The following is a 72,089-nucleotide window of genomic DNA, read 5'->3' as shown; positions in this document are numbered from 1 at the left end:
TATCTAGATCTTTAAGGAATTAAACTAGTACTTACAATTAAACTACACACACATATATATACATACATATAGGCACATATAAATATATGTGGATCAAGTAACTAATCAATACCGTGAGAACTAAATATATCCTGACTAATCAGTACCATGAGAACTAAATATATCATGACAGCATATATGAACGCATGCTATAATGTTATAGAAACTCTTCTTGACTAAGGAAACTATTATTCAAAAATGTGATCTGATATCTAAATGTCCAAAATATAGAGATTTCTTTATAAATCATTAGATCTGATTCAGTGGTCCTTATTGTATGTACTTTGAATATAAAATACAGAAACAAAATTCTATGTATCATTTTACATTTTATTGATTTTTCTTTATAAAACTTGATTATGGCATGAATGGGTTCATCTCATATTGCAGAATTAGAAGAGTCACTTTTATAATGAAAAGTCGCATTGTACAGGTAATACTGCATATAAAAATGAATTTGTGAGCATAAAATACCTAATATATTGCTATAAATTTTAAATGGCTTCAAGACAATATCTGGGATTTAGATTAAATTTATTTCATAAATGCTCAACAGTAATCACTTCAAACCTAATTATTTCATAAAATGAATGAAGTCTTTTTAAATAAATTTATTTGGGTAAATGGGGGAATTTCAAAAGAAAGAAATTGGGCAATTAAATCACAGAAATGTAGTTTCATGAATAGCCTCTCTTTAAAAAAATTAAAAATCAGTGTTCATATAATATGCCATCTTTTAAAATTCAGTGTTTATGCACTTTCATTGTTAGAAGTACATATTTAGAATAAAATAAATACTGAGACAGTGATTATTTTAAATGATTTATAGGTATCATTGTATTACACACTCTTGTTTTAATTTTATCATCTTATAGAATGTTTTATTATCTAATTACTCAGGTGAGAAACAGATGCTCAGTGATATTATGAGTTGGCTAATTTAGTAAACAGCAGATATCAAAATAAGAACAAAAGTCTTAAACCAAAACTTTTGTCTTATTTTCTCCTTTAAACTGTTCTTTGTGTTAGAGATTTATGGCTCAAAGTTCTCTTAAAATGACAAGCTCACTACAAAAATAAATTCTATCATTATTTTAATAGGGATTTTTAAATTTTGTTTATATGAAGAACTAGACATCACACAGTTATTTGGACAGGAGAATAAAATGAGTAACAAAAGAAATAGAGCACCAATAAGGAACAGACACAATCAAAGATGATAAGGGAAGGGGAAAATAATTTAAGATGGACATAGAATGATAAATATCATACAGTACAGAGTGGTAAAATATGTGAATACACAGAAATTAGCAACACATAGATTATTATCAGTTTTGCAAGAGCAGTTCAATATGTGAAAATGGAGGCCAGAATACTGTGGGTTGAAAATCAAATAATGATAAATTAAACTAAATATATAGGCATACCTACAAGTTCCCTAAGGTACCAGGTAAATGTAAGAGAAAGAGAAAGAGGCATGACAGAGTGATTAATACTGTGCCTGTGGAACTTAAACTTGCTTTTGCTTGAGGGACAGAGAGACAAATTAAGAGAAACACCAAAGATAAAATACTCAAAGTATATAAGGTTTCAGTAAATTAAGAAATACAGTAGAGGGGAAAAAAGAAATTTGAGAAAAGAGAAATTTGAAAACCAAGAGAGAAAATATTAAAAATAGCTGAAATAATGTTGTTCTAAGTAATGACAATAAACTTGAGTCATTTTTAGAACTGAAATATTAAGAGAATACTGAGGTATAAAGGTAAGAATATTGGAAATGAACTTGTTAAGGATACATGAGTGGTTATCATTATCATAAAGTCATTTTTATAAACTTAGGATCCATACATGGTAAAACAGGACATAAAATAGCAAACAACAATAAATCATGTGGATTGTGGGAAAATACATCTGCATGTGGAACAACTACTACAGAACACCTACTGAACGCTGGCAGAAGACCTCAGACTTCCCAAAAGGACCAGAAGCCTGAAGGCAACCTACACACAGAGTTGGGACCAAAGCCAAAGCTGAACCCCAGGAGCTGTGCGAACAAAGAAGAGAAAGGGAAATTTCTCTGTTCAGCCTCAGGAGCAGCAGATTAAATCCCCACAGGCAACTTGAGGTACGCTGCATCTGTGGAATACATGAATAGACAACGAATCAACCCAATATTGAGGCAGTGGATGTTGGGAGCAACTGTAGACTGGAGTTTGCTGTCTGTGACTGACTTGTTTCTGATTTTTATTTTTATCTTAGGAGAGTTTTTAGCACTTGTTATCATTGGTGGATTTGTTTACTGGTTTGGTTGCTCTTTTTTTTCAATTACTTATACACTTTTTTGTTTTAAAAATTTAAAAAAATTTTTTATTCTAATTATTTTATTTTTCATATTTTTAAATTTTTTTCCTTTATTTTTTTCTCCCTTTTCCTCTGAACCATGTGGCTGACAGGGTCTTGGTGCTCCACCTGATGTCAGGCCTGAGCCTCTGAGGTGGGAAAGCCGAGTTCAGAACATTGGACCACAAGAGACCTCTTGGCCCCACATAATATCAGTCGGCAAGAGCTCTCCCAGAGATCTCCATCTCAGTGCTAAGAACCAGCTCCACCCAACGGCCAGCAAGTTCAGTGCTGGACGCCCCATGCCAAACAACTACCAAGACAGGAACACAACCCCACCCATTAGCAGAGAGGCTGCCTAAAATCATACTAAGTTCACAAACACCTCAAAACACACCACCAGACGCAGTCCTGCCCACCAGAAAGACAACATCCAGCCTCATCCACCAGAACACAGGCACCATTCCCCTCCACCAGGAAGCCTACACAACCCACTGAACAAACCTTAGCCACGGGGGCAGACACCAAAAACAAATGGAACTATGAACCTGCAGCCTGCGAAAAGGAGAACCCCAAAACAGTAAGTTAAGCAAAATGAGAAGACAGAGAAACACAGCAGATGAAGGAGCAAGGTAAAAACCCACCAGACCAAACAAATGAAGAGGAAATACAGAGTCTACCTGAAAAAGAATTCAGCATAATGATAGTAAAGATAATACAAAATCTTGTAAATAGAATGGAGAAAACAGAAGAAACGTTTAACAAAGACCTAGAAGAACTAAAGAACAGACAATGATGAACAACACAATAAATGAAATTAAAAATTCTCTAGAAGGAATCAATAGCAGAATAACTGAGGCAGAAGAACGGACAAGTGATCTGGAAGATAAAATAGTGGAAATAAATACCACAGAGCAGAATAAAGAAAAAAGAATGGAGGACAGTCTCAGAAACCTCTGAGACAATATTAAATGCACCAATATTCGATTTATAGGGGTCCCAGAAGAAGAAGAGAAAAAGAGAGGGTGTGAGAAAATATTTGAAGCGATTATAGTTGAAAACTTCCCTAACATGGGAAAGGAAATAGTCAATAAAGTCCAGGAAGCACGGAGAGTCCCATACAGGATAAATCCAAGGAGAAACACACCAACACACATATTAATCAAACTCTCAAAAATGAAATGCAAAGAAAAAATATTAAAAGCATCAAGAGAAAAGCAACAAGTACAAGGGAATCCCCAGAAGTTTAACAGCTGATCTTTCAGCAGAAACGTTGCAAGCCAGAAGGGAGTGGCAGGACATATTTAAAGTGCTGACAGAGAAGAACCTACAACCAAGATTACCTACCCAGCAAGGACCTCATTTAGATTCGATGGAGAAATTAAAACCTTTACAGACAAGCAAAAGTTAAGAGAATTCAGCACCACCAAACCAGCTTTACAACAAATGCTAAAGGAACTTCTCCAGGCAGGAAACACAAGAGAAGGAAAAGACCTACAAAAACAAACTGAAAACAATGGCGCTGGGAAAACTGGACAGCTACATGTAAAAGAATGAAATTAGAACACTTCTAACGCCATACACAAAAATAAACTCAAAATGGATTAAAGACCTAAATGTAAGGCCAGTCACTATAAAACTCTTAGAGGAAAACATAGGAAGAACACTCTTTGACATAAATCACAGCAAGATCCTTTTTGACCCACCTCCTAGAGAAATGGAAATAAAAACAAAAATATACAAATGAGACCTAATGAAACTTAAAAGCTTTTACACAGCAAAGGAAACCATTAACAAGATGAAAAGACAACCCTCAGATTCGGGGAAAATATTTGCCAACGTAGCAACTGACAAAAGATTAATCTCCTAAATATACAAGCAGCTCATGTAGCTCAACACCAAAAAAAATACAACCCAATCCAAATATGGGCAGAAGATCTATATAGACATTTCTCAAAAAAAGATATACAAAATGCCAACAAACACATGACAGGATGCTCAACATCACTAATCATTAGGGAAATGCAAATCAAAACTACAATGAGGTATCACCTCACACTGGTCAGAATGGCCATCATCAAAAGAATGCTGGAGAGGGTGTGGAGAAAAGGGAACCCTCTTGCACTGTTGGTGGGAATGTAAATTGATACAGTCACTCTTGAGAACAGTATGGAGGGTCCTTAAAAAACTAAAAATAGAACTACCATATGACCCAGAAATCCCACTACTGGGCCTATACTCTGAGGAAACCATAATTCAAAAAGAATCATGTACCACAATGTTCATTGCAGGACTATTTACCATAGCCAGGACATGGAAGCAACCTAAGTGTCCATCAACAGATGAATGGATAAAGAAGATGTGGCACATATATACAATGGAATATTACTCAGCCATAAAAAAACCTGAAATTGAATTATTTGTAGTGAGGTGGATGGACCTACAGTCTGTCATACAGAGTGAAATAAGTCAGAAAGAGAAAAACAAATACCGTATGCTAACACATATATATGGAATCTATAAAACAAAAAACACATGGTCATGAAGAACCTAGGGGCAAGACGGGAATAGAGATGCAGACGTACTAGAGAATGGACTTGAAGATACGGGGAGAGGGAAGGGTAAGCTGGGACAAAGTGAGAGAGTTGCATGGACATATATACACTACCAAATGTAAAATAGATAGCTAGTGGGAAGCAGCCGCATAGCACAGGGAGATCAGCTCGGTGCTTTTTGACCACCTAGAGGGGTGGGATAGGATGGGTGGGAGGGAGGGAGACGCAAGAGGGAAGAGATATGGGGACACATGTACATGTATAACTGATTCACTTTGTTATAAAGCAGAAACTAACACACCATTGTAAAGCAATTATACTCCAACAAAGATGTTAAAAAGAAAAAAAGAATATACTGTACCACACAGGGAATATAGCCAATATTCTATAACAACTAGAAATGGAGTACAAGCAATACAAATTGTGAATCACTCTATTATATACCTGTAACATATATAATAGGACAGTGAGAAAATCAAATATGATAATAGAAATAATTTGAAAAAAAAAACAGTAAATCATGTGGTAGAGTATTCAAATAATAGATTTTGACATTGAGGTAATAAAATGACAGGGATACAGGATGCTATACCACATATCATGAGTCTGAGAAGCAAGTATTTTATGTACATGTAGAGATACAATAGTCTGCAATCCATGGAATACAGGTAGATTAGCCCTAATTCTGTGTCTTCTTCAGAGATGTGTTAGTTGTTGTAAAATTAGCACACTTCCTCTCACAGGGCCATAAAAACCTCAAGTATCATTTTAGACAAGAAAAATATACCATTCAATTAAGGTGCTGAAATTACCTCTAGCATTATACAGCACAAAATGTAAAAAGAATGGATGGAAATATGAAATGAAGGTTGGATGGGGGAAATAAAGCATATTTCAAAAAAGAGATTAAAATATGGAAAATATTTGGCAAGAGAAGAAGTTCTATTGAGATGATGATGGAGAATTGTAGAAATGTGAGCAATGGTGCATTTACCTGGTTTGATTTAGTGATGATTCCCGTTATGAAAGTAAATGGTATACAGTCTTTTTTTTAGGTCTTTCTTTAATCCATTCTGAGTTTGTTTTTATATAGGGTGTTAGAGAATGCTCTAATTTCATTCTTTTACATGTAGCCATCCAGTTTTCCCAGCACCGCTTATTGAAGAGACTGTCTTTTCTCCATTGTATATTCTTGCTTCCTTTGTTGTAGATTAATTGACCATAGGTGTGTGGGTTTATCTCTGAGCTTTCTATCCTGTACCATTGATCTATATTTCTGTTTTTGTGCCAGTACAATACTGTTTTGATTACTGTAGCTTTGTAGTATAGTCTGAAGTCAGGGAACCTGATTCCTCCAGCTTCATTTTTCTTTCTCAAGATTGCTTTGGTTATTCATGGGCTTTTGTGTTTCCATACCAATTTAAATTTTTTTGTTCTTGTTCTGTGAACAATGCCATTGGTAATTTGATAGGGATTGCACTGAATCTGTAGATTGCCTTGGGTAGTATAGTCATTTTGACAATATGGATTCTTCCAATCCAAGAACATGGTATATCTTTCCATCTGTTTGTGTCATCTTCAATTTCTTTCATCAGTGTTTTGTAGTTTTTGGAGTATAAGTCTTTTGCCTCCTTAGGTAGGTTTATTCCTAGGTATTTTATTCTTTTTGATGCTATGGTAAATGAGATTGTTTTCTTAATTTCTCTTTCTGATCTTTAGTTGTTAGTGAAAACATAGGCAGAGCACTCTTTGACATAAATCACAGCAATATCTTTATGGACCTGTCTTCTGGAGGAATGGAAATAAAAACAAAAATAAACAAATGGGACCTAATTAAACTTAAAGCTTTTGCACAGCAAAAGAAACCATAAATAAAATGAAAAGACCACCTACAGAACAGGAGAAAATATTTGCAAATGATGCGACCAACAGGGGATCAATCTCCAAAATACACAAACAGCTCATACAGCTCAATAGCAAAAACACAAACAACCCAATAAAAAAATGGGCAGAAGATCTAAAATAGACCTTTCTCCCAAGAAGACATACAGATGGCCAGAAGGCACTTGAAAAAATGCTCAACATCACTAATTATTAGAGAAACATAAATCAAACTACAATGAGATATCACCTCGCACTAGTCAGAATGGACCTCATTAAAGAAGTCTACAAATAATAAATGCTGGAGAGGGTGTGGATAAAAGGGAACCCTCCTAACTCTGTTGGTGGGAATGTAAATTTGTACAGCCATTATGGAGGTCAGTATGGAGGTTCCTTAAAAAACAAAAAATAGAGCTACCAAATGGTCCTGCAATCTCACTCCTGGGCATATACCACGAAAAAAAATCATAATTTGAAAAGATACATGCACCCTAATATTCAATGCAACACTATTTACAAAAGCCAAGACGTGAAAGCAACCTAAGCGGCCATTGATAGAGGAATGTATAAAGAAGATGTGGTATATTTATACAATGGAATATTGCAGTGGAGTATTACTCAGCCATAAAAAATAATGAAATAATGCCATTTGCAGCAGTATGGATGGACCTAGAGATTATCATGCTAAGTGAAGTTAGCCAGACAAAGGCAGATACAACGATATCGCTTATATGTGGAAACAAAAAATATGATACAAATGAACTTAGAGACAAAACAGAAATAGACCCACAGGTATAGAAAACAAACTTCTGGTTACCAAAAGGGAAAGGGGGGGATAAATTAGGAGTTTGGTATTAACATATACACAATACTATGTAAAAATAGATAACCAAGAAGGACCTATTGTATAGCACAGAAACTATACTTAATATTTTGTAATAAACTATAAGGGAAAATAATCTGAAAAAAATAGATATGTATATATGTATAACTGAATCACTTTGTGGTATACCTGAAATTAACACAACATTGTAAATCAACTATACTTCAATAAAAAAAAAGAAAGGAAGAAAGACAGAAAGAGAAAGAAAGAAAGAAAAAGAAAGGGAGAGAGAAAGAAAGGGAAGGAAGGAAGGAAGAAACTAAATGGTATATGGAGTACTGACTGTTTTGTGATCACTAATGTGTTAATGCTGATTGGTTGTACATCTAAGAAGCTTAGAGGGGGTTAAGAGGTTTCAGCATAGATCCATATAACTATAAGAGAAACTGAATTCTGTGTCAAACATTTACAGTCATTGAAAACTTCAGTGACTGAGATTTAAAAAATTAACAGAGAGAAAGCTACTCCAGGCAGAATGAATATCAAATATGGCAGAATGCACTTTGCAGAACCAAAGAGTTGTTAACTCAAAGACATAATATTAGAAACTGTCAGACCTGAAATACAAAAAAAAGGAGAATTTAATGAAAGGAGGAGGAGGAGACAGAGACATAATTGAGCTATGAGACAAATTCAAGTGAAGTAATATATGTTATTTGAGATAGTGAAGGAGAAGAGAGAAATGAGAGAGCAGGAAAAAACACATTTGAAGAAGAAAATGGCTGAATTTTGTCCACATATGATGAACACTATAAATTCATTATTTCAAAAAGCTCATTGAATTTCAAGCACAAGAGGTATAAAGATAATAATAAATTATAATCAAATTGATCAAAACCAGGGGCAAACAAAAATCTTAAAAGCAGATAGAGGAAAAAAGACATATTGAGTAGAAAGAGAGGTAAGAATGAGAGCAGATTTCATTTTAGAAAAAAATACAAGACAGTGAAACAGAATATTTAAAGTTCCAGGGGAAAAAAAATCAAACTAGAATTATGGACCCAGTGAAAATTTCTTTCAAAAATTCAGCTGAAATATAGACAATTTCGAACATAAAAAAGCTAAAATAATTCATCACTAGCAGATATGCACTACATGAAAAAGTAAAGAAAGTTCTTCATGTAAAAGTAATAATTACATCAGATATATCAAATGTAAATATGGATCAAATTAATGAAATTAGAGCACAAAAATTATAATTATATGAAAACAAATATAAGATTTTTTCTGATTAAAATTTCAATTTTATAACTCAGATAATAATGCCTAAAAAAAATAATAATGATGTACTTTGAAGTTTATATCACATGAAAAAGTAAAATATATGACAACAATAGAACAAAATAACAGGTTGGAAAAATGGAAGTATATTATTGTGAGTTTTTTTGTAATATACAGGAAGCTATATAATATCACATGAAGGAGAATGTAGTGAGTTAAGTTTGCATACTGTAAATCCTAAAATCATCACTAAAATAACCAGTACAAGAATTATAATAGCCAAAGCAAGGAGATAGAATGGAATCCTAAAAAGAAAAAAAAAAAAAAAAAAAAGCTAATTTAGTTCAGAAGAAGGCATAAAAAGTAAAAGAAACTTCATGGCTTACCAGAACAAACACAGACTAGTAGAAGTCACCGCAGCTACTGATAGGAGGGGAAAACCTGAACTGTAATTGACAAATTGCTGAAGGCTCACTGTGGACAACACTGAGTGTTAAAAAAAAAAAAAAAAAAAATGCCAGACGGACCCAGTCATATGGCAGCCTCCACAATATTGTGAGATTTACCTCCAAGAGCTCAACCAGGTCCTCAGAGTCAACATTAGAGAAAAATCCCCTTGTGCTTCTAGCATGAGAAGGGGGAAATAAACCTTTTTCAGTAGGCCAGAGTACTCTGTTCTTAACAAGGCCTGCCCTAAGGGGAACTAATTAACCAGAGATTAATTTACTGGAATACTATCCGAGCCTATCTCACCTGGGCAAAGGAAAATACCCAACTCTAGTCAGCTCTAGCCATCCTCTTCTACCTAAGGGGAGAAAAAATGAGAAACATGGAAATTTCGCAGTCCAGAGGCATAGGCTCACTGAAAACTGAGACTTAATCATATGCTTCCTCTCACCCCACATGTCACACCACATAACTAAAGGTCTATTTACAACAGCTCTTTTTACCCAGTACATCATGTCTGGCTAATTTACAAAGAATAATTTACAAGAATTATTTACAAGAATAATTTACAAAGTGTACCAAAAGGCAAAACAAACCAACTAAACAAACAAACAAAAAATATACATGCAATTTGAAGAGACACAGCAAACATCAGAACCAGACATAGGAGGAATGTTGGCATTATCAGATCAGGAATTTAATACAACTGTGATTAATATGCTATGTGTCCTAATAGATAAAGTAGACAGCATGCAAGACAGACAAGCAATGCAAGCATGGAGAAGGAATCCTGGGAAAGTTCCAAAGAGAAATGCTAGAAATAAAAAACACTAGAACAGAAATAAAGAATTACTTTGATGGGCATATTAGCACACTAAACACAGCTGAAGAAATCATCTCTGAGCTTATGGGTGTTTCAATGGAAAACTCTAAAACTGAAAAGCAAACAGACAAAAGCCTGAAAAAAGATGGGGGAGAAGAACAGATTATCCAAGGAATGTGGGATAATTACAGAAGTTCTAACAAATGCATAATGGGAATACCAGAAGAGAAGAAAAAGCAAAAAGAACAGAAAAAATATTTGAAGCAATAATGAATGAGAATTTCCTGAAATTAATGTCAGACACCAAACTACAAATCCAGGAAGCTCAGAGAACACCAAGCTGGATAAAGGTAAAAAGAAAAAGAAAAATTGAAAAATACACCTAGGCATATCATTTTCAAAATACAGAAAATCAAAAATAAAGAAATAATTCTGAAAGAATCCAGAGTGAAAAACAAACAAACAAAAAACAAAACAGCTTATCTATAGATGAGCAATAATAAGAATCACTTCTGACTTCTTGGAAACCATGCAAGAATGATGTGAGTGAAGTGAAATATTTGAAATGTTGATAAAACAAGCAAAAAACTATCAACCTAGAACTCTGTATCCTGCAAAATTATCTTTGAGGGGAAACACTTTCCCAGACAAACACAAATTGAGGGAGTTTTTTGCCAGTAGACCTGTTTAGCAAGAAATGTTAAAAGAAGGTCTTTAGAGAGAAGGAAAATGAGCTAGGTCAGAAACTCAGCCATACATAAAGAAATGAAGAGCATAGAAAATATGAGTGAAGGTAAAAAGAAAGCTTTTTTTCTTAATTTAATAGATAAGTGTAATTTATTAGGTAAGTTTGTTCAAAATAATAATAGCAACAATACAACTGATTATGCTTATTTATAGATCAGATATATATCTTTATGTATAAGTGAAATGAATGACAGTAATGATAAGATGGATGAGAGGAAGGACTTAGGATTTATTCTGTTATTGAAAGGTACTTACAGTACTCATGAAGAGGTATAGTGTTATTTTAAAGTAGCCTTGGGTTAGTTGTAAACATATATTGCAAATCCTAAAATAACCACTAAAAAAGTTAAAAAAAAAAAAAGTATAACTAATATACTAAGAAAGGAAAGAAAGGGAAGTCATATAACACACTCAATTAAAAACAAAATAGGCAGAAAAAGAAAGTCTACAAAAATAGGAACAAAGAAGAAGGGCAACCTTGTTGTAACAGATATGGTAAATATTCAACCAACTCTATCAATAATCACTGTGAATATCAATGATTTAAGTGCACGAAATAAAGAGAGATTGTCAGAGTGAATCAAAAAAGATCCACCTACCTGTTGTCTACAAGAAACCCACTTTAAATATAAAGACAAATAGGTTATGGGTATTAGGATAGAGAAATATGTACCATGTTAACACTAATTAAAAGAACTTAGAAGTAGCTATATTAATTTCAGAGCAGAGTTCAATGCAAGGAAGGTTATCATGGATAAGGAAGAACATTACATAACAATAAAGGGGTTAATTCTCTAAGAAGACATAATGATTCTTGATGTGTATGAGCCTAAGAACAGAGCATCAAAATATGTGACGCAAAATCTGATAGAATTGCAAGGAAACATAGATCACTCTACTATTTATAGTTGGAGATTTCAACCTCCCGCTATCAGAAAGGTTCAGATCCAGCAGGCAGAAAATTAGTAAGGTCACATTTGAACTCAACACCACCACCAATCAACTGGATAGAATTGTCATCTATAGACAGCAGCCGAAAAAACATTCTTCTCAAGCTCACATGGAGTATTCACCAAGATAGACCACTTGGGACTTCCTGGTGGCGCAGTGGTTGAGAATCTGCCTGCCAATGCAGGGGACACAGATTTGATCCCTGGTCCGGGAAGATCCCACATGCCATGGAGCAACCAATCCCGTGTGCCACAACTACTGAGCCTGCGCTCTAAAGCCTGCAAGCCACAACTACTGAAGCCCACATGTTACAACTACTGAAGCCCACGCCCCTAGAGCCTGTGCTCCCCAACAGGAGAAGCCACCACAATGAGAAGCCCACACACTGCAACGAAGAGTAGCCCCACTTGCCACAACTAGAGAAAGCCCATGTGCAGCAACAAAGACTTGATACAGCCAAAAATAAATAAATAAATAAATAAAATATTTCTTAGAAATTTAAAAATTAAAAAAAAGAAAAAAAAAGACCTCTTTCCAGACCAATGTTACTGAATTCAGGTTTGGCTGCTCACTGCTGGAAAGCCAATAGTCGAGATATAAGTGTTGATTGGAATGGGAAGCTTGCTTTATTAAGGAGGCCAGCAAACTGAGGAGAAGCTGGACTCGTGTCCAAAAACCAACTCCAAAGATTCTACTTGACTATGAAAGTTTTTAAAGGGAGACTCATTTGGGGAGGGGTTCAGGGTCTTCGTTATCTTCTACTGTGTGCAGACTTTCTTCTGATTGATTGAGAGTGAGGTAACAGGGCAGTGTTCCAGCAATCTTGTGCTTAGCCTGAAGTTACCATCCTCCACCTGGGTGGGGGCCTTAGCTCCTACAGAAGAACTCAGTGATACTGTTGTGTGTGTGTGTGTGTGTGTATGTGTGTGTGTGTGTGTATTCCTTGAGGAGGAACCAGGACCCCGCACCATTGCTGCACTATTGTTTCTTCACTGGTCCTTTGTTTCTGCGTTCCCTCCCTTCCCTGATAAGCAACTGTTCGACTCTGCCCTTTGGAACTCAGGTAAGGTCAAGGAGGCTGAATGAAGCCTATTTCCTACAAGCAAGAAGGCACACAAAGAGGATTTGTACCTGGGAGGGGGCCCCACAGAGTCCTGCTCCACTGCAACAAATTAACGAATTTAAATGATAGATAGCATACAGTGCCTTTCCCAGACCACAATGGAATTAAACTAGAAATCAATAACAGAAAGATAAGTAGAAAATCCCCAAATACTTGGAGATTAAACAACACACTTCTAAGTAATACATGGGTCAAAGAAGAAATCTCAAGAGAAATTAAAAAATATTTGGAAGTATGTGAAAGTGAAAGCACAACTTTTTCAAAATTAGTGTAATACAGTGAAAGCAGTGCCTAGAGAGACATTTATACCATTGAATGCATATATTAGAAAAGAAGAAATATCTAAGATCAATAATCTAAGTTTCCATGTTAACTAGGAAATGAAAAGCATATTGAATCTAAAGTAAGCAGAATAAATGAAATAATAGAGCAGAAATCAATGAAATTGAAAACAGGAAATTAATAGAGAAAAAACTGTCACTACTCCACATATGGCTATTTTTTATCAAGGGGATTCCCTCTGCAAATTATGGGGTAGAAAAGAACAAGACTATAACACATCTTATTATACCATACATTCAGATGTGGAAGCTACACAACAATTCATTCAGTTGGCTCAAATGGACTCACACAAAATCTCACATAAGTTTTTCCTTCTCTCTGTGAACAATGTCCAAACTCAATGAATGGAATCTTAGATCCCCACTCTCTCCTCCACAAGACAGTTTAGCACGGTGACTTGATTGCTTATATCCAACGGAGCTATAAAAGCTTGATTGCCACCCTGCCCTGAGTTTCCCCAGCATATTGTAATGGGTGTATATGACCTTAGGTCTGTTTTGAGGATGGGGAAACTTCAGCCACATCTCTAACCATCTTTTATCTTTCTCCTTAAAGCATGCACAATCAATGTGAAAAGGAAGGGAGCTAAGCAATACAGGCTTCACCTACTAGTAAGCAAGGCTTTAGGTTTACAGTTTCTGGAGGTTAGCAACATGGATCAACAAATGAACTTCTAATGTTTTTTGTCCTTACAAAACTCTGCGTACCCATTGTGGGCACAATTTATTTGCAAGTTGGGTACTCCTTGGCAAAGCACTATAGACACCTTGCATTTCTAATAACATTTTACCCTCTTCTCATCTGAAAAAAAGATGGAACAACAGCCAAATCACCAATCAATCCAACCTCTCACCATACAGCCTCTAAAAACCCATTAATAGTAGGAAAGTAGGAGACCCTTATCCCCACAGCCCCACCCAACACTTAGGCAAACATATGCTCTACTTGTACTGGTACTACAGGACAATAGCCAGTCCTTTATATCCTCTCAACTGGTCCATGTGGGGCTTGTCCATTCCATTTCTGAAAGTTATGTCTCAGCATGCTATCCTCATCGTCAAAATCTATCAAAACTGTGAGGGATTTTTACCCTTTTTGTAAACTATGAAGTCATCTAGTCACAGTTTTATGCATCCTGGCAGAAGACAGGAGACCACTATGTCAGAGACAAAGGATATTATTACTCACAACACAGCAAGAAAAATGAGCTTCATGTTCACATAGGTGTTCCTTGAAAGAGTGTTACACATGTAGTGGTTTGTGTCACAGATGATGAACCTCACACTTAAGGAACTTGAATCTTTTTATTCAGCTGCAAACAAACCTGCTTAACCTTCACTCTGGAGACTGACATTAGTATATTGGACATGAAAAGAAATCTGTTCTCTACTTGAGAGGAAGTAAAAATCTCTATATTTCAAGGATGTTAACTATACAAACATCCATGACAAGAGAGTCTGGAACAAAAGGTTTCTCAAACCAGAAACTTCTATAGTCTATACAAGATGAAAATCTATGATGTTTACATCTGTGTACACTTCTGTATAGGTTGTCAAATTTATTGTTTTAATTATAAAATACTATTTTGATTTTATTATCTAAAATTTAATTCATTTCTGTATAAGTTGTAGTCACGCACATAAATATATACATATATACACATACTATTTATATATTATATGTGTGTGTGTATGTATATATATATGTGTTTGTATATATATATACATATATATATATATATCTATATATATAGATAGATAGATAGATATAGGGTTGGCCAAAAAGTTCATTTGGGTTTTTCATAGACAAACCCGAACGAACTTTTTGGCCAACCTATATATATTATATATTATACATAATAATATGAACCACCTATTTTTTCTGTGAATATAGGTGTTCTGCATATTTTTGTGACATTCAAAATTAATTACAAGTAAATAAATGTAGAAATAAATGTTTTACAAATATTCTAAGCTTTAATTTTTTTCTTTAAAAGGTCCACTATTCTTTTTACACTATAACTATATAAAGCTGGGCTAGTAATTTTAGATAACTGTTGGGTAATTTATTCATTTGCACACTCTGGCTCTATAAACAAATAATTCACTCCAGGGATTATTGATTATTAAAAATCCTATAGGAGAATTACCTTCTAAAATAATTATAATATTTAAGGAAAAATAACATCATCAGCTACATTTGATATTATATATTGTTATGTTTGAAAATTTAAACACAAGAAATTTAAGAAATAATATGTTTTAAAGTAGTATATGCTCAGTTTGTTGAGTGACAGCATATCATACCTGAATTTCAACTTTTCCTTAAAGTTTCTATTAAATTGTGACATAATTTTACCTGAGTTTTTAAAACATCATCATGGTTGGAGTTATTGTGAAAGATAATGAAAAGATTTAAAGGACACGAATTGCACCTTCACTTAAGGAACTCAAAAAATCAATTATGAAGGAAAATATACAGTAGTACCCACTTATCTGCAGCTTTGCTTTCCATGGTTTCAGTTACCTGTGGTCAACCATGGTCCAAAAATATTAAATGGAAAATTCCAGAAACAACCAATTTTTAAGTTTTTAACTGTGCTCACCTTTCTAAGAAGCATGATGAAATCTTGCATTGTCCCACTCTGTTCTCCCCGGGACATGAATCGTCCCTTTGTCCAGTGTATCCTGCCCATTAGTCACTTAGCAGCCGACTTGGTTATCAGATCAGCTGTCATGGTATCACAGCGCTTGTGTTCATGTAACCCTTATTTTACTTAATGACCTCAAATGCAAGAGTAGTGATGCTGGCTAGTGCTTAATTAAGATGGAAAAGCATTAAATTTGCACAATAAGATCTTTTGAGAGAGAGAGGCCACATTCACATAACTTTTATTACATGATATTGCTAGAATTGCTCTATTTTATTATTAGTTATTACACTGTTAGTCTCTTACTGGGCCTAATTTATAAATTAAACTTTATCATAAGTATGTATGTATAAGAAAAAGCAATAGTATAGATAGGGTTCAGTACTATCCCTGGTTTTAGGCATCCACTTGGAACATATTTCCTGCGAATAAGGGGGGACCACTGTACGTAAATAATTAACAATTATGAGAAGCAGAAAGTCAGGTGTTTTATGAGTGCCTTTGTGTGTGCTGTGTGGCTCAAAAGAGAAAGTAATCATCATTCAGCGTAGTCTTTTCTATTATCTTTTACATTTTTTCCTTAAATATTCCTCCTATTTTTACCTTAAATTTATTTTAAAGACATTTTACTAAAGTTGTTGAACTTGATGAAAAAAATATATACCCCCTGCTCATATGGTTTTAAGCAATTTTCCTTTTTCTTAGTTAAACAGAAATGCTGCAAGCATTTTAAAAGTTACATAAAATTGACATCTGGTAAAAAAAAAAAAGTCCTTTTATTTCGACTAACAGCTGTTCAAATATATACTTCAAATTCAGTCATAAATGTATTCAAAGTATAGTAGTATGTGTTAAAATGGCATTATGAGTCTGCAGTACATCTTAATTCAAAAGTTTCTTATTTAAATGTTCATTTTTATAAAGAGAAACATGACAGACTGAATCAAATATCTAACTATATCCTTTATATCCAGTAGATGGCTTTCTATATGATAAAAAACATTTTAAAAAGGGAATCAAACATGTTATTAGGTCTAAAATATTTGGAGGCTTGAAGAACATTAATACTATGAAATATTCATTTTCCTTTATCCATCCTTCAAAAGTCCAGGCCTCTTTTTCCTTTAATTCTATAGTAAGTGTGTTGTGCCTTTATTTGAGCCCTCATCACACAGTACTGGGACACTTTGTCACCACTATGGTATGTTTTCATAGAGGATATGCTTACTCTCCATATGCACTGTCTTATTTTTTTTCTTTGTACTCTATTGCTAAGCACTGTGTTTGACGCAACAATGATATAGTGTTGTTTATTCTTCCTTTTATTTTTTCTAATCTACTTCTATTGAGTTAAGCAAGCAGAAGTTTCAAGTCTTGATGAAGCTTCAAAAAAGTTAAAGATTGGGTCCTTTGTAAAAATCTAGTTTATTTGAGGGTTGTAAAACTGTCTTAATTTTTCTTTTAGAAGAAATATATAGTAATTTTATTTTAGATCTAAAATCTACCTGCTATTAACATCTTGTATGGTAGGGATTGTGAGAAAAGGGTGTGATTAGTTTTCTTTTATTCATATATTTTTCATATGTTTTTCCGTTCCATTTGATGAAAGACTTTTTCTTCCCTTCCCATAGAATTGCCTTGGCACCTATTGTTGAAAATCAGTTTATGTCATTCTATTTTCAAACTTGGGTGTTCATCTTTCTGTATTCTTTCTTCTGTAGGCATGATCGTTTTGTCTATATTTATGTCAATTCAGCATTGTATTAATTATTGTAGCTTTTCAAAAACATTTTACAATCAGTTAGTGTGAATCCTTTACTTTTGTTTTTGTTTTTGTTTTTTCTTTTTTTTGTTTTTTTTAAACATCTTTATTGAAGTATAATTGCTTCACAATGGTGTGTTAGTTTCTGCTTTATAACAAAGTGAATCAGCTACACATATACACACGTTCCCATATCTCCTCCCTCCCGCATCTCCCTCCCTCCCACCCTCCCCATCCCACCCCCGCCCCAGGCGGTCACAAAGCACCGAGCTGATCTCCCTGTGAATCCTTTACTTTTGTTCTTTTTCACTTTTGTTTTGACAATTGTAAGCCCTCTGCATCGCCATATAATAAAAGAATCAACTTGCCGATACTTTTTTTTTTTAATATCTGCTGAGATTTTGATTGGGTTTGCATTAAAACTCTATAACAATGTAATATGGAGAATATATTAGCTATTGTTCTAAGCCTCTGAGGTTTTGGGTTGTCATTATGACAACATACGTTAGATTAAACTGAAAAATAAATAAATCGTAACACAAAGAGTTTGCTTCAAATATGACTTCTTGTAATCCAATTTAAAATAGAAGTCATTTTCCACTTCAGAACTCTTTACAAATTTTAGCACATACCATTAGTTAAAAATATCTTAAAATATATTTTCATGTAAATTATATACCTCCATACTAGAATATAAGTGACATGGGAACAGCTTGTGATTGGGTGCACACCAGTCTCTAGAATACAGCCTAATGAAAATAGACACTCAAATATTTGTTCACATAAAAACTAGTGGCATCCTAAACTCATTCTTAGTTTGGATAGATTGAGTATATCGATTATATTAAAGCCTTTGGGGAATGAATAATGGGAAAGAAAGCACTCTCCCTTTAACTGGAGATCAATGGTATATACATCTGTAATCTTTTTTTTAAATCATTATTTTTATTGGAGTATAGTTGATTTACAATGTTGTGTTAGTTTCAGGTGTACAGCAAAGTGATTCAGTTATACATACATGTATATCTATTTTTTTCAGATTTTTTCCTTTATAGGTTATTACAAAATATTGAGTATAGTTCCCTGTGCTGTGCTCTGGGTCTTTGTTGGTTATCTATTTTATATACAGTAGTATGTAATCGTTTAAATGAGAGAGAGAGAGAGAGAGAAATGTATTGTATGCCAGCTGAGCATTCATTCATCAAATATTTTGTTACCAACTTGTGCAATTTATTAAATAAGAATTGATTACATGCCCAATAAATTTACTTACAATCAAATACAGAAATAAGTGATTCATATATATATATATATATGATAATACTATAAATCAGAATGGCAAGTGTCATAGAAATAATTCCAAGTACAATCAGAGCTGAAATAAAAGTCAACGATGTTTAATATAACCTCCCATCCCCAGTTGAGCCTTGAGACAACTACAATCCCACTTGACACTTAGATAGTACCCTCCTTGGAGATTCTGAACCTCAAATACCCAGCATAGCCACCCCTGGATTCCTGACTTACAGAAACTGTGAGATAGTGAGTGTGTGTTGTTTTAAGCCACTAAAGTTGGGGTGACTTGTTATGTAGCAATAGAAAACCAATATAATAATTGTATAGAGAAGTTTAAAATTATACAATAAGATAATATAATTTTTTGCTGATTAATGGCTTTATGGATGATATTTTCTTCACTTAGTTGTTCTTGTTTTTTCCCTAAAATTAAACTAATTATCTGAATAATAGAAATTATATTAAAAATAAAATTGTTTTGTTATTATAATCAAACATAAATATATTTTGCAATATTATTGTAATTCCAATGGAATTTTTTCTTCATGCCGTCTTCATTTTTGAAAGTCTCTGCTCTCAATGAACATGTAAACAACAGAAAATAAATTAAAATATAAATATGAAGCCTATTAATATAACTGCCTTACCCTTCAAAATAAAGAAGTACTAAGACACTTTGGCAGAAATATAAATGACATGAATCCCAGAAATTGATGTTATATATTTAATACATTAAATTTATATATTTGAAAGTTATTAAACATTACTGTATTACTGAAAAATTACTTATGAACTTACTTGAGAAAAAACAACCTGCTTTACCAGTAATCAAGAGTGACTTCTCATTCTTGATATGTAACAGTGTGATAAACTTACACTAATAGAGAAGAGTGACAATGGTAGATATATATATTAAAAAATAATAAAAATATTTTATTTGGCACATTGTCAGCTAATACTATCTGTCTACTCTGTCTAATTTATAGATTTAATTTTTTCTGTGGTTTTCTTTTTGCGTGGTAATATGAGAAGAATACACAGAAATACTCACATTAAATGTTCTTGTATTGGTATTATAAATGTATTCATGAAAGATTTTTTTTAAAACCATCGTGATACTGTATTCTTCAACATAACACCATTTTATTTTATTAGACAGCATCCACATTCTGAATAACTTGTTTTTTCTTTATGAAGCATTTATGTTGTCTTTCTTGATTTTCATCTTACAGTCACTTGTTCCATATACTGGAATTTTCTATTGCGTCTTCAGTTGTTCTTTGACCAACACTTGTAACCAGTTTGATCACTTTCCCAAAGGTTTTTTACCCTATCACAGAACCTCCATTCTATTGTCAATGACTCTGGGAAAGGACACATTTTATTCCAGTACGACCTTAACGCTTATCGCAGCCTTTAGTAACAATAATTACTTTGAGAGTATATACATTATAGAATTAGAATTTCAGATTCAAAATCTCAATCCCATCCCATTGTTTTTCTCACCTCTCAACAAAATATCATCTAAATTTCTGTAGAAAATATTTGCTCTTTTAAATTGCATCTGTGATTTGAACTGATGCAATTTTAATGAACTTTGATATTATAATTAACCGCTGGTCAGTATAAATTTAAAAGTAGTGTGCCTAATCACAGTCAGCCTGAAATAGAGTGGCTGAAAAGTATTCTACAGTACATGTGAACATTAAAAAATCAATTTGAAACAAGAGGAGAGGGAAAATATAAATGATAAATGAGGATTCTGTACATTACCATGTGGCTAAATGAAGAGATTTCATACTTGGTTGTTATCACTATAAATATGAAAATGCCATTTTGGAGGGGTATATCCTACCACTTTAAGAGAAAGTGATAAACCATGAGATAGTTTGGGTTAATACAAAGGTTAGATAACATGAAAGACTTTGCTTTTGGAGATAAAAAAGAATATTGGGGAAAGTGAGCTGCACTATTAATATGAAGGTACTCTATGATTTAAAGGAATAAAAATGGCAAGTCTACTTATATACAGTGATAGTAGCTATAGGGTCATCATCAAATACATTTTATTTATTTATTTATTTATTTATTTTTTTTAAACATCTTTATTGAAGTATAATTGCCTTACAATAGTGTGTTAGCTTCTGCTTTATAACAAAGTGAATCAGTTATACATATACAATATGTTCCCATTTCTCTTCCCTCTTGCATCTCCCTCCCTCCGACCCTCCCCATCCCACCCCTCTAGGTGGTCACAAAGCACCGAGCTGATCTCCCTGTGCTATGCGGCTGCTTCCCACTAGTTATCTATTTTACATTTGGTAGTGTATATATGTCCATGACACTCTCTTACCCTGTCACATCTCACCCCACCCCCTCCCCATATCCTCAAGTCCATTCTCTAGTAGGTCTGTGTCTTTATTCCCGTCTTGCCACTAGGTTCTTCATGGCTTTTTTTTTTTTTTTTCTTCAAATACATTTTAATGGAAAATTATTTGCTTTATTTATTTGTCACAGACAGCTTCTTAAGAAAAAGAATAAAGTCATTTTCTATGACTAAGTATAAACTGACACCAGGTCCCCTGTAACCTTCATGTTGAATGAGGCAGAAACACAGCAGTACAGCACTTAAATGGTTCACTGAGGAGATGCATTCTATTTATCACTGTTATTTCTCTAAAATGACCTAACTTACTCACTGCAGAGAAAGTCCCTAATCAATTTAAAACTGCCTTGTTGTAGAAGAGTACTTGCTACATGAGCAGCAGGTGTAGAAATAAAAGGAAAAAAAACATTATAATTCTTACAATACTTTACAGGAAAGAAAATGCAACATGTAACACTCTTTATGTTGCATTCATAGTTGTGAAAAGTTACTCTTTCAATCTGATTGTGATAATCAGAGTGTGTCTACATATTATAGAACTAATACATTTAGAATTCTTTGTGATTTGATGACATGATTCTAGTTATCTAACTGGTTCTCTCCTGCACACCCATTGATAAGTTTTTAAAAAGATAAAATTAAATTTTAAATCAGTTTTAGGACTATAAAGTGATATTTTATATTAAATGTAAGTTAGTTCATGATATTTATATTATATATTATATAATAATTTAGTTTGGACCATATTAGAAGAAATCAACAACTTTCACTTTGAAACTACTTTTCTAAATGTAGCTGAACAGAGGAAAATCATGGGTTAAATTATGGAAAAATTTGAGAGGCTATTAATTGAACTTCCTTTTGACTTTTAAATAAATGAAATACATGAAATTTGGAACTCTGGGTTTCGACACCTATAATAAACGAAAGCTTTTAGAGTAGCTGAAAATCTGTGTAGCCAATATTATTAGTTAAGAAGAATAAACACAGATTTAACTAGTTTCTTTCATGAGTTACAATAAATAAATTATGTTTATTATCAGAATTAAACAGTAATTTAAACTTATTCCTAAGTAGTAAGTGTTCATAACTGAATTTATTTTCTGAAATTAAAAAGTAGTTTCTGCTTTGGTAATTATTTGAAGCTTTGAACTTTTATTACATAATGTACACTATAACCTGTAAAAATTTTAAATTAAGAGCAGTGTTACTCAAAAAGGACAATCAATATATTTAAAAATGAGATGGGTTTAAAATAATTCACATGAACCAATAAATTCTCTATTTTTCATGGATTGCATTTCAACAGTTTCAACAGTATTTAAAACTGTACTAAAACTACAGTATGTGACAAAGTTATGACCCATAAGATGCTTCAGCTCAGACTTTATTTAAAACACACAAAAAGACACCGAATATCCAAATAAGTTTCATATACGTACCTATAAACTGTGAGTAATTCATAAAGTGTGTTGTAATAATTACATTAATTCAGGGCATACTAACCATGATATAAAATAATATAACTTATGACGCATAGTGATCCATGATGCTAGAAGTAAATTTTATATATATTTATATATCAGAGTTTAGCCAGCCTACTAACCTACATTGCATTTTGCAAATGCTATTTACCAACATCTCTGAATGTAACACAATGCTACATGTTTAGTATTCTAAAGATAAAAGTTAGGTTTGCAAAATAAGTAATAATCCCAAATTATATTTGTGATACCTGAAATACAGCTTGAATTTAAAAATGAGTTATGATATATAATACTTAAATTCATTTTATTTTCTTTTAAAAAGATAGAAATATGTTCTGAGCATACATATCCTCTTCATTAATTAAATACCAGTATTGAGTATTTTTCTGTTTTGTAAACTATAATAAATTCTTGCTTTTATTTACTTGCCACAAGTTGTTCAGAGATACCCAAAACATAGTACTTAGTAACATGCAACTTAAGACACTCTAAGACAATCTTTTTTTGAGACAATATTCTTATCTTTGTCTATTCTGTATTCTTTAGATTTTACAGGAGTTTACATTTCTAAAAGAGCAGTTTATTGTCTCATTAGGGAAAGCATAATAGCTTTCTAATTGTTCCTCCTGTTTTTCACTTTTGTCATCCTACAATCATTTCTGAAATGTGACTACTTCAATGAGGTCCACGCTCCTCGGGGAGGCACACATACACAGATTCCTCATTACCCTCCACATCCTTGCTCACAGCGCTCTAGTAACCTTCACTCAGCTTGCATTCCTTCAACAGGGGGTGTTTGTACTCCCTGTTGCATCTGCATGAAACAATCTTTCCGAAATCTTCACAAGGGTGGTTGCTTCTCCGCACTTGATCTCAACTCGTATGATCACAGGAGAGGCCTCTCCTGACTCCCATTTTAAAGTAGGCCCCTCAACCCAGACTGCTCATTACCTTCTTTCACATTAGTGTGACTAACTTTTCCTCATAGAATTTGTCACTAAGTGAAATAATTGATTTATTGATGAGTTCTCTACCTCCCTCAGAATAGAAGAATAATGAACAAGTGAATTGTTTACTGTGTGTCCCCACAAGTGACTGTCCCTGACATATAGAAACCACTCAGTAAATATTTTTGACCAAGTGAAGGAAAATGAATATGAGAAAGGAGAATTAGACTTGGAATTCATTCTGTGTACATACTAGCTCTGTGAATAAGAAGCCAAGGAAAATAATTTAGTCTTGCTTGATTTCCCTTTGCTCACTTTTAAAATGAGAGTGGTTTTAAGTTAAGTAAACTTGAAAATCCCTTTTATAAAATTGTCAATTGATAAGCCATGCATGTGTATTCCTATAAAAGTTTAATACTAGACAGACAATTTTGGGTGAGTAATAATGCTATTAGTCAAAGTAGAGACATACATCATTCTTTCTGTAGAAGGTGGTTAGATGATATAAAAGGAGTATAAAATATTATTATGAAAAGGGCAAATGATTATATCATATCTAAGGCAGGTATGCAGCGCTCACTCTGACAATTTTTTTTTTAAACCAGATTTTATATTTTATTCAAATCACATTTATTTTAAATTTATTTATTTATTTATTTATTTATGTGTTGGGTCTTCGTTTCTGTGCGAGGGCTTTCTCCAGTTGCGGCAAGCGGAGGCCACTCTTCATCGCGGTGCGCGGGCCTCTCTATCGCGGCCTCTCTTGTTGCGGAGCACAAGCTCCAGACGCGCAGGCTCAGTAATTGTGGCTCACGGGCCTAGTTGCTCCGCGGCATGTGGGATCTTCCCAGACCAGGGCTCGAACCCGTGTCCCCTGCATTGGCAGGCAGATTCTCAACCACTGCGCCACCAGGGAAGCCCTGACAATTTTTTAATAAAAATGTACTGCTTGAGAAATGTTTCATAGATAATTGTTTTAAGTAATAGCCACTAAATAATCTATAGTGTCCCTTTACAGATGTGAGGTTTTAATTTAAATAAGTGAACTTGCTGAACAGGTCTATTAAAATCATCCTTTAGTTGTATTAACTATCTCTACCCCTTTCACCCATCATTCAGTCAAATCTTCATTCATTTTTGGTTGAATTAGAAAAAGACTTTATACTTTTAGGACATCTTTTAAAGAGTCATAGGTATGATTTTAAACAGAAAGAGTAAAGCATTATTAGAACATGTAAAAGAGAGGAAAGGAGTTCTCCAGAGTTTTCCTCTGTAAAAACTTGATTACAAATGATGAGTTTATACCCTCATGGACATTCCAAGTTTACAGTTTCTGACATTTATAATCTGTGGTTATGAGTATTACTCTCTTCATCAAAAGAACAAATTGTAATACAGCTGAGTGAGACTGGGGCCAACATATTCACACATGGTCTAGCCTTCCTTGCTTGTCTATTTTTGTCTCTTTCTATATCACCCCTCGTTTTGGGCCTTCTTTTAATTTCTCAGATGAACCCTATTTTATTTTTTCTAGGCACAGATAATTACAAATGCTGTCCTCTCTTTTGGAAGGCTTTGTACCTCCTTCTCTCCCTCCCCACAAGGCATTTACACCCAGTAGGCTATTGTCCTCATCCAAGTACTGGTTCAAATGGTTCACTTCTTCTGGAAGGTCTTCCTGTACTCTTGCCCCCTCCACACTAGCTCAGGTTACTTCAGTCATAAACTTCAGTGCAGTGTACACTCTTCCTTCATAGCATTTCACACAAATTTCTCAAGGTGATGAGTTGATTACTATTGGTCTCCTTGAGTAGGGTACAAACAAAGTAAATAGAAGACAGCCTGTGACACAGTTTTTCACTTATTCCCCAAATGAACTTGTGTGGCTGGTACATAGTAGGCATGCGATAAATATTTAGGAAATGTTTGACTAAATTACTAAATTAATAAATACGTAAATGACATCAGTCTCCCTCTATGTGCAACTATTTTCTAAGCATTATATACAAGTCTTTTAAACAAATTCTGTTTGCATACCTTCTCCTTTCTAAAATTCTGTTTCTACAAAAATATTGTCTAAGTGATTAACCAGGATGAAAATATAAATTGTACTTGATTACATTTTCCCTTAATTTCCACAGCTAATTGGTATCCAAATTCTGCTAATTCCTCTACTTCATGTGGTTTGATATTACTACCCAACTTCATCCTTACTTACACATACTTTAGTGCCTTCATTCATACCTTAGTTAGGGCATTAATAATTTATTTCCTCAATTTATTCAACATGCTCCACAATATGGCATCTGCAATTTAAGCCTTTTGATATTTAGGTCTGGGAGCAATATTTTTTCCTCCTCTTTAAAATCAAGTTCCAGCTTTGGCTGAGAAGGAGAAGTTTAGATGGTGATGACTTGAAGAATATTTAATATCTTTATATAATCTTTGGTCATCTGAGGCCACTGTTAGGAAATAGATGAAAAGAATGGTCTTGAATTTCTCTTCCCTGACTTGTCCATCCCCCCTCGCCCAGTGGAGTATGCTAAGGGCATTAATCTGCCTTCATTTTGCAAGAGGAATAGCCTTAGGACCCAGAGGAAGTGGAGATGAGGAAAACCAGATGTTTAAGTCAACTCATTGAGTACTTCCAGTGGGTTACAGGAGAACTGAGCCAGCAGACGCTTACTCTTATATAAAACAAAATTACATAAAAGCAATATGCAAAGTAAGTTTGCCACATCATTATTGCACAAATTCCTTAAAATTGCAGCAAGATACTTACAAAATTTACTGAAATTTGAGTTGAAAATCTTTGAATCTTTAGAACTTGAACCTCATATATAAGGTAGTAGCAATTATAAAAGTAAAAGCTTGCTTACTATTCATTCGACAAACTATAAGATTTAATTACTGTTTATTTAAATATATTACTTATTCTACTAAATAATATGTTAATAAAGAAAATGTTTCCTTTATTTTTTGTTTCACCAACAGTCCTTAAAATGACACCTTATATACAAGTTCTCACTAAAATGGCATAGAGTTTGCATTTACAGTAAGATTGAATTTGAATCCACTCTACTCTAAAACTCTTTTTAACTTCTTGGAAAATTTATGGATTATGACTTGCTGCAGATATCATTCATCTCACAATTGGCAACTAAGACTTTAAAGTATGATCTATAATTATAGATATGTATATTCCCCTATTGACATACCCAAAGATAAAAATAATTTTTAATAAATACACACACATACATGCAGCAAAATAAGATAAAGGCATTTCTTTTATGCTTACTTGTTTGTAAATATTTTATATGTAAAGTTCATTGTTTGTCTAATTAACATGATGGTTAATCCTTTACTCCAAATGTCCCCAAATCAACGAGCATATCTTCAGTGGAGGCTGGTGTCTTATCTGACAGCTGGGTCATAATTTAGGGCACAGATCTTTGGCCCTTCTCTACCACATCCATTTTTTCTCATGGAAGCTTATTTATTTATAAAATATTACCACACCTACATCTCTACACCAGTATACTTTTCTGATTGAAAAATCAAACGTAGAAGAAAATTAATTATTGAAGCCAAGGATACAGGTGGTTTTCTCACATCCTCATAGCCCATTTAAAGGTTGCAACTGAAGAATATTGTGAATTATCACACTCCAGTAATCCTAAAGCTACTTGCAAGTTAGAGAAACATTCCTTAATTTCTCTAAGACCATGCCATAAATACTTTGAATTAGTGCATTTTTTATAAATTTAATTAAAGGCTGACTTAGATTATGTATTCTGAGTTCAATAAAATAAAGATATTTCAATATTAATAACTTCATAATTTGTATCATAATACTTTTATGTGAAAATATCTACTCAAAAATGCAGTTTTTAATGTTTTTGCAGCATGTCTTTTCCCAGTAGATTTTTTTTTAATTCACTTCAGATTTCAGTAGTCAAATGGAATGCTTGTTATGTTTCTTGTGTCGTCTTGTAGCTTTTAATTCATGATTTATAAGCGGTCCATGGAAAGTAGAAAGCCACTCATTAAAATTAAGGGTCATTACTCTCCATTGAATTTTGTCAGGTGCATGATGTGTCAGTGAGAAAGATTTCTGTTTCTTGTCGACGCAAACTTGAAAAGCTGAGCTATAAACGGGAAAAAAAGAGAACATCTCTTGGATAAAAATCAAAAATGCAATTCTTGTTTTATTTAGATTAATGAAGAATGACAACAAATAACACACATAGATAGCCACTAAACCCAGCCTTCCAACACATTTCATCATATTGAATAACTAGTTTGAAGATGGAGTCTTTTATTTTAACCAACTCTGTAATAAAAGATAGAAAAAAAGATTAACAAATATTTATAGAAAAGTTGTCATGAGCAAGAAGAAACCATAAATTAATTATAATAAAGACTTGGTTCCAAAAGACCTTCCTTCTCCTCATTTCTTTATCATTGTGCCCAAAACATCTAGAACAATACTTGGCTCATAGCATAGTGCAATAAATATTTATCATTGTTGTTTAACTACCTGTTTATTATGAGTGTCTTTCTGAAATATAAAATATGTTTTCCTGAATACAAACATAATTTATATTACAACATGAAAAGGAGAATAAACAGGGTTATTTCCCTACCATCTCCACTTCCACTTCTTTTCTTCCCATTCACTCTCATGTATTTGATACTTATTATTTTCTTTATTTTTCTTAAATATTACAAGCATCTACCTTTTAAAAAAATTAGTCCACTATATATAATATTCATAATCTGATCATTTTGTTTATTAATGTATTTTGGTGAGTGTTTCTTATTAGTAAAAAAGATTCAGGATAATCTCCCCATAGTCATGTCTGTAAGGATCTTTTTCTTTATAAGGTAACATTTACAGATTCCAGTGGTTATGAACTGATATCTTCAAGTGGCCATTCATAAACTTACTACATACAGTTTAATCATGAGTAAAACAGACAAATCCCAATTCGGGAACATTGTACCAGTAATCTACTAGTCATCCAGGTTATCAAAAACAAGAAAAATCTGAGAAATTTTCACAAACAAGAGGAGACTAAGAACACATAACTATTAAATATTATGTGATGTGGTACCCTGATTGGGATCCTAGAGCAACAACAACTAAAAGAAAAAGAAAAAAACGAAGGAAAAGCTGAGGAAATTTGAATAAAGTATAGACTTTAGTTAATAGTAATGTAGCAATATTGTTTCATTAATTATGGATATTTACCATAATTATTTAAATAATTATAAGGGGCAAACTGGGTGTTGGTTATGCAGGAATTATCCATATTATCTTTGCAATAATTCCGTAAATCTAAACCTGTGCCAAAAAGTTATATTAAAATAAAGTTTTAAAAAAAATAAGTATCCTCATTAGCAAGTATCTTGTTGATTGCTTGCAAGACTGCTACTAAACAGTGTGGAACACTAGCATGTTTTAGATGCCCTGTTTCCCTCTTGCCTTCTGCCCACTGCAACTGCCCCTCAGGTACGACCGCAGGAATTGTGACTATTACAGTCTCACATAGCCTTGTACCCAGAGGTGAAACATAATGATTAATGACATAGAAAAGAAAAGAAAGTAGCTTAGAGGACAAATTTTCTCTAATTGAATTACTGGCCAATGAAAAATGGAGATATAAGTGCATTTTTCTTTCGCCATCAATATAGGTTGCATGATCCTTGTAATATAGAAGTTATAAATATGATACATAGAATAAAATCAGCACAATTAAATGTAAAACTCTTGGTTGCATAATAGTGATGATGTATTGCACATATGTACATAAACTAGGAATGAGTACTATAGTTTATTTTTCTTAATGTTATTATGGAAGTAGACATCCTAAGTAAAATTTTTTCAAGGGTTATGAAAGGATTGAGATATTTTTCCCTACCCACAAACTAACAAGTTACCTTTCTACAATACCATGAATGCAGACAGAAGACATGGGACCCCTAGGTCAGAAACAGATGACTTTATTATTCACTGCCATAGCAGTAGACGCAGTATCAGCATTCCTACTAGTTCCTCAAGCTCCATTTCTCTGAGGGAGACATGAAAAGTATCAAATGATACCTGTACACACGGTGAAGAGAATTTCAGGAGAGAAATCCCAAGTTTAGAGAACATGAATATTTTATAATGAACTGTGTATTCTTCAGGATTCTCTGGAGAAACATAACCAATAAGAGATTACATACACACACATATGTATGGAGAGAGAGAGAGAGAGAAGGAGAAAGGTTTATGATTTATTATAATGAATTGGATCACATGATTATGGAGGCAAGCTAGGGAACCAGGAGAGCCGATGGTGCAGTTCCAGTCTGAAAGAAGGCAGGCTCAAGACCCAAGAAGAGCCAAGGTTTCAGTTCAAGTCTAAAGACAGGAAAACACCAATGTTCCAGTTTGAAGGCTTCCAGACGGGAGGAATTCACTCTTAATTTTAGAAGAGTTCGTCTTTTTGCTCTAATCAGGCCTTCAACTGATTGGATGAGGGTAGTTGACATTAGGGAGGGCAATCTGCTGATTGAAATGTTGATCTCACCCACAAACATTCTCACAGACACATCCAGAATAATTTTGACCAAATACCTTGGCACCCTGTGGCCCAGTCAAGTTGACATAAAATTAACCATCCATAGACTGTTAGCCTGTCTGAATTTTGCTCCTAAAGAGACATTATGTTTATTTGTTTTGACAGTAAACAAACCTGTTACTTGCTCTGTTGGGAGACATTATATCTATCTTTCAAGGCTGTTCACTGTGAACGCATCTTTGAAATGACAGTTCAGACCAAAGGTGGACACTGATTCTGCCCACAAGACGTGCAGAAGCACAAAAGACCGTGGAGAATTGTTTACCAACAATTTGAGGGCCTTTTGTCTCCATACCTAACGTGGGATATTTTTTTTAAATGTGTTTTCACATCTTTAATGGACTGCTTTTAGAGTTTGACATGATGAGCCTTGAATTACAAACTTATATAGCTAGGAAAGATAGTGTAAAATGCTACCCAAATTACATAAGCAAGTAATAATGAAAGTTGCAAAAGTTTTAAAACTTGTCAGTAATTCTGTGTATAAATGACTATGGCACCATAGAGAAGTGATTTGCTAGGTCATTGCAGAACTTAATTTTGCAACCCAATTTTAAGTAAAATGTTTCCATAGTGCACTATAAATATACTTCATCTTCTCTATTTGTATATGGCTTCAATAGAGTATCCAGTTAATGTTACATAAATGTTTCATGTCTCACTTGCATCATATAAAAAAGAAATTAGGTCATGAAATTCCATGTGGATGAATATGGCCATTTCTCCATGTTACCTGAAAAATAAAAACAGAATAAAGTGATATGCCTCCTTCTGATGATGCCCAAATTAAAAATATTGAAGACCATCTTTTAAGGAATACAGGTTTTGCTACCCTCTCTCAATAGCTATTAGAAGGTCTGATAGCATATTCACATTAGAGGAAAATACTTGTTTGGGTTTATATGAAGCCTTAATTTAGGGAAAATTGATTATAAATTCTGATTTTCAACTTCATATTTAATTTTCATATCTATAATATGGTGTCCTCCCAAACCATTAAGGTGTTTTATTTCCATATAAATATATTCTCCAATATTATTGGAAATAAAACTGAATATGCTAACTATAATGAAGCATACTTTTTATTACCTATTCTCAATATTTTTAAAAACTCACACAGTTTAAGATGTAGAATATTATCAACACATTTGAAGTGCTCTATGCAGACATCTCCAATTTTATTTCTTCCCATACATTGATTAACCACTACCCCTTGCTTTTTTTTAATATAAATGTTCTATATTGCATGAAATCATAGTAAAATATGGTTTGTATATTTAAAACATTCTATGATTAGCCTAATACTATATGTACACAAAAAATATACAAAGCAAATATATTGCAACTTATATTCTTAGGCCACCATTATACTTTAGATATATTTTTGTTAGTGGAAAAAGCTGTAGTATTTACATTCATTCTTATTGTTACATAGTAATCTACTTTAAGAATACAACTCAACATATGAATCCATTCTTCCATTAATGGACACTTGATCTGGTTCTATTATTTGTCATAATAAACAGTACCCCAAGAACATTTTTGTATGCATATTAATGCACATTAGCAATTATTTCTCTAAGGCTTATGCCAAAGATACACATTACAGGAATTAATTTACATGTGTCTTCAATTTTATAAGATAATTTAAAATTGTTCTCCAGGATGGTTATAACAATTTCCTGGCAGGGAATAATTTCCATGTCTCCACATTCTTTCTAATATCTAGAATTATCTGGTGACTTTTTATCTTTGGCCAATCTGTTAAATGATCATATTTTCTTATTTGTCATTCAGTTTTAGTCTTCTTCATCAAAAAAAGTGTTAGCCTATTAGAATGGCCAAAATCCAAAACACTGAAAATACCAAATGATGGTGGAAGTGTGGAACAACAACTCTCATACATTGCTGGTGGGAATACAAAATGGTACAGCCATTTTGGAAGATAGTTTGGCAGTTTCTGACAAAACTAAACTTACTCTTACCATAAGGCCCATCAATCATGCTTCTTGTTATTTACCCAAAATGAGATGAAAGCATATATCCATGTAAAAACCTGTACATGGATGTTTATAGCAGCTTTATTCATAATTGCCAAAACTCGGAATCCGCCAAGATGTCCTTCAGTAGGCGAATGGATAAACTGTGGTACATCCAGACAATGAATAATATCCAGTGCTAAAAAGAAATGAGCTACCAAGCCATAAAAAGGCATGGGAGAGCCTTAAATGCATATTACTAAGTGAAGGAAATCAATCTGAAACTGCTACACACTGTATGATTCCAACTATATGACATTCTAGAAAGTGCAAAACTATGAAGACAGTAAAAAGATCAGTGGTTGTCAGGTGTCAGGAAGGGGGAGAGATAACAGGCAGAACACAGAGGATTTTTAAAGTAGTGAAAATATTCTGTATGATATTTTAATGATGGATATATATCATTATACATTTGTCCGAACCCCTAGAATGTACAACACCAAGAGTGAACTCTAAGGTAAACATGGACTTTGGTGATTATGATGTGTCAATGTAGGTTCATCATTGGTAAAAAAAATGCACCATTCTGGTGAGTGACATTTATAATGGGGAGGCTATGCAAGTGTGGGGCAGAAGATATATGGGAAATCTCTATACCTCCATCTCAGTTTTGTTGTAAATCTAAAACTGTTCTAAAACAATGTGTTAGTTTAAAAATAATAATTGTTAGTTATTTCTTAAACAACTCTCCAAGGCATATATGACATTTCTATTATAACAGGAGGTCTTTCCTTCCTTAGAATGCTGTATGAAGATTTTAAACATTTATTTATTAAACATATGATACTAGTATTATAAATGCATCAAGGTATATGTATTTCAATCACTTTCATTCAGAATAATTACTGCATTCCTCATGATTTAGATTTAAACCTTATAACTGTAAGTCATAAAAATTACGTAACAAATTCAAATGCACCTCTCTTACCTGATTATTTTCTCATATACCATTCCAATTTTTCCACTCATAGTCTACTCTTGTCACCAGTCTATACAAGGCCTCCCTCTTGTTTTATTTTTCATCTTCAATCCTATTCTTACTCTTATCCTCCCAATATTCAGTCAACTTTTCTGATATATTTTGAATTTGACAGTATCCTTGTAAAATATATATTTAAAAAGTTAACATTATATTCTAATATTGACTCTACTAGCTAATCATCTGTTTCTAAATATTCTCTCAATCCTACACTGTTTTCTTTTCTTTTCTTTTTTTTGTGACCCACCTATGTGATTTGGTAAATCCTTTAACAAAATGTGCTGCAATAAAGTAATCTTAAATTTAACCTCATGAGAATTTCTCTCAGGTATATACTAGGGATTAATATATCTGGATCAAATGGTAAAAACATACTTTGTCCTATTAGCATGAATGAAACATCAACAGACCTTCTATTTATACAATAAATATCCGTGGAGTGCCTTACTATGTTCCAAGCATGGTTCTCGGTGCTAGGAATACTTTTGGAACAAATATTATTTTTTTTTAAAACTAGATTCTAAAAAATAAAATGAATGAACATAACAAAACAGAAATAGACTCACAGATATAGAGAACAAAATACTGGTTACCTATGGGGAGAGGGTATGGGGGAGGGGCAAGATTGGGGTAGAGGTACAAACTACTATGTATAAACTAAATAAGCTACAAAGATATAGTGAACAGTACAGGTATATAGCCAATAAAAAGAAAAACAAAGAAACAGAAACCTACCTTAGAATCACTCACATATTATTTAGTGCATATAAACATTAATCATAACTAAGATTCAGTGTTGATTATAATGTTTATGAGCCATAGAAAGTAAAAAAGAATGTTTGGAAATTCTGTAATACTAGAAGGGTGGTCAGGTGACCTTTCATATGGTTTTAGGAAAGAATTTCATGCAGATATCTGGAGGAGGAACAGTCCTGGCAGATGGAACAGACATTTCAAAAGCCTTGTGTTGGAAGGATCACTACATGTTCAAAGGACAGTAGAAGGTGAATATGGCTGGAGCAGAGTGAGCCAGTGTAGAGCAGTGAGAGGTGAAATAGGAAAATATCAGAGAAGGTGGCAGAATGTGTAGTGCCTCATAGTCTTTTACCCTCAAAGAAATGGAGAGCCACTAGAGGATTCTGAACTGAGAAGTTACATAATCTGATTTATGAGTTAGCAGCTTCAATATGGCTGCTGTGTTGAGAATATGATGTAAAATGGGAAGACTGGAGATAGGAGAGCACATCATGAGGCCAATTCAGTAATACAAGGATAAACTTATTGTAGTCTGAGCAAGGGTGGTATTAGTGGATGATGCAAATAACTGTATTCTTGAATATGTTTTGAAATTTGATCTGAGAATCTCAACAGATGTAATGTGGGGTGTCAGAAAAATATTACTACAATATTTTTGGCCACAACAACTGGATAGCAGTAGTTGATATGGGGGAAGACCAAGGAGAGTGCATATTTGGTGTGGGGAAGGGTGAGGGTTCAAGAACAGAAGTTAACTGTTGGATGTGTTAATTTTGAGATACCTATTAGTCGTGCACATCAAGATCTAAAATTATAAGTTGAGTATATGTATCCTAAATTCAAGAAAGAGATCTTGGCAGAAGATATAAATTTATGAGTCCACAGCACAGAGAGAGTATTTAAAGTCAAAGTACTGGTCCAATGATTGAGCACTGGGGTAATATCAAATGAAGAACATGTTGAGTTTACCAGCAAACAAGATAGCCAGTGAGATAGTGAGATCAAAAGAAAACCAAGAGTGTGAGTTGTCCAAAGACAAGTAAAGGTAGTTTATCCAGAAGAAAGAAATGAAAAAATGTTATAAAGACTGCTGACAGCATAAAAAATATGCTAAGAATTTTCCCCTGGAATAAGCAATGTGCAGATCAGCAGAGCATATGAATTTGCATTGCCCCAAATGCAAACGTATCTTGGACAATCTGATCTTTCAAAATTAGCTTATGTTGTTTATAACCACAGTCTTACATTATTAATGAGTCTGATAATGTCTTCACAACTTTGTAAGATATTTTCCCTTTTTGTGAGTATGAGGCTGAACTTACGTAGAGCTGACCACTGTAGCTACAGCTGGAATCAGTGTTAAGCCAAATGGATGTGACCATAGTGTACCAAAAGAAACAGCTATGGTCCCCTTGTGCTATATTTACCCCCCTTTAAATTCACATTGTCACTGGGTCTTTAAGAAATTGGTTAGCTGGAATCTCTAGAAATAACTTCATAAAAGAAGGTTACTGGAACAAAGTTTTTGCCTCATAAAAGTTAGATGGATATGGGCAGGTAATAATCAAGTACATATGTATGTAATATTTCAATCTGGTGGTAGATGAGAATAAGTATTCTTTTTTTTTTTTTTTTTTTTTTTTGAGAATAAGTATTCTGATGAACAAGCAGCAAGTATAGGGATTAAAAGAAGTACTGGTGGTATTCGTGTGGATGGTGGCAAGGTTTTGTAATTCTAGCCCTTTAATTAAACTGATCTATTTAATGCTAGAGATTTGACTTACTATTCTCTCAGTCCCCAGGTCTAGAACATTACTTATGGAAATTTTAATATTTGTGTATCACATAAAAGTTTATCATGAAATTTGGGATTATGGAAAAAACAAGTCATCAGTACTTTTTGAAGGAGGTGTATTTAACTTCTGCAAATGAGTAGAGACATTTTCATTTTTAGTTTAGAAAATTTATGTATATAGTTTTTGCAAGGAAAAGAAGCAGAAAATGCACTATATTTACACTTGATCATATGTTAGCATAGCTGAAAATATGTGAATAGAATGAGTTGACTGCATATATTAGTACTCAACCTCTTCTTATGATTCCACTTTCATTTCATCATAAAACAGAGGAGCTTTTGAGAAGTGAAAGATCTCTGCTTGCTCTTGGTTACATACTTGCATCATTGATGAGGCACTTAGTATTACAAAGCACCGGCATATTTTTGAAATGTTTTGCTTTACAGTTTGATAGACTATAAGAATATGTGCATGTATTTATGGCCACAGATAACAAGATGCAATAATGAGAAAAAGTGCAATTCAGTGAATTATTATTAGTGATCCCTCAGCAGGATTTCTTATAGATGATATCATGCATCCTGCCAACACAGATGAGAGCATCTAGAAATCAGCTACAGAACAATGGTTAACATTATTTAATACCTGAAGTGTTTTCAGTAGCACTTTGGGAGGGTACCGTTGCCAGGGAACAATAAGGCAGCTATCATCTAGATAACCTTGGGAAAATAATGGCTTCCACTGCATATGTAAATCTCTCTCACATCAATGAGTTGTTTTTAGCACAGCTAAGATACTGTCACTTTTTAAAGAAATGAAGGATTTTCTCTTATCAATTTTATAAGGGAAATCACTCCCCTGCAATAAATAATAATTTACCTTTAGTGATTGATAAAGAAGGGAAATTTCAGTTTTGTCATTTATGCCAAAGTCAAATAAAATAACAAAAAACGCAAAGCCTAGGTATAGCACCAAAGCTAGGCACTAGATGAAGTATGGCAGTCTGAGCAGTAGATCATACAGTACATGTGTGCATACACACTGGCTTCAGCCCGTCAGTTAACAGACACCATCATTGATTATTCTGACTAATGGAAGTAGGTTAAACTATAGTTGACCAATTCCCATGGAGAAATACGTAGTATATGGGGACAAGCAGAGGACTGAAGCAAACCAAAGGTTAAAAAAGAAAAAAATCAGTCCCTGTGATCTGCCTCAAAATTCACTTATCTGCCTTATCTCATACAACCATTTTGCACCGCTAGCCCCTGGTATTTGCAAATTATTCTCTGCATTTTAACTTTGACACCATTTTGGATGCTGATATTAATTTTGAATAATGATCTTTTATAGCAAATTATGTTTTTGCTTTTTAGAGTGTTTCCACCTTTCATCTTCTCTGGTTTATTATTCAAAATGATTAGACTATCAAAATCCGAAATTAGATGTACAGGAATCCCTCATTTGGGGGGCTTGTTTTATGCCACTTCGCTTTTACAAAAGACCTGCATTAATAACTGTTTTCTCTAACAAAAGCAATCCAAAGAGGATTTTCGCTATTATGAGAAAAGGCAAAAAGTGAAAATTGTGTTCAGGGTTTGCAGAGAACAGTTATAGAGGCAGTGCTAACCCCGAGCTGTGAGAGCGGCACCAGGAGGCTCCTTTCTGGGGAACTATACTCAGCATCTCAGTATCAAGACACCATAACTTTGAACTGTGTCTGTGAGCATCTGTGCTTTATCTCAATTTCTTTTGTGCAACCATTAACAAGATGTGTCCTAAGGTAATTCTTTGCTTTAAGCCATTTCAGCTTAAAAAAGGTTTTCATAGAAATACTTTCAGTTAATGAGGGAAACCTATATTTACTTTTCATATATAAAACTCTATATGCATTTATGTATTTTATACTATATATTTATATATTGAACTTCTATGAATTAGTCTTTTCTCCTTTTACTCTCTCAATGCTAGCTTTTGCGGAAACAGGCTCCACCTACGAAGTGTGACTAACCTCAGACCACCAAGCTGTGAGAAGCCCAGGTCCCATGAAGAGGTCATGAAATATGACTCCCCGTGGATAGAGAGGTGAGTGAGGGGAACACCAGGGTTCCAGCAGGTGAGTGAAGAAGCCACTTTGGACGTGGAATCTGCAGCTCCAACCACCCCAGAGATGACAGGTAAATCAGAAATGAATGACCCCAAATCCCTTCCTAAGTTCCTGATATATTGTGAACAAAATTAAATGGTCATTTTAATCTACTGTTTTTGGAAGGTTTATTATGCAGCAACAGATAAATAAAACATTTTTCATCTGATATAATGATCACACACTTAAGTCTGTCGAAGGTTTCCCTTTGTTCACTTTCTATTTTACTCAAGGACTGAGGTCACTTTCTTTTACAGTGTCTCATCAAAACTTAAGCCCTAGATCTGTACAAAGATGCTGACAAGTCTTGAGCCTGTAATAAAAATTAAAAAATAAAAAATAACATCTTTTGATCCCACTCAACACATATAGTAGAGACTGAATTAAATGCTTTACCCTCCAGGCATTTAAATTAAGAGGCCAATCTATAAGGGTGTGGTGGCCATAAACCTATATATTCTCCCTTTTCCCTCCTACTCATCTTCACTCAAACCATAAGTCCCAACTTTGGCTGCCCTGGATACCCTGGCATTGTTAGAGGCCTTAAATCATTCAATCTTAAACCCTTTCCTGGGGAAATACTAAGTAAATTATTGACAGACTGTGTACTCTATGTAAAAGTTTTGAAAAGCTCTGACTTAAATGGTCCAAAGGCATCTCTCTCTTCTGCATGTTGTAAACTGCAAAGACCACCTTTTTTTTCTAAATCTGCTTTCAATTTTCTGATTTTTGTCATATCTACAAACTAAGTAAGCTAGGAATTACTCCTTTATCTCCTGTTGTCTTGTCTTTATTATTCTGTAACTATCACATTTGTCATCAATTCCTGTCTGTTTTTCTCCTTATTACTTCCTTAATGCATTTTTGTCTTCTCCATTCCCACCGTCACTGAAGTCATTCTAGGACACATCTCTTTAAATATAGATTATTAAATTAGATTTATATCTGTTCTTCAATAATTTTATATCATTGCCTAGATACTTGCTGCTATATTAATAATACAATTTATTATGTTGTATGTAGGTTTATAAGCCACTAATATTTCTCCCTAACGTAGAGAGTTCAAACTTCATTAAAACAAATAAACAACATATGCTAGAATAATATCTAAAAATATTACTGTTGTTTATGGTAACACCTACATTCCTTAAAATAATTTACTAGGCCTTTTATAATATTGTCTTAGTTTTTTTTGTTTTGTTTTGTTTTGTTTTGTTTTACCCTGTCTCACATGTAAGCACTCTTCCATTTGAGTTGTTCGCTCAGATCAAAGGGAATAGTGAGTTCTTACTTTTACTAAGTTCATTCACAACTTCAGACCTTTGCATATTAACTTCTCTTGGCGTGAAGAACCCCTCATTTCTCTCCAAGGCCAGTTTTGATTTTGTAAGATTTCTTCAATCAGTCTCAATTTAGCTCTCATTTTATCAAGAAAACGGATTCTGGTTCTCTGCATTTGTTTAGTGCTCATCCAATGTATTATCCACTCTAAGTAATCACAAAAAAAATGGAGTGACTGCATATTTTTTAGTGTATCTATGTCATCTAGCTTGTGTGGTAAATATTCAAGAAATATTTGCTAAAGCACATAATGATTAAATTAATTTACTACCATCTTGGTTAATAAAATGATTAATGTTCCAATACATTAATTAATTAATCTACTAATCAATACTTGGAAAGTGTCTGGCTTCCTTAAACATGGCAATAATTTTTTTTTTTTTTTTTTTGGGTAACTCTTAGAGTATAGGATAAATCTTTAAAATTTAAGGGATTTGGATACTTTTATTGTAAAAACACTCCTTTAGGGCTGGAGAAATTAAATCACTTGCCTAAGGCCACATAGCCAGTTAAAAGCAAACTGTATCACATTCCAGGGAGATTTCTCCACTCAATAACATTAGTATTTCTGCTTAATAGAAAGTGCATTACTTTTGTCTTGTTGCATAACAAATTACTACAACCTTAATATCTTAAAGCAGCATCTAGTTATTATCTTACAGTTTCCGTGATCCTCTGCTCTGGATCTCACAGGGCTGTATTCAAGATGTCAGCTGTGCTTGGGTATCATCTTAGGTTAGAGATCCTCTTTCAAGCTCACATGGTTGGCAGAATTCAGTACCTTGCAGCTGTGGAACGGTGACTTGTCCTTCAAGGACAGCAGGAGATCATCTCTGTGGCTTCCAGTCTCTCCGTTTTAAAGAGCTCAACTGATTAGGTCATGGCTACTAGATCTGATATCCCTGTTGATTAACTTGTACTAAACTGATTAGGGACCTTAATTTTATCTTCAAAATTCCTTTGCCATATAAGATAACATAATCGTGGAAGTGATTTCCCATCATATTCTCAGGACCTGTCTACACTCCAGGGGATTATACTAGGGCATGGATCCTTAGGGTCATTTTAGAATCTTCCCTACCATAAAGGGATATGGTTTCCTTTTGCACATTTTGCATAAACATTTTGTTAATATTATCAGTTTTATTTAAAAGAAAAAAATAGAATCTTGATGTTAAAATTGACTAACTTTTGAGTTACCTATTCCCAGTGGCATTTCCCTCCTCTTACACTGACAACCACTGTCATAAATTTGATAAGTAAACGCAACAAATTTATTTATGAAAAAATAATATGTAATAATATTGTGTGGAATTAACTTGAAAAGTGTGCAAAAATTATCATTTACTCTGTTGCTTTTCAAATAGCCTTTTAAAAAATGTTTTGGAACAGCCTCTGTTTTATCTAAAGTTTAAAAATTACATATGAAACACTCTCTCAATTTCATTATTTGCAGTATAAGAGTCTTCCATACTATTAGTTATATTTAGCTGATTAATCTCTAATATCTGAGAAAAATGATAAAATTTCTCTGACATATCTGAAAATTTGTATCCTCATGATATTTTGCTGAGTTTTTCTTACTTTATATTGAGGCTTTGGCATTTAGTATGAGGTGTACATATATTCATGATTTCTACATTTTAAAAAAGTATTTCTTTAATAAATATGAAATATGTATTTTATAAATGTCCAGTTGACCCTCATTATTCATGGATTCTGTAATTACAAGTTTCTCTACATGTGAAAATGTATTTGTAAACCCAAAGTGAATACTCATGGCACTTCGGTAGTTATTCACAGACATGCATGAGAATAGTGAAAATTTGAGTTACCTGACTTCCACATTCCCAGCTGAGGCTGAAAAAGATGATGCCCTGCCTTCCTGTTTCAGCCGCATACAGAGATGACCAGGGAATAGAGGTGGTGGGAGACAGGCAATGGAGCGCAAGAAGCCCCATCTCTGGGGCCAGTTGGACTGGGTTTAAATCTTAAGTCTGACACCTTTTATTGGGAAGGCCTCAGGCAAGTGACTTAACACTTGTGAACATCATTTTCTCTTTCATAAAATAAAGAAAATAGAAAATACCTAGATACGTTTTTTTTTTTTTAAGTTGTAAGATTACAGTCTAAGTGAGATTTGTACGTATATATATATATATATATGTATGAATATTTACACACAATATTCACCTACCCTAGGACAAATGACTCAGTATAACTTAATTCAGTGCTCCTGGCAACTTTATATAACTACTGAGAATAACAAAAATCAACTGTATATTCTTATCTATTGTTTTTATGATACTATCATATTTTTCTTTAATATTAATTTTGCTCCACTGATCTTTTTTGCTTAATGTTTTCCTATTATCACTAAATGAGAAAAGATCAATGTAAGGGATGGTTTTATTTCAATAATTCTCATCTTCCCACAGTATATAAAAAAGGCTCTTAACGGAGCCGATAGGAGACATGATTCTTTATTCAGGCAAATATAAGTTTTCTATATTTACTTGAACAAACCATTATAATCTTTCAGAAGGTCTATGCACAACATGTGATTAACAAGAACGGTAATTTTTGCAGGTAGCTTTTGCAAACAAGGGAAAATTAAATTTTTTAAACCATCTTCCATATAGGTCCAGGAGAAAAGCTACTAGACAAGTCCTGTGGGCCAGTTTTAAGGAATTTTCTTAGACTAAGAATGAAAATAGTATCATTTCTTTTATCCACAATGCACTCTGAAAGTAGCTCTAAGCATTTCATATGTGCAAAAAATTGGGGGTTAAATCATACTTCAAATCTTTCCTTAAGGTTTGTTAAACACCTTTCTTGAATAACTGTTCTGTTTTTTGTAATAAGTGTGTTTCTTGTAAACAACATATAGATGCATTAATCTATCAAACACATCTACTATTTTAAGGTCAAAATACATGCATTTATATTTATTGTGATTGCTGATATTTTTGAATAATTTCTCCATGATTTTTTTTGACAATGGTTAATATTTTCTACTTTATTTTGTTTTAATTTTTGTGTTTGTCCTATCTTGGTGAAAGTTTTCTGGCCTTTTTCTGCTTCTATCAAGTTCAAAATTGTATTACACTCCTACTTTTAAAAAAATGCTACTATATATTTTAATGTTTATTAATTTAATAATTTAGCTTGCATTTTCTCCCATGGGGAGTGGTGTGGAAGTGTGCAAGATGGATTTAAAAGTATGTTTTGTATTTTTTCACAAGTCATTTAATAGTGTTTATACTTCATAAAAAATATTAAACATATAAAATACGAAAACTTGTAATGACAATGAGACCAAGAAAATGAATAAAAAGACTAGATTTACCTTTTTCCCTGGATGACATATTATAAATTGAAGCAGCCCTAAATTTTACAAATGACAGAGATGAAGAGTGTGATTTAGTTTCTTATCACTTCAGTGCCTTTAATGATAGTCTACAAATACTGATGTCTTTCCAATGACTTGTACAGACGTTAACAATTGCTTTCAGAGTCAGAAAGTGGTTGGAACTTATTGGGTTGTTTTTTCATCTTGTAGTGCTGTTTTCAGTTTTAGTAGCTTATGCAGTTATTTGTGTCAACTCTAACAGTTGTTTTTTTTTTTTTTTCTGATCTTGTTGGTAACAGAATTTTGTTTACGTCTCTCCAATAAATCACTAAAGTTATTGAATCTTGGATTATATGGAATGATTTATAGGGAAGTGACACAATGCAGAAATCTCATCATTTATTTTATTAAGTAAATCTGAATATAGTTCAATATAATTCTTATTAAAAAGGGTAAAGCCAATTATTTGGGGAAAATCGGTTGTTAGTAGTACAAGATTGGAAAATAAGAAAAATATTTTCAACTTTCTACAATTGTTCTAAGCCCTATTCCCTAAATAACTCTCCAGTAGCTTCTAATTTGGGGATTTAACTGGGTTAAAATATTGAAAATCAAATGCTCTACAGTTATCTTTATGAAAAATCTCCTTATAAGTATGTAAATTCTGTAATATAAAGTTTGGAGGGTAATTTTTAAAATTTTTATTTAAAATTCAACGTTTTACTCTTCTTGACATGCTTCTGTATAAAAACTACGCAGTCTCCCATTCTTACCCATCCATTATTTGAACCTGAAATCACTTTCACATATTTCATTGGTCACTACAGTGCCACAATTTAAATAATTTGTCGCTGCAGATAACCTTAAATTTAACAATTACATTAGGAATTATTTATTTTCTTGCCTCTTGAAAACTTTAATTTGCATAGGGTATTCATTATAGTAATGGAAATGCAACATACAATGATTACTCTTGACTGATCTCTTAGTGAAATTTTAAACTTTTGTCCTTAATATTCTTGTCCTAAGAAAATATTCTGTGTTTCAATGAGATATATTGATAAAAAATGTCATTATGTCTTTGTAATCTAGAAGAGCCCCCTATTACTTCTCCCATCTCCTGTTATCAGGAATAAAATGATCTCAGCCAAGTCTTCTCACTTGCCAGCCTTAAATGTAAATACTTATATTTCATAAAATTTGCTTTTAATCAAGGTATGTTTATTTGAACAGGGCTCAAATTAAATATTAATTTGTGATGTGTCAAAAATATTTGAAAATTAATGTGAATGCATGAGTCTCATGCCACTATTAGCAAAGCTTTTATTAAGTGCCTAATGTTGTGCTATGCTTCATCCCAATGCTTAATATGGAGAATATTCAGTGACAACTTATGGTATTTCCATAACCTATCATATTATTCTGTTTTCCTGTTATTTTCCCAATATGCACATGCAGTGTCTTATGTGATTATTTCTACAACTGAATAAGTAACAGATGATTATTTACTCTAGTCTTTGAGGAAGATATTAGACCGTGCCATATCATGAGGCATTAGTTTTGTTAAACAACAATTAGCATCGAGCTGCAAAGAACAAAAAGCTTTATTTGGGGTCTTAGGAGTTATAATTAGGGAGACACAGATACCGATAAAACTGAAAGTGTTCGGGTAAGAGAAAGGATCAGGGGCTTATAAAGGCAAAAGCCACAGGGTTGTTAAAGTTTTCTTGTAAGAATTATGATTGACTCTGATGCAAAAAGAGAAATACTTGTCCTTAAGGGATAGACTGTTATGAATTATTTAGGGTAAGGGTACAAAAAGTATCTTGAGTTTCTGGAACATTGTGCAGATGTTCTGGATGCCTATGTTAAGATAATAAGTGGTCAAAAGTTCAGATTCTGTCTGGGCTGAGATGTGCATGAGTCCCACTTCCTCAATGGCCTCCCAGGTCCATTTTAGAGAGCGCTCTTAACAACACTGATTCCATTTTTTTTTTTTACACTGACTCCATTTTGATTTTCATTTCCCAGCTTAACAAGTGTGAACACTACAAAACCACTATAAACTGTTCTAACATGATTAACTTGATAAATCAGGACGTTTTAGAAGATGTTCTTATTAAAAACTCAAAACCAGTGAGACCACTATTACTCCAGATAGTGTTTCAGAGTGGTAAGGGATTGAATTTAAATTATGAAAATAGAAGTCTTTTTAATATAAGGTATATGCAGCCTTGTGATATCTTTTTTGTTTATATTTCTCTTGGCTCGATATGTGTCCAACTGAGTGAATAGTTACTACACAATGCACCAATAAAGTGATTAGATTTTATGAAGATGATGGTATATTACTCCAAAGATAAAGGAAAAATTAGAGCCTTTCACTTAAAACAGGAAACATCTATCCAAACTGCAGAGCATTACTCCAGCCTCTCCTTCCACAACATTGATTCACTGTCATGTTGTTCTTCCATTCAACACAACTGGAGAAGAGATCAGTGTGTTTGAAATTAAGTTGTCACAGGTGGTAGAATTAATCCTAATCTCAGCTATGGTTAAGAATCAAATTTTGATCTTTAAAATTTCTATACAAGACATTTTTTTTAGCTGTTTAAAATTATGTTAAAGAGCATAACATAAAATTTATCCTCTTACCCAGTTTTTAAGTGTATAGTTTACTAGTCTTAACTACTATATTCACATCATTATGCAACAGAGCTCTAGAACTTTTTCAGCTTGCAAAACCAAAACTCTATACCCATTGAACAACAACTTCCCTCCTTCCTCCCCCAGCCCCTGGAAACCACAGTTCTACTTTTTATTTGTATGGCTTTGATTACTTTAGATATATTGCAGTATTAGGCACAATATCCAAGAGATGGAAGCAACCCAAATGTCCCTAGAAGATGAATGGTGCTGGGGAGGAAGGAGTTTTTCTCTACCCTTCTAGGTTCTTCTGGCTGGTCTATGAATTAAGTTGACATGAGACACAAAAGCAGAAGAAAATCAAACAAAAGTTTAATAATATGTATATATGGGAGAGACCCAGGAAAACTGAGTAACTCAACAAAATGGCTGAAAGCTTCACCTTAAACACCATCTTCAGCTAAAGACAAAAGAAAATGTTGGGGGTAATGGTTTGGGACTTCATAGGGGAAGAAGGCAATTCACATGAAGATGGAAAAACAAATGTTTGGTAAACAAATTTATGCTGGGCCGTGCAGAGAGAATGGGACACAGAGAGGAATTTTAACAGACTTTTCTGGGTTCCTGTCTGTCTATCATACCTAGTTCATATTATACTATAGATATCTATGGGATAGCTCCATTCCTGGAACAGGGCTTTTATCTAAATTCTTTCAGACAGTTAGGTGGAAGGTCAGAGTTTCTTCCTGAGTCTTCTGGGCCTTGACTGTTTTCAGCTCTGCATGCCAAAAAGATGCATTTTGGGGTGACAGATTTTGCTCCCTTACAATGGATAAAAGAAATGTGGCCTATACATACAATGAAATATTATTCTGTTTTAAAAAAAACAAGGAAATTCTGTCACATGTTTGTAGTGTAAGCCCTGATAACTGGTTTTTCTTTTTTGTAATGCAAGTTCCTGACTTAGCTTTGATTGCTGAGGCATCCACTTCAAAGATGGCTATCTGAATAAACACCTTGCCAGACTCAGGACTAGAAGATGGTTCAGGCCACCCTGCCCTCCCCCTCTCTTCATCCCCACCAAAGTTCCTTTGTTTAAAGGTCATTGGATGATTTAGATTACTGACAGTTTGGCCACTTTTTCTTTTCCTTTTTTTTTTTTTTTTTTTCTTTTCTTCCTATACATTAATTCCCACTCTTATGTTTTAAATTCACCAGTACAGAGTGAACCTGTGGAAACTTAGCCACCGCCCCACCCCCACCGCCACTTCATCCCAATAAAAGCAGAATCCCAGGCTTGCACACTCCCTCTTGCTGTGTGGCCCCAGGCATGCTGTGTAGCCTCCAGGAACTGTGAGTAATAAACCTTTTTATTTTTTCACTTTCCTGATGGTTACTGCTGAGGGTGTCTTGCAATCATAATAAGAACAACAAAGGCTGGTCCAGCCACAGCATTGGTCCTTGAGGACATTATGCTAAGTGAAAATAAGTCAGTCACAAAAAGATAAATACTGTATGATTCCAATTATATGAGACATTAAATTTTAATTATTTTATTACTTTCTAAGTTTGTCAATGAACTACAAACTTTAGAGGATTTTGGTATGTGAAAAGAAAATCAAAATGTAGTCAGTATTGCTAAGAGAGCTTTCTAAAATGGAGCCGGAGGCAATTGAGGAAGTGGGACTTATGCACCTCTCAGCCCGGATGGAATCTGAACTTTTAACCCCACAGAACAAACACTTGGTTTTATGGGAATCTCTGTCTCCTGAATTGCAGTTCCTGTGATTCCTAATTGTAATTCTTAAGACTCCAAATAAAGCTCTTTGTTTTTTGTAGCATCAATACTAATTTTTGTTCGACAGGTATAATTCAGACACTTAGAATTTACTGATTACCTATTATATAAAAGGAATGTCACTTCTTGGTGCCTGTGAAGTAAATAGTAGATGGAAGTGACATTTACTCTCAAATAATTATAACTAGGTCCATTCGTCAGTTGTCAAAGGATTAGATTTATAAACACAAAAATTCCAGAACAGCTGTATGTATATTATGCCATTCATTTCAAATATTTTAGAAACATGCTATCCCATGCCAAATAAGAATTAGTAAGAAAACCATTGCATTTATTATATATCCATATAGTTGTACACTTATTCCAAAAACATCCAATTCTTACTGAAGAAATGAGTTTATACTGAGACAAATTGTTTGGTAATATCAGGATTTATGTGGACAGTCTTTCAAGTTGTGCTTTATAAATGTTTCCAACTAAGATACATTTCAGAGAAACCAAAAAGGTAATGTGCCCCTGCCCTGAGAATGTTCTAAAACTAGGAAAATAAGGTTATTTTATAAGTCTTATTGCCTATATTTTATTTATAATATATATGTATTTATATCAAGTATATTGTATAATATTCTGGTTGATTAGTTAAAGGGTGACTTGATACCTCTAGTTGGAATGAGCCAAAGATTTGATAGCCTTCATTTTTTTTTAAATCAGAAAAATGTTTGTCCTTTTTAAGGTCCTTAATATGTCTCTTTGGCATAAAGATTATCTTAGGCTGATTATTTTTAAGGAACAGTAGCCTTAGGGAAAGCTCTGAAAGCCAAGAATAAGTTACCTTTTGAAAGAGGCATTTACATTTTGTAAGGAGAATCTCCATTTGTATGGGTGTCTCCCTCTCTGTGCCAGAAAGAGAAGGGTGACTAAATCTCTAGAAACTCTGGGAGAAGGGAAAGACCTAAATCTGTATAACAACCTTACCTTTATTTATTGTGTTTTTCCCAATAGCTCCCCACAACTGGCTGCCTCACTCCCCACCATCTTATTGGGACAAATCCAAGAGTTACTTAGTTTTCATGGGTCTCTCCCATTTTTACAGGAGGTATACGTGTTATCAAACTTCTGTTTGTATTTCTCCTGTTAAGCTGTCTTTTATTACAAGGCACGTCTCAGCCAAGAACCTTAAGGGTTAGAAGGAAAATTATTCTTCCTCCCCTACAATGTGAAAGATATCAACGAAGATTCAAATACAGAAAGATAAATCACCTTCTAATAAAGTAAGAATAATTAGATATATATCTTACATTTACATTCAGTTGAACTAGGATAAACACTTTGACTCTGGAACTTTTAGCTAGATGATAGTTTTTCACACTTTTCAGGTAAGGAAATGATATTTAGAAAGATGTCCAAACATAATTATTTTTTAAACTGTGCCTTCTATTTCTATTTAGTATTGAGAAAAATAAACCTATTATATTTTTCCTTGAAAAATCTTTTATGAAACAATAAAAATAAGCAAATCAGCAAATGTTTAGGAGCCTAGCTCCTAGACCTTTAACCCAGTGCTGCAGCTGTTATAAAGAGATGTAAAAGAATAACAAACAGAAACCTCAATTAAATAGAAGTGGGAGACCAGAAGGGCGAGTGCTCATGCCCTGTGATGATAGCAGAGCCCAAGAGAAAGAAGAAATACTCTTCTTTCCTGGCAACGGCTCAACCAGTGAAAAACCATGGACTCTATTTTTTACGGTCCTCCCAACTTCCTTTTCCTCTCTAGAAAAAAATGTTTTCTTTCCCTTGCCATGTGGGAACTGACACATGGCTCACCCCAGTTGCAGACCCTGAATTACAATTCTCTGCTGATCCCAGATAAACCCATCTTTGCTGAAGAAATACCTAGCAGTATATTTCTTTCATGTCAACAGAGGCATTCTAAGAAAAGCAGACGCTTGGAATTCTTTTAAATTCTTAAAATCTTCCACTTAAAACCTATAGACATGTTTCTCTCTTTAGATACAAACTCCAAGCAGGTACCCATGCAAACACCACTACCTCTGAAACTCAGACACAAAGAGGCACACCAAAAGCAAACAATCCCTTGGACATCAGTTTATCTTCAACATTCTCCTCTGCCATTGTTTGATTTGTCTTTCAGCTAACCTATTTCAAAACTTTGAGCTCTAATTTTGCCAACATTATTGACCATAAGGACAACCTATGTGAATCAAAACCACTTCATGGGCTTCCCTGGTGGTGCAGTGGTTAAGAATACACCTGCCAATGCAGGGAATACGGGTTCGATCCCTGGTCTGGGAGGATCCCACATGCCTCGGAGCAACTAAACCCGTGTGCCACAACTACTGAGCCTGTGTGCCACAACTACTGAAGCCCGCATGCCTAGAGCCCATGCTCTGCAACAAGAGAAGCCACCGCAATGAGAAGCCCGCACACTGCAATGAAGAGTAGCCCCTGCTCGCCGCAACTAGAGAAAGCCCACATGCAGCAACGAAGACCCAACGCAGCCACAAATAAATAAATAAAAATTAAAAAAAAAAAAAAAAGAATCCACCTGCTAATGCAGGGGACACGGGTTCGAGCCCTGGTCCGTGAAGATCCCACATGCTACGGAGCAACTAAGCCAGTGCGCCACAACTACTGACGCCCGCGTGCCTAGAGCCCATGCCCCGCCACAAGAGAAGCCACCGCAATGAGAAGCCCAGGCACCGCAACGAAGAGTAGCCCCCGCTCGCCACAATCAAAGAAAGCCCACGCTCAGCAACGAAGACCCAACACAGCCAAAAATAAATAAATTTTAAAAATAAACTAAATAAATTTAAAAAACAACAAAAAAACCCACTTCATGTCTGTAGTATGCCCAGAAAAGCATTATACCTACTGTGGGCTATTACTGTTCACAATTAAAACATAAACATAAAAAAACAGGGAGTCATTCATGAGTTTGAACACTTTTATTGACAGCAGTAGTCTCCATATCAGTGTGCTGAATGCATCCTCAAAAGAGGTATCATTTATAATTTTAGACAAGCTTCCCAATCTGACTTTGCCCCCTCTACCAAGACATGATCCTCGCATTTACATCAAAGATATTCTATCCCTTAACACAGATAGATGGATAAGAATTCTTTTTTCCTGTTAATGAAACTATAACTATGATGACAATAAATGTAATTTTAAATAGGTCACTGGATAAACAAAGATAAACTGCTTATAATTAATATTCATTTTGGAATTAAGCTGAAAAAAGTAAAACAAGTGATATAAAGAGATAATTGTTTAGTTCAGTAGAAACAGTCATATTTTTGTGAGAGCACACAAATACAACCTTTCCCAGCAGTCTCAGAAAATTCACTGTCCTACAAAATGTATTCTCTTTGGAGGCATATTAAATAAAAGAAAGCATGATTAACAGGATTAGAATATTTACTTTGTAAATTACTGAGATTATAATAATCTGTAGAACATGTTGCTATGAAGAATGCAGTCATACAATTAGAGCTTTCTTTCCAAATTTTAGTGATTGTCCTATTAATTACTACATAGCTGCTGGAAGGCTAGGTATAACATTTAATTTTGGTTCAGCACCATTATACAAGGGCCAAAGAAAAGGGTATCATTTTTGTAGGGTTTTAATGTAAATATAAATCACCTTCTTTAATGTGGTTTATCCTGTGTAGTTCCCAGCAGAAGAGAATTTCCAAGTGCAAAAGCAACATAAGCCTGGTAAGCCTCACACAATTTCTGTACCTTCATAGTTTCTGAAATATAGCTTCACTCAATTAAAATATTTTAAAATTAATATTACTATTATTTATACTTTTAGTCCTATAGAAAGTAGTATTAATAACTATTCATGCAACCTTGATTCTTGTAATGGAGTGATAGTTACCCCTCAGTATTCTATATATCCTTACTTCCTAAATTTATCAAAACCTGGAGTTTTAGGTGGTCATAAGTTACCCAGAATAAACAGTACATTTTCCAACCTCCCTTGAAGCTAAGCATTCCTAAGTGTCCCAGTTCTATCCACTAGATATAAAATGAAGTGTCATACGGCAGCTTCCAGGAATATTTCTTAAGAGACAACCAATCATATGTGCCTCACACTTTTTCATGCTGAGACTTGGAATGCATATACAGCTGCAGCCTCATCCTGAATTATATGACAAAGACCACCTAGAAAAAGCAGCAACCTGGGGACATTTCAGTCCTTCAGGACTATAGAGCAGAACTGCCATAACAGCCCTAGAGATCTTACCTCTGTTTCTCTACACACACAAAAAAAACAATTTTCAGGTATAAAAAAAAAATCCTGTTACTTTGATATCTGCTTCTCATGGGCCAACCTAATTCCAAATGATGAAGTTATTTAAATGCTTCTGGTCTAGCTTAAACATTTTTAAAATGTACTTATTTCTTCACATGGAAGATAGTAGAAGGAAGATAATACGTGAAAAAGTGTGTAGCAAAATGTGCAATTTAATAAAAAAAAATCAGGAGTTTATATAATGGCATAGAATCTTTCATAGACCCTTTTTAAAACTAAGAGTGCTTTCATTGGCTAGGGAGTGATGCTGAATGGAACCAACCTGTATTTATCAGTAAAGACATTTGTGTGGAACATCATATAGGAAGCAATCAGAATTCAGTTATCAGTACACTGGCTATCCTGCTAGAATACAGAGCAAGTACTTGATTTTCCCAGTGGAGGAATTATATAATAAGCAAGCTTGTGAGGGAAGTTACCGGCATTATCCCTTGTATACAGTAACTTCTCAAATGTATGGATACAAATACCTGTTGATTTCACAGCTACATCTGGGCTGGTGAACCTTGCTTAAAGAAAAGGAAAAAAAAAAGACATTCAACTGTGGATATTTGTGTGACAGCAAACGATCTTCAGCTTCAGTTGAACACAAGATTCCTCTCTGCTTCCCTAGTGGGCTGAATACCATGCCTAAGTCCACTTAGAGGAATGACTTTACCATTAGTCCTTCTCTGACAAGAGTTCCTCTTCCCATAGGCCTGAATCCCAAGCAGCAGCCCAAGGTTGGTTACTGACCAAATGAAGGTGAACAAATGAACCGTGGGGTCCAGAAAATCACAAGGTGGTCTGGAATAAATTGGTCCATTTAAGAAGTATGACGGTAATTAGTTCAGTTAACAAAATTAACTTGCTCTATAATTAGGAAGGAAGATGAATTGCTTGTTTGAAATAAGTGAATGAGATAATAAACTTGTCTAGTGATGCTAAGTGAGAGATAAAGAAATATCAGGTAATTTCTAGAGTTTGTTAGATAGCTGAGTCTTGTAATCTTATATATATGTATATCACTCTTGCCACTGCCTCTGTGTTCAGGGCAGAGGCCTGGGCCACATAAGTGATGGCCCTTTTGAGAGAATTGACATTTGCGCTCTCTTTCTCCATAATCTCTTAGCTGATGTAGTCTCTTTCATAAACTTTCTGCTTATTCTCCAAATCAAATTGCAGGTTAATAACTGATTTTTACAAGAAAATTTACAAGTGAGGTTTGGAAGACTTCCATAACAAATAATAAATGTATACTTTGATTCATATTGGGTTGTTCCTTCTGTCATAGGATCATCTCTAGGAATTCATGAAGCAGTGAAGGAAAGTGATTTGTGAGAACCCATGGTTTCTTGGCTTTATTGGTGTCAAATAGCACCAAAAGTTCACCACGATTTGTAATCTATTGTATAGTCTTATGAATCAGAGGGAGTGTGATGATGGTTGGAATTGGGGGTTTTTTGGCCATACCGCGCCACATGTGGGATCTTAGTTCCCCAACCAGGTATTGAACCTGGGCCCTTGGCAGTGAGAGCATGGGGTCCTAACCACTGGACCTCCAGGGAATTCCCTGGAATTTTAAAAATGGACTCAATGCAAAGAAGAGAGAAGGAGCCTATTTTTGACTGAGATGGAGACTTCTTCCCTGTTTTGTTTTAACCTTCTCAGATAACTTGAATTTCTAGTGCAACATACTCCTTGTGAACTTCAGAGAGAACAATTTTCCTAGAACCAGGAAAACCTCACTTCAGACTTTTTTTATTCCTTACAGGTTTGGAAATAGAATAGTAAAATTAAAAAGTATCTGAGGAAATTTTTAACCTTTAGGTAGTTAGTAGCTACAAAAAAGCCTCCCTGCCTGTTTCCTTAGTTTTGAACAAAATTTGGCTTGTTTTGTTCCTTAATCTGACTTTCATTTGGGCTCCAAGAAACGATAAGCTTCTGTAGATACAGTCAGGTCAGAGAAAGGAGAAAAATAAATGTATTAATGCGTATCTATGGTTAACTTGCAGTGGTGAAGATTAATTAATACTCAGGGAATCAAAAGCTAAGGGGAATCAAGATTTTGTCAAGAAACATATGGCAAAAAGCATGTGATATCCACGGAGTCTCAGAAGATAGCATCCTGGGAATTATTCTCAGCAACAGAGTAGAGCTAAAGAAAGCTTCATTGTTGCACTAAACATGCATTTAGTGAAAAGCATATTTTTAAAGTCAGGATTTCTCAACCTTGGTGTCATTGGCATTTTGAGTCAAATAATTTTTTTTGTTTGTTTTTGTAGGGGCTGCTGTGTGCATTGTAGGATTTTTAGCCACATTGCTGGCCTCTACGTGCCAGATACCAGTATCCCCCACCCCCATCCCCTTGTGGTAGAGAGAAGGAAAAAAATGACTTTAGACATTGCCAAATGTCCCTTTGGAGGTTAATTCTCCCCTGGATAAGAACAACTGTAAAAATAATATTTATTTATTTTTTATTATTTTAAAAAATTTATTTATTTTTGGCAGCTTTGGGTCTTCGTGCTGCACGCGGGCTTTCTCTAGTTGCGTCGAGCGGGGGCTACTCTTCCTTGCAGTGCGCAGGCTTCTCATTGCCGTGGCTTCTCTTGTTGCGTAGCACGGGCTCTAGGCGCACGGGCTTCAGTAGTTGTGGCTCCCGGGCTCTAGAGCGCAGGCTCAGTAGCTGTGGTGCACGCGTTTAGTTGCTCCGAGGCATGTGGGATCTTCCCGGACCATGGCTCGAACCCGTGTCCCCTGCATTGGCAAGCGGATTCTTAACCACTGTGCCACCAGGGAAGTCCCAATATTTATTATTTTTTAATTGGGCTTCTTCACATATAGAGTAACAATTGGTTAGCCTTGGGTTTCTGAAAGTATGGAAAAAACCACTTTGTAGCACAATTGATCAAACTTTTTAACTTTTAACCTTTTATTGAAATATAATACACATACAGAAAAGAGTACATATCCTTAATGTACCATTCTGATGAATTTTAACACACTGAACACGTCCCCAAGACTGGCATCAAAATCAAGGAACAGACATAACACACAACAAAGAACTGCCTCTTGCCTCTTTCCACACACTACCTTACAAAGGTAACCCCCTTCCTGCCTTCTAACAGCCCAGATTGATTTTGCCTAATTTGGTACTTTGTATGAATGAAATCACATGGTCAGTAGTCTTTCACATCTGTTTTTTTTTTTTTTTTCTCAATATTGTTATTATGTGATTCATCCACATTGTTTCAGGTGGCTGTAGATAATTTTCATTAAGGTTTGTGTCACATTCAGAAAATAAAGCTTGACTCGTCTATGCACTGTAAATAAGCATTTAAGTAGTGTTATTTATTTAATTTATTTATTAAGAATAAAGTCGCTGTGGATAATTTAGTACAGTGTGTGTGTGTACCTGTGTGAAAAAATATATATATATACTTTTTTTTCTGTACAGTGTATGTATGCCCAGGAATAGGATTGCTGGGGTTTGGGGGTGGAGGGTAGGACGGCAACTTGTTTTTCCATATCTGTATCTAATCTATCCAATGCCATATATTAAAAGACCTTCCTTTCCCCACTGTAATAGAGTGCTGTTTTTGTTATAAGTTGGGTAACCATGCATATATTGGTCTATTTATGAACTTTAATTCTGTTCCATTACTCAGTTTGATGTTTGATATTTTAGTCCTTGTGCTTTGTTTTTCGTTAAGACTGCTTTGTCTATTTTTTACTGTTTAAAATACCAAAGGAGTTTTAGAATCAGCTTGTCATTTTGTGAAAGCTAAGTCATTTAATTTTGGCCTTTTTTTCTAATGCAAGCATTTATGGCTATACATTAACACCTTTAGTTTTAGTTCATAAATTTTTACATAAATATCTTCACTATCATTGACTTCAAAAATATTTTCTAATTATTATTTTAATCTTTCAGCCCATGGTTTATTTTAAAATGTGTATTTTTGAATACAGGCATTGTGCCAGCAACCCTAGAAAATTCACTTATAGATTCTAACTTTTGTCTTTAGAGTCTTTTGGATTACACAATCATATAGTCTGTGAATAATGACAGTTATTCTTTTCCAGTTCTTACACCTTTCTTTTCTTTCTTTTTTTTTTTTTTTTGTGCTTATCACAATGACAAAGACCTTGATTCTGTTAGGCAGCAATAGGGTCTGATCATCTCAATCCTATCACATATGAAGCTGGGTTCGAACGGGTTGCATCCTTAGTAAAAATCTGTTACTGAACCGAAACTTGGGTCTGGTTGCCCACACTCAGTAAAGCCAGTCCACTGACACCGGGTTGTGGTGAAGGAAGGTGCAGCGTTTACTGTAAGGCGCCATACAATGAGTCTGGGACAGCTGATGCTCAAAAAGCCCAAACTGCCTGATGGGTTTCAGCAAAACATTTTCAAAGGCAAGGCAAGGGAGGGGAGTCCTGGGGTATGTGATCAGCTTCTGCACAATTCTCTGATTGGTTGATGGTGAGGTAAAGTAAAAAGGCGATAAGTTGTTGCAAATATTTCCTGGTTCCCAACAGACTCTGGAGGGATGCGTTAATTTCTTCCCTTTGGTGGTGGTTTTAGCATCTGTAAAACAACCTGGAAATCTGCATCAGATACTATCAATATTATCTAGGTACTTCAGAGAGGAACTAAAGCAGAGGAAATGGGGAGGGGTCTGTCACAGGCAGGATCTTGCCTGGTAACAAACCCAGCTACTCTGGTTTGCTCTGTTCTCTCCAGGATGCCACCTACCTAGACTTTTTACTGATTACAAATTATCCTTCACCTGAAGTGAAGGGAGATCCAGCTCTACCCTTTACAATTCCCAAGCCATTCCCATTCCCATTTCTCCACTTCCTACCACACGCCACTGTAAAATCCAAATATCTGCCATGAGACCCAACAATGAGCTTGCAGTAAAGCACCACTCTTCAGAAAGTCTTTGTTTTCTCAACACCTAATGACTGTGGGAAATGTTATTCTTCCCTTTTGAAGCATTGGCCCCTCTTCAGCATCCTCTGAGCTCCAGAACTCAGGCAATTACCATTGGTAATCCTGGCTGTAGGTATGAAAGTCCTCCAATTTTTAGTTTTCTTCCAGCCCTGCTGAACACTTACAGATATGTTGGTTTCTCTCTCCCCTGGCAATGGACTTCTGCCTTAGTTCAGCCTTATCTTCAGCTTCTGCCCAGATTTGACCAGTGTCCCCAGTTTGGGAAAAATTAGCTAGCAACAGTCAGGTCCATCCAGAAAGGTGTGTGGTTTTAGTTCAGCTAGTTCCCATTACTTCTAAGCACCTTTGTTGCGTCCCAAAATATATTGCTTGTAATGGGTATGACATTTTTTCCCTAGTTTTTTCAATAAATCATTGGTTTCCAACTACCTACTGTATCCTACTTAGTAGTCGAGATCTCCCAATCATTTTTTTATTAATCATTTTTTTATTAAAGAGAAAGTCACATAAAATAAAATTAACCATTATAAAGGATACAATTCAGTGGTATTTGGTATATTCAGAATGTTGGGCAACACCTCTATCAAGTTCCAAAATATTTTTATCACCCCAAAAGAAAACTCCCTACTCCTTAAGTCAATCCTACTTTTCCCCTCCACACTGCCTCTGGTAACTACCAGTCTACTCTCTGTCTTTATGGATTTACCCATTCTGTGTATTTGGTTTAAATAAGATCCTACAATAAGTGACCCTTTGTATCTGGCTGATCTCACTTAGCACAAAGCTTTCAAGGTTTATTCACGTTATAACAAGTATTAGAACTTCATTCCTTTTGGATGCTGAATTCCTTTTTAGGTATCTGTCACATTTTGTTTATCCATTCTTCTGATGATGGACATTTGGGATGTTACCACCTTTTGGCTAATGTAAATTGCGCTGCTATAAACATTTGTGTATGAGTATTTGTTTGAAGAATTGTTTTCAATTCTTTTGTGTTTATATCTAGGAGTGGAGTGGCTGGGTCACATGAAAGTCCTTTGTTTAACTTTGTGGAGTTGACACTTCTTTTGTTTGACATTTAAAGGAGATAGTTGATTTAAAGTCTTCGTCTAGTAAGTTTATTGTCTATGCTTCCTTAAGGACAATTTCTGTTCATTTCTAACGTGAATGAGCCATAATTTTTGTTTCTTCCTATGTTTTATATATAGTTTGTTGTTGAAAAGTATACATTTAAATATTATAGTGTGCTAACACTAGAAATCAGATTCTTTCCCCTCTTCAGTGTTTTGTTTTGATTTGGTTTTTCGCTTGCTTGCTTGCTTGATTGCTTGCTCTGGGATGTACCTGTTTGATTGTTTAGTAACTTGTATTAACAATTTTTAAAGACTGTATTATTTGTCAGATATGTTCTCTGAAGTCTGTTCCTTTAGATTATGATCATCTAGTGTTTGGATAGAGATTTTCTTGAATGTATGGAACAAAAAATTAAAATGGATAAATATAAACTCTCAGTCTTTGCAGTCTGGCTCTGTTTTGGGCACTTTCTCAATACTTAGACAAGGTATCTACAAATCTGCCTCAGCTTTTATTTCCTGTTGCTATCAGCCTAAAGATCACCCATAGATTAAAAACAAAGAAAGAATCGGAGTCTTCTTTCTCAGTTCTCGGTTTGTTGTTGTTGTCTGTTTTTGTTTGCTGTTTTATTATTTAAACATTCATCCTTTCCCTAGTTTTTTCAATAAATCATCGGTTTCCAACTACCTACTGTATCCTACTTAGTAGCAGAGTAGGGCTGTGTAAGGCTTTCTGGGTTCCTAGTATACAGGGGTGCCCTAAAATGCCCTTAATTCTCCAAAAATTCTCTTTTCCCAGGTTTTCCTCACAGGCTTTCAGCATATTTATTGTCTGCCTCAGTTGTAATCTTTGCCCCAGGCAGCAGCAAATTATTCTTTGGCCTTTCACTTTTTTGAAGAATGCCCTGTGCATAGCTACTTTTCTACCCTGAGAGACTTCCATGTTAGGGGAAACAAATGCAAGCTCCTTGCTTCAGCCCTTTGGGCAGTATCCAGACTGGACAAAACAGGCAGATTCAGTTCTTAGAGAGCATGGTCTTCTCTGCTCCTACCAGAACCAGAGGACCAGGTCCCACACAGGGAAACACAGGCTGCTGTCTTCAAGATTGCTACCAAACTGGGGAGTAAGATGGAAACAAAAGTAAAAATGCTGCAAAGCTTTTCTAAGATTTTTAAATCAACTGATTCTTGATTCAATGCTTGTTTGGTTACTATAAATCTTTGACTATTTTCCAAAGTTAGTTCTGATAACTTTTGCTCTTTTTTTAAATTTGTTTTTGTTTTTGTTTGGTGGGGGTATCTTACCTGTGGTGGAACAAACTCTTGGAGCTACCACTCTGCCATTTTCACTGACATCACTAAAACACTCCCTACTCTGTTCATTTTTCCCCAAAGTTAAAAGCCTTTACCCTGGAGAGCTTCCATTAACTTCTCTTGAAACACTGCCCATAGCTGACATGCAGTACCAGAAATACTCTAGCTCTCTCTCTTATTCTTTTCAGAATTCTCTTACAAGTTTTAAATGGTTAGTATATCTCCTCCTAATCACCTTGGATACACTGGTTGTATGGACTGAATGACTTAGACTCGGAAATTATATGGAATTATATATTTGGAAATGTGTATTCACACATATATAGTCACATACATACATATATACATACATGGAAATATATATATATATATATATATATAAATATATATATATATATATATATAAAACTGTCAAGAGCAAAGAGAGATGGAACAAGCTCTATTACCAACTATGTTTTGAAACTTTTTCAAATGCTATTTTTAGTTGTCCTATTTACTATTTGGAACTTCAGAAAACTGGGACATAAGAAGGTTTAATTTATAGCATCTTCAGCAGTTCCATCCAACTTTATGTAGTCTGTGAGTTCCTGAAGGAACTTTGAATGTCAAAGCTGTAGTAGCCAGAGAAGGAATTGAGAGTCACTCCTTCTTTCTTCCTTCAGGGGAAATGGCTGAGTTCACTCTGCTGAGTCTAGGAAGAATACAAAATTAAAGATGTAAAATTTTGTATTTCAGTTTATTTTGGATTTGACCAAAATGGAAGAAAATTTCACATTGACTTAGATATCTCTATGAGAAGTTTAACAAAGAGGAAATTTACATTTAATCTGGAATGTAGCTCAATGTATTATCTGGGCTTTGCTATGATATAGGGGTATCTACAAATCTTTCTTAATATGTTCTACTATGAGTGGTTAGATTGTTCAATGTGCCAGTGTATAAGTAAAGAAATAGAAGAAAACTTCTCGTATTATCAGTAGACACCAAATTAAGTGTATGCATGTCTATTACAGTGATATCTACCCAAAAACTCTTGTATAAACCAACTTCTTAGAAAAAAAGAATGTAAAAATATCTGTAATTAAATCAGCAGTTTTTTTCATGGCATACAAATGCAAACCTAAAATTTTAGCAAAAATAATGAATTATCATTACAAGTTCAGTGTTCAAAAGGTAGCAGTTATATTTTAGAGCTTAATGTTGGAGTGTGAAAAAATAAATTACTTCAGGTGTGTCTGCTTCTAGATTGCTCTGTGGTCACTATAATGCAAATACACCATAATAAATGGAAATTTACTTTCACCTGATTTAGTGGATAAGAAAACAAAGTTTGTCTAGCTTTGCCCACACAGAGCCACCAATTCATAAGCTTCATTTTCTTTCTAATAATAATCGAGATTTAAAGACCTAAATCTTCTCCAGCTTTTGACTTATACTGATCATAATGCTGAGAATGTGCCTTGAAGCAATCCCACAGCCTGTGTTCAAAGCAGATAAATACACCTGCTGAATTTTTCAGAAGCAGATTTAAGATTGTTGCAATCATACTGTAGAAATATAAAAATATGGCCTTAAAGTTCTTTGACACTCTTCATTTTGAAGAGTGAAGAATTTATGTCTTTTATCATGAATCTAAGCCTCTATGACTAGTTGGCTAATATTTGATAAAATTCACCAGTGAAACCATCTGGGCTGGCCTTATGTTTTTGTTGTTCTTTTCTTGGAGGAGGGAGCACTTATGTTTGGGGGAAGATTTTAATTTCAAATTAACTTTCTTTCCTTGATGTAAGTCTATTTAGACTTTCTGTTTCTTTCTTGAATTAAGTTTAGTAATTTCTGTCTTTCTCAGATTTTGGGTTGATCGGAGAGTATTTGGTTGTAAGCCAATAAAAGCCTGCTTCTGCTTCATTAGAGCTTCACTCAGGGGTGGACCTCAGAGTTAAAGGAGAGGAGAAATTCTCTGAATAAGCAAAACTTTAGTCATTCATTTTATATGGAAAGAAGCAGACCACTAAAAGAATATATACAGAATCATGTACAGTTGTAAATGGCTTAGCAGGTTTGTCAAGAATATCTGAGGAATACACATGTCAGTGGATCTATGGGAATGGGTATTCTATATGATCTTTGTAGTATATCATAATGCCCAACAAAAGGCATGCACCATTGACAATGCACTGAACAACAAAATGGACAGAAAGACATCAGACATTTGACATCAGACAGCCTCTGTCATTTGCCACTCTAGTGCTGGAATAATGGGTGCATAATTGGAGTACCCAGTATGGCAGAATGGAGACTATGAATAGACCCAAAGACATAGTCTCCAACTAACCAAGGCAGACCTCGCTGCTTCTGCAAGCACAAAATTTCAATACAGAACCCTTGATATGGCACCATGCATAAAGAGTCCACCTGGCCTCTTGGTGGCAAGTTAATTACAATGGGGTCCTCTCACATTAGAAGAGGAAGCAATTCTTCTTGACTAAAATATAACCTTATTCCAGGTATAGTTCTGCCTGTAGGGCCTCAATCAGCACCATTATTGGAGGATTTACAGACTGATATGGGATTAGCATTGCCTCAGAACCCACTTTAGAGCAAAGCAGTGTATCAGTGTGCAGTTTACTATGGAATCTATTGGTCTTGTTACACACAAACACACAGACACACACACAACACCCAGAAACTGGTGAAAGAGAGCAATGTAAATGTAACAGCTAATGGAAGGTATAACTAATGTGCCAATTTGGAGATGATACCCTGCCAGGGTAGAGCACTGTCCTCCAGGAGGCAATTATTCCATAAATCAACAACCCTTATATGATACTGTGGTACCCAAAACTAGAATTATGAATTTGAGAATGGAGGGTTGGAAGTAGCATTGAACCTGCTTACTCTTACTTTCAGTGACCAAATTAGGGGATTTTTGCTTATTTCTCTTTTTTAGCTTTAGAAATCTGTGTTTCCTAAGGAAGAAGCCTTTCTCCACATTATGCAGCGAGTCCCTTTAAACTTTAAACTAAAATCAAGTAAAGGTGTTACTATCTCAGCAGGAGTAGTTGATCTTGATCATGAGAAAAAGGTTGGAATGTTGTTATGACATGAGGAAAGAAAACAGCATGCTTGGCACCCATGCCTGGCACCACCTGTGTACCTCCTCTGGGTATCCCTTACCCAATTTTGATGTCAAAGGCACAAGTACAGTAGGTTGAGAGGGGCATGATGACTAGCATCTTGGATTCCACTGGGAAATGCTTTTGGGTCAACACACCCCTTAAGTCCCTAAAACAGTGAAGATGCTTGTCAAAAGTGAGGGGAATCTAGAATTGGTGAAAAAGAGAAGACAATTGATTTGATGTGCAGCTTCAAGACCAGCTACACATGTGGGCTTAAAGTTTATCCCACAAAATTTATTGTTGCAATTTATCCCAGAAAACATGACCAACACAAATCTTACGAGAAGAGTTTCCAGTTTATTATACAAAGTATGTGGAGCTGAAAAGAGCAAAAGGTGGATTGTAATGATTGCCCTAGTGTGCTATCAAAATTTACCCTTCAATCCTGAAGTCTCATTCACTTAGCCACTAAGTGTTTTTGTGACAGACAACATTCTACTGAGTCTCATTCTATGAAGTTGTCCTCAGCTGCCTTATTCCTCTCCCCCAAAAACCCACTTCTTCCCTGAGACACTCAGCATCAAATGACTTGGTGTGAAGGTGTAAATGCCTGATCCCCTACCTCAAAGCAGGAATATTCCGAAGGGTCATCCAAACAGAACTGCCTGTGGGATTGGCCAAGGCCTCCATTGAGACCACATCACAGTTCAGATCTTCCCTTTGCCCAATCCACTTCCTTCATATGTCTCTGTAGGTGTCAGTGCTCAACCAGATTCTTAGATGCACACTTCCGACTCCAAGTCTGTTTCCTGGGAAATTCTATCTAATATCTGGACAAGATGAGTTTTCACCTAGAAAACAAAACTTACCCAAATATGACCCTGTTCCAAGCAATTCAGCAGGAGATAGCAATTGACCATTTTCTCTGATTTTGTACCAGATAGAGCATTGGTATATTCAGATGAAAATAATCAATTTAGGCATCATAATATGATAGACTATAGGGTTAATTATTTCAAAGTAAGCGGTTCAATAACTGTGAGTCTATTACCTTTATTGTAGTTCAAAATATAACTCAATGATGATGTTGGTCACATGAGGAAAGTGGGAAAGAGTATTTAGAAAGTGCTCATTTTCACTGCCACTACTGGAAAAAAATAGGAAAAGTCATATGTTAGTGGTTTCTGCCTTATGGAAAGGTGACACACACATTTCTGAGGGGAATCTAAAGTGCAAAAACTGTGAAAATACTTTAAGAAACAGAAACACTCTTGGAAGTATGAGTTACCAAAAATATTTTAAAACACAGTACAAAAAATACACGTTTCTTTCAACTTGTTAAATAGCACCTTACTGTCTTATGAAGTGCACTAGGCTTCTCCAGCTATCTAATGCTTTTAAGTGGCCCATTTCTTGCAAAAAGAAAAAATAAAAATAAATTAGAGCATCCAATTCAAGTTTTCTTACTTAAAATAATTCTCCCAGTCAATTTTAAGGGATTATTATAGTTAGAAAATATTAATCAAAAATTGTTAACTTGCGAAAATTATAAGTAACTATATCTCTCTTTTAGTCTTGTTTGATAACTAAGTATAAAAGTTCCAAAAACCATTTGCTAATTGTGGCTTAATGCTAATTGTTTTTCTTAATTGCAAAGTTTACAGATTATGCTTTACTTTTAAAAACTACACAATATTGACAATATACTTACTGAATTCATGAATATTGGAACCCAAAGCATTCATTCAGCTTTTAGTGAAAAATAGATTCCACAGATGTGATAGAGAAAATGCAACTCAAGTTTCCCGGTGGAAAAAACCTTGAGATAATTAGGGTTGGATTATGGAGGCCTGAGATAATGAGGGTGGAACTGGCATTGCAGGAGATGATGCCTGAACCTCAAGTCCCTTGGCTGCAGAGTACAGATTGGATGCCTGCTGGCCAGAGTCCAGGAGGTCAGAATCAGCCAGCTGTGGCTTTAGCCAGCTGTGTTGAGTGGTATCCATTTCCCCAAGCACAAAGGACAACGAAAGGTTAGGAAGTCTTATCTTTTCAACTGAAATACATGTGGACATTTCCCCAGTAGACTCTGCCTTCCTCTAGATGTTAAACCTTAGGGCAAGCAGATGGCGATTCTGTTCAATAGCTTGCATTAGGGAATCCATTCTTTTGCAAAAAATCACAAACTAAAATCTTAGAAATAGACAGCATGGTCTAGGTTACCGTTATTTTAAATGATGCATAACTTGGGCATGTTTTGTGTCAAAACATTTTTTTTTAAATAAAACCATAAATAATGCAGTCTTCTTGAAAATAATTTAGAAGCACTGTTTCTGATGATTATGATAATTGAATAAGAACAACTAAATTAGCAGATTGCATTGAAATAGATTTCCTTTCAGGCAGGTATCCTAAGATGGTCAAAGAGAAGCCCTAGTATATTATTTAATGGTTATTAAAACATTTAATGTGTCACTGAAATAGTAGCCAAAGGTTCTTAACACCTATAGTCCTAGAGTATAGTAAAAGTAGTAGATTTAGTGAGAGGGGGTGTTGGACTGCAAAACAGTAACGTAGTTACAGACAAGGCCGCAGCTGATCACAGGGACTCTAGAATATGGATGGTCCTTCAGAATCATCCTGCTTGGAGGCAAATGTGTTGAGCCTCTATAGCTTCTCATCCTTCAGTCACTGGGTATGGACAGTTGCCTAGAAATGAGCAAGATGTTGGACAAGGCAGCTCTCTGGTGCTGAGCAAATTCCTAGAGAGGATTTCATCTGAGAACTGTCAGTTATCAATATTCCCAATATGAAGTTCTAGTAATTTCCTTTACACAACCCAGAACCCACCTTGCCAGCTTCAACAAAATTTAAAATACAAAATAAAAGATTAAGTACCATTTGGTTTTTTAGACATGCATCATAAAAAGTTTGGAACAACCATTAGATATTTTGTAATTAAAAAAAATACTTGCTGTTTGATGTTTTTTTGTTGTTGTTGTTTTTTAATTTGCTATGAAAGTTCATTTAATGTAATGGGTGAGAACAAAATAATTGCCCATTTTTTGATGCATTTTCTTCAATACTAAAAGTCTACTTTCTGTTACATTATAGAATATGGTAATTTAGTTACTCATCTGTTTGTAATCTACAGATATATTGACTTTTCAACAACTCTAAATTCTCTAGGGTGAATGGAGTATAACCCCAACTTAGAGTAGAGGCTAGGAAATTAGATAAGAAAATTTCTTGAACAATTTAAATATATAGGTAATTAACTCGATGTAATTTCTAATATTAGTAATAAAAGATACATATTCAGGAGATTTTTTTTTAAATTTTATTTATTTATTTTTGGCTGTGTTGGGTCTTCGTTTCTGTGCGAGGGCTTTCTCTAGTTGCGGCAAGCGGGGGCCACTCTTCATTGCGGTGCGCGGGCCTCTCACTGTCGCGGCCTCTCTTGTTGCAGAGCACAGGCTCCAGTCGCGCAGGCTCAGTAGTTGTGGCTCCCGGGCCTAGTTGCTCCGCGGCATGTGGGATCTTCCCAGACTAGGGCTCGAACCCGTGTCGCCTGCATTGGCAGGCAGATTCTCAACCACTGCGCCACCAGGGAAGCCCCCAGGAGATTTTTTTTGGATAGAATTGACTGGAAGCTGTAAGAAAGGAAAAGAAATACATTTGAAATTTTTGGCGTGGGTGCCTGGGTATGTTGTGATTTTTCTAACTGAAACATACTGGGGGGAAAGAGAAGGGTTTGGGCATTTCAACTGGAATAGTATGGCAGGCTAGGGACTTCCTTGGAGGTTCAGTGGTTAAGACTCTATACTTCCAATGCATGGGACCAGGTTCAGTCCCTGGTTGGGGAACTAAGATCCCACATACTGCGTGGCTGAAAAAAAAATAATATAGAAGGCTCTTTGAAATACAAGCAGAAGAGTACATAGCAAGATGGAAATCAGTATTAGAAATATATCTTGAGGTATAATAGTGGAATCTATGAGAGCAAATACTCAACAAGGAGAAAATACACTATGAGAAAAGATTGCTTTCCAGAGGCGTGTTGGACATTTCATGGCTGGTGAAAGAAAAGATAAACAATTTTAAAATGCACGTGAAAAGTAACAACAAAGAAAATTGGACCGATATGCAGTCAGAGAGTTACAATTAGATTGGAAATAGTTTTGGGAAAACCAAGAGAGTAGGAATTTATATAAGGTAGAGTTTATCAATGGTATCAAATAATATGGTAAACTCAAGAAGAATCTTTACCGGAAAAAAAAAAAGCCTTAAATGTTCAGATTACAAATACAGTCATCCCAAATATGCAGGTTCATTCTGAAAGTGGTAGTGCTGATCTGATGAAAAAAGTTAAAGCAAAATATGTCTAAAGCATATTTTAATATCTCCTACAAGGTAGGCAGAATTCAAAAAGTGCCCCCCCAAAAAATTTTCACCATAATTCCTGAGAACGTTAATTTAATGAATATCATATTCATGAATATGTTACTTTGCATGACCACAGGGACTTGGCAAATGTAATAAAGTTTATAGTCAGTTGACCTTACAATTGGAGTAATTACTCTGGCCCAATGTAATCACATTAGCTTTTTAAAAGCAGAGTATTTTCTCCAGCAGGTAGCAGAAGGTGAATTAGAGATTTAAAATGTGAGACAGACTAAACACACAGATGCTGGCTTTGGAGATAGAGTGGGAGATGTGAGAAGCACTGTGGGAATCCTCTATTGGCTGATGTCCAACAGGAAAAGTGGAACCTCAGACCAACAGCTAAGTAGAACTGAATTCTGCTATCGACCTGAATGAGCCTGGAAGTGGATTCCATTGCAGACCCTCTTAATAAAAGTTTAGGCTGCTCAAACCTTGATTTTGGCTTTATGATGCCCTGAAGATAGAGCCTAGTTGAACCCACCTAGACTTCAGACTTACAGAACCTAGCTAATAAATTGGTACATTTGAAAGCATCGAATTTGTGGTAAGTTGTTTTGCAATGGAAAATTAATACACCCTGCAAACTTACAGAACAAAACTACCCTAAATCTGTGAATAGCATCCCAACCAAAACAAAACATGATTTCTCCAGACATAGACATAGGTGATTCTCAGCCATGAATAATGAACTTGTTCCTGATGAGACCCAGATATGCATTTATTAAAGTCAGCACAGGTGTAATTTAAGGTTAGAATGTATCACATTTAGAACTATTGCTTCAGATGAGCATTTGTGTTTATATGGGCTTATACACATCTACATTCAAAGTCTAAATTCTCATTCATTTCTCATATTCAAGACTGGTGTAATCCTTACTCCTGGAACTTAATCTGCATTTACTTCTGATCCTTGTTATTTTCTGTTATATATTATACCAATTCATTTAAGTAGAATTCTGAATTTGAATTTAAATTCCAGTTTCAACAGTGTTAACTACATACACTTGAATTTAGTGTTTGGTATCCTCACTGCATATCAGTTTGCTTTTATTTAATGAAGAAAATAGTGTATGATGCAAATGGTTGTTGATTCAAATAAATGTGGCAATATATCTGTGATCATGTAACCTAGCATCTAACACTTAAAGTATGTGAAAATTATTAGTGAAATCTGAATCTTGCCAAAGATAAGTGTGTTGATTTAGTCATTTCTGATTCCTCCACAGCAGTCACCAGACCTTGTTATTCAAATTTAAGTTCAAGGATTTTTTTAAAGCTTTTTTTTTCTCTCAACATGTTTGATAAAAATAATGTTCTTATAAAATCTTCATATAACAGAAAGTAGACTAGCATATAAAAATGTAAAAATCTTTAAGATATATCCACTTAATAATTTCTTACATATTTTAAAATATAAGCTGTTTGAAATTTGTGGAAAGAGAGTCAACAACTAAACATGTTTGGATTCTGGATGACGAAAAATAACTATAAATGACTTTTGTGATAAATCATTGAAATTTGAACATGGAGCACAAACTGGATAACAGTACTTTACATTGTATTTCTTGATTTTAATAGCAATAACATAGATATGTCAGAGAATAATATTGTTCTTAAGTTGAGCACCATGATGTATTTAGGGATAAAGAGGCATGATATCTCCAATTTAATCTCAAATGGTTCAAGAAAAAAATGTTGCACACTAACACACATAACTGGATAAACAGAGAGAAAAACAAAAAGAAGGAAACAGAGAGGGAATGAGAAAGAGAGAGGGGAAGGTAAATCAGGTGGGACAAAATATAAACAATTAGTGTATTTAGGAAAAGGGTCTCTAGGAGATTCGTACTAATCTTGCAACTTTTCTGTTGGAATCATACTAAAATATTATGAAAAGAATGAAATAACGCCATTTGCAGCAAAATGGATGGACCTAGAGATTATCATACTTAGTGAAGTAAACCAGACAGAGAAAGACAAATATTTTATGATATATATTTGGAACCAAAAATAAATAAATAATACAAATGAATTTATATACAAAACAGAAACAGACGCACAGACATAGAAAACAAACTTATCGTTACTAAAGGGGAAATGGGGGAGAGAGATAAATTAGGAGTTTGAGATTAACATATTCACACTCCTATATATAAAATAGATAACCAACAAGGACCTACTGTATAGCACAGGGAACTATACTGACCATTTTATAATAACCTATAAGGGAAAAGAATCTGAAAAAATAGATATATATGTATGTCTAACTGAATCACTTTACTGTACACCTGAAACTAACACAACATTGTAAATCAACTATACTTCAATAAAAATAAATTATTTTAATTAGTTTAAAAAAGAAATATAAAAGAATGAGACATTTCATGAAAAAATATGGTAATATGCAACAGATACATAACTTACTAATATATAATGATTGATATGAAATTCTAAAAGTCATTATCATAAACATTTAACTAGTAAAATGTTATGCATGTGATGATTAATACAAAAATATAAAAAGTTCAAATACCAAAGACATCTGTTACAATATGCAATTATGTGATAATAAAATATACTTTTATGTGAAAATGTAATAAGACTCGAAATCTCATAGTGTTTTATTCATGCCTTACAATTCACCATCATTTGGGATGTATAATTACTTGATGGGATAACTAATAAACTAGAAGGCAACATGGGATCCTCTGCTCTACTAGTCACTTTGGAGAAGCCATTTTAATGGTTCTGGGACCTGAGTCAGCCAGCGAATAGAGTCTTCAGGTCACTACTGTAACAGAAAATTAGTCATCTAAGTTACTTTACATGAAATTCATGTGCCACTTAACAATATTTGTCATATTTGGTTATTATAGACCTATAGCCTTAATTCTCAACACAGATTTTTCAATACTGTATGTATTTGCAAAGAATATAACTTAGAACTGTCTACTGTCAACTATTGTAAAGTTTCTAGGCAGTGAGAATTGAGAAAGAGGAAGATAAGAATTACTTGCAAAATATGAATTATATTCCTTTTGAAGATATTTTATTTTATAATTGGATTACATCAAAATAGAAGTACGTTATTACACATCTCTTTGGACACCCACTCATCAGCATTGTGCTGTCAGTTTGCATTGTTATAGCTATTTGAAAATGGTCTTGGACGTTAGGGCATTTTAGTGTTTTTAGGAAGCCTTTCGCATGGAAATATACTGATCAAAATTTGTAAATAACAGGTTTATTTTTTATTATTTCTTTGATTAGTCATCAGACTGTTCAGTTTTAATTTTACCACATGCTTTCATTAAGAGGGTAGAAGGGGCTTCCCTGGTGGCGCAGTGGTTGGGAATCCGCCTGCCAATGCGGGGGGCAAGGGTTCAAGCCCTGGTCCAGGAGGATACCACATGCCGTGGAGCAACTGAGCCCGTGTGCCACAACTACTGAGACTGTGCTCTAGAGCCCGCGAGCCACAACTACTGAGCCCAGATGCCACAACTACTGAAGCCCGCGCGCCTAGAGCCTGTGCTCCACAACAAGAGAAGCCACCGCAATGAGAAGCCCACGCACCGCCACGAAGAGTAGCCCCTGCTCGCCACAACTAGAGAAAGCCCACGCGCAGCAATGAAGACCCAACGCAGCCGAAAATAAATAAATTAAATAAATAAAATTTAAAAAAAGAGGGTAGAAGTTTTAAATGTTTATTGCTATATGCAAGTGAACGTCTGTTTTCTTTTTACTCATTTAAAATTTTTCCTTCCTTCTTTCTATTTTATACTACATTGACTTCATGTATTTTTGTAAGCTGTTTAAACTCCATTTTATAGAGTGTAACAGAAATAAAGTCTACCACTACTTGTCTCAGTATACACCAAAAAGCCAGATTGCCATATTTCATCAGCAGTACACCTTTTCAGAATGAATATATGTCCTTAAAGATCACGCAGCCACCTCCTTTATGGAAGCATCGAGTTTTCTTAAATCCTGTTTCTGTACACATAATACCTGTTATCATTTAGCTCTGGATAGCAGAAGTTAGGGTATGAGTATTAAACATAAACTAAAACATTTATGGACAAATAGCACATCACTGCATAATCACTTTTTATTGTAATCTTTGTCTCTTTTGAATCTACAAATATATTTCATATTACTCACCTACTTACAGTTGGGAACTGCCTCCTTTTCTCAGGAGCCAAAATGCATGCTAACTTTAGATTTCATCATCCTCCCTAGCAGAAAGGAAAACATAGGTGTATAAAAGCACTGTTACATGCTTCTTAGTGGAATGGCAATAGGTCAAACAAGAATGAATTCTAGCTCTCTGAAACTAGTGGAAGACTCATTTGGTCCTATGTTTGAAGAGGTTTATTGTAATCATAAGTAGGTGTGACTCTAATTGTCTTTGTATTTAGAGCACTGATATGAAGCAAAAGATTAGCCCCATTTTCTATTCCAAGATTCTTGATAAACTGGCTATAAAATGTTTTTATTTCCTGATAAATATGTGTTTTATGTTGAAAGTATTGACTTGGAGGTGGTTGTCTAGAACTGATTCCATTAGTTGTGGGATAGAATACTAGGTTCCAGTCTATTTTTTCTGAACTCCGTGGGACTTTAAAATTTTGTAAAAGTATAAGTACTTTAATATCATAAATTAAATCACTGTCTACAGTTCTGCCAATTTGTCTCAAAATTAAACAACTTTAGTATATCTACCATGCCATTACTGTCCTTTAGTGTACAATTTTATATCATATAATACAAGAATAAAACAAAAATGTGTTCTGGTTAAGATTTTAAACACCATTAGAACCCTCATTCTTTAGAACAAGGTGAATGTTTAGCAGCACCCTTGTTTCCTTCTTGAGAGAGTGGAGTTGTGTTACTGCTCTTCATTTTAAGTGACAGGCGCTTTATGGGATATAACACCGTTTTGAGAATGCTGTTGTCATTTTACTCTGCACATTCAGGTGGCCTAACTGCTAACTTTAATGATGCAGTATTTCCTTTGTAAAATTGTCTTTTATACTAGATGGACTGGTCATTAATTTCACTGTAAAGACATCATTTGCACATTTTAATGTAATTTTCAACTAACCTATTTGTGTGAGCATAACAGCTGGTAGCTCCTGAAAGAAGGCAAGATAGTAAAAACCCTACCTGAGTTCCATAATTTCTTTGATTTCTCTCCCTTATCACATAAAATCCAGCTTTAAAGTTTTATTTCGTTGTTATGCCAGTATTGTAGTTATTTTGTATACAAATACATCCATGGCATATGCAGGTTACATTGGTGAAGCAATTACACCAGATTGCACAATAGTTTGTTAACGCTCTATTACTTTTGCATGCAAATAGCTAAAATGAAGAGCCTGAAATTCAGTCATTTTAGCTGTACATCTACAATTTAATTTACTCTTTTACATTTTTACTACAAATATTTCTAATTTTCTTTTATTTCTCTATCTCAGTTTCAATTCAGTATTCC

This window comes from Eschrichtius robustus, chromosome 2 (genome assembly GCF_028021215.1).
Source record: "Eschrichtius robustus isolate mEscRob2 chromosome 2, mEscRob2.pri, whole genome shotgun sequence".
NCBI lineage: Eukaryota > Metazoa > Chordata > Mammalia > Artiodactyla > Eschrichtiidae > Eschrichtius > Eschrichtius robustus.
Note: the sequence above shows the minus strand (reverse complement) of the source record.